At 35.4% G+C, this 67,018-nt stretch overlaps 4 protein-coding genes across 6 annotated transcripts in view; 1 reads left to right on the top strand and 3 right to left on the bottom strand.

Annotated features, from left to right (window-relative positions):
- The window catches only part of LOC133867283 (cation/H(+) antiporter 15-like), a 6,879-nt gene extending 5,548 nt beyond the window's left edge, over window positions 1-1,331 (bottom strand). For both annotated transcript variants that reach the window (XM_062304003.1, XM_062304002.1), the window contains exons 1-2: window positions 452-1,331; window positions 1-316 (exon numbers count right to left, since the gene is read on the bottom strand). The exon at window positions 1-316 is cut by the window's left edge and continues 366 nt beyond it. In XM_062304003.1, coding sequence (XP_062159987.1) covers window positions 1-316; window positions 452-1,303 — 1,168 coding nt within the window. In that variant the 5' untranslated portion in view covers window positions 1,304-1,331. The remainder of the gene's footprint in view (window positions 317-451) is intronic.
- Window positions 1,332-6,352: 5,021 nt separating this feature from the next.
- LOC133866972 (uncharacterized) lies at window positions 6,353-26,425 on the bottom strand. Its single transcript, XM_062303641.1, has 10 exons — window positions 26,079-26,425; window positions 24,857-24,952; window positions 9,488-9,572; window positions 9,117-9,238; window positions 8,678-8,702; window positions 8,499-8,582; window positions 8,353-8,382; window positions 8,168-8,273; window positions 7,944-8,008; window positions 6,353-6,561 (listed from the first exon to the last, which is right to left on the bottom strand). The coding sequence occupies exons 1-9, from the start codon at window positions 26,169-26,171 to the stop codon at window positions 7,945-7,947; spliced, it is 705 nt and encodes a 234-aa protein (XP_062159625.1). The 5' UTR covers window positions 26,172-26,425; the 3' UTR covers window positions 6,353-6,561; window position 7,944.
- A 3,531-nt stretch (window positions 26,426-29,956) lies between these two features.
- Window positions 29,957-34,689, bottom strand: LOC133867453 (cysteine-rich receptor-like protein kinase 44). 2 transcript variants are annotated; one of them, XM_062304222.1, is made up of 5 exons: window positions 34,331-34,689; window positions 32,255-32,483; window positions 31,811-32,045; window positions 31,529-31,661; window positions 29,957-30,504 (listed from the first exon to the last, which is right to left on the bottom strand). In XM_062304222.1, exons 1-5 carry the CDS (start codon window positions 34,529-34,531, stop codon window positions 30,136-30,138), a joined length of 1,167 nt encoding a protein of 388 aa, XP_062160206.1. In that variant the 5' UTR covers window positions 34,532-34,689; the 3' UTR covers window positions 29,957-30,135. The 2 variants fall into 2 exon arrangements, with proteins under 2 accessions (XP_062160206.1, XP_062160205.1); XM_062304221.1 differs by having other exon boundaries at window positions 31,511-31,661; window positions 34,331-34,685.
- Window positions 34,690-47,569: 12,880 nt separating this feature from the next.
- LOC133865454 (protein DELETION OF SUV3 SUPPRESSOR 1(I)-like) lies at window positions 47,570-51,079 on the top strand. The gene is made up of 3 exons (XM_062301867.1): window positions 47,570-47,727; window positions 47,840-47,951; window positions 50,777-51,079. Exons 2-3 carry the CDS (start codon window positions 47,861-47,863, stop codon window positions 50,905-50,907), a joined length of 222 nt encoding a protein of 73 aa, XP_062157851.1. The 5' UTR covers window positions 47,570-47,727; window positions 47,840-47,860; the 3' UTR covers window positions 50,908-51,079.
- Window positions 51,080-67,018: the final 15,939 nt, after the last annotated feature.

Raw genomic sequence — 67,018 nt, forward strand, 5'->3', positions numbered from 1 at the left:
AGGTGTCGTGCACAATGAGCATGGATGAAGCGCGGCCGATGAGTTCGACTAGGTGGACGGCGAAGATACAAACGGGGGATAGTTCATTGGCAATGGAAGCCTTGAGGAGGGCGATGATTCCGGATACATTGCGCAAGGAATGAACGCATGCAAGGATTAGAAACTCGCTGTCTTGCTTTGCGCTTTGTATGTTCCTGTGCTTGCATTGCCTGCCATGCCTTGTGCGCTTGTGCGTGCATGCCAGGATAGGCCCTATCACAAACGTCATCAACCAAAATGCCACCACCATCACCGTATACGTTTGGCTGTCCAAAGCCTGCAACAATTACATTAATTAATTTAATAATATATAACTTCAAATATAATATAATATAGTTAATAATTAAGCATATATATGTCGCGTCACTATATAATGAAGCTAAGGCACAATTAATAGGATATATATATATACCTTTCTAGTCCGCCCCGAGCTAAGAATAATGAAAGACAATAAACCTTTGGTGGACATAAGTAGTCCAAGAGCTAGACTGTCGAGAGCTGACATTTTGAAGAATAGAGAAACGAGGCAAGTGCTCAAAATCTTGGGTGTGCAAGCTAAGCCTATTATCAGAAAGGCATGTCCGACAGTGGTGCCAAAGGCGATTTTGTTAATATGGGTTCTGATGCCAAGAATTATGAAGAAGAGGGGCATCATGAAGCCGGACACAAAGTCTTCCACCCTCTCCACTAGCGTATCTTTAAGCTCCCCTTTTGGCATGATAACTCCCAGCATGAAAGCCCCAGCAACGGAATGTGCGCCGCATGCGTCCGAAATGAATCCACACAGGATTACCCCCGTCAGAACACAGCATACGTGGAAATCATTGTATTTGTCTTCTTTTGATACGCGCTGAATCACCCATTTCAAAGCTGGACGCACTGCAAACGCAAGGAACAACATGAACGCGATGGTGGACACCAATGCAATTTGCCTTCCCTTCTCCAGTACCGCTTGTGTTAGTACCAGTAAAACCCAAGAGGACAAGTCGCTGATCATGGACGAAGTCAACGCCGTCCGTCCCACCTCCGACCGGAGAAGCTTCACTTCTGCTAGGATTCGAGCCAGCTCTTGGAAGTTGGTGCAGGCGAGAGCGGTGGCCCAGAACAGACCACTCCCTGGGATGTTAGGCTTAGGACGGAGATTGTGAAATAGGCTGTACCCAGCAGGGAATGCAAAGATAATTCCGGCGAAGGCGACACAGTAGGCCTTCTTCCCAGCGCGTAGTATTAGGCTAACATCCGTCTCTAGGCCCACAAGGAACATGTAGTAAACCACGCTCAAGTTTGCCACTGTCTCTAATGGCACAAGGCTTTTAAAAGGAAACACGTAGCTGAAAAATAAACCTATCGCTCCCAATCCAGATTGCCCCAGTAACACACCACCCTACAAGGGACGAAGCCGGCCAGAAATAAAGCATCAATCAAAAAATATTTTAAAATTGAATATTCAATTTATATATATATATATATACATATATATAGATATATATGTATATATATACATATATATATATACATATATATAGATATATATGTATATATATACATATATATATATACATATATACATATATATATATATATATATATAAATTTTCAACTAAAAAACCTATTAAAATGGAACTCGACGTTATGTCATAGCCATGCCGCTTCAGCTTCAACATTATTACTCTTGTTGCGTTAAAAACTCTTTTACATTGCTCCTGGATTATTGCTCATGCCTAAATTTTTTTTTTTTAATGGCAAATTTGGATTGTTTAAGGTTTTGGTATAAAATGATTTTTTGTTATAATAGTGCAAATGTTTAAGCCTTTTTTTTTTTTTGCCGAAATATATAAATTTAGTTATATATATTATAATAAATAAAATTTTCAATAGAGGAAAGAGGGCCAGGCCATAGCCGTCACCGGCCATCCCCTCCCTCCGTCTCTGCATGCACAACAATTATCGGAAAAAATCATGTTATAAATTAACATTAAAATTGACAATTAGAACATGTACTTACAAGAATCTCAGCCACTATACGAGGTTGGCGCAAAGGCTTTAGGAGGAGCGAGACACTGCGAGTAATAAGAATGATGAGGAATAGTTGTAGGACGAATTGAGGGAGAGTAGTAACCAATGCATTTTCAGCCCGCCAGACGCCTTTGCTTCCGGTTATGTTTTTCTTGTAACATACCACAAACTTATCTATTTTGTTGGTTACAATCCACTGATCCTTGGTCACGTTGCCACCCATTTTGATTAATACCTTCTTACATGTATATGTGTGTACTTAGATGTGTGTAATGATAATTGTATACACTGTTCTTCCCTTGGGCGGCCCTCTCCGACGAGTAGCCCTCGATCTCTAAGAATGTTTTTGTGTTTTGAATTGTCTGTTTTTAAAGATAAAATAAAAAGATAGAAAATAAGTTTTTGATGATATTGAAAAGACAGATATATAGCTACGGCAGGGCAGCCTCTAAATTAGCTGCGTTGAAAGTTTGTAATGTATGGTTGTCCACTGAATTTGGGTGGCATTTCGATCTCTCTTTTGACTGTCTTTCTTTCTATCTATATGTATCGAACATTCTCTATCTATTAATATAACTAACTTACTTCTCTAGAAAAAGACAATGTGAAGTTGGTTAGATCATGTCCTGTCCTATGTTTCTTTAGGTGTACGTCTATTAATATTCTAGATGATCGATCGATCAATTTATTAACATGGATGGAACCCATTCACTTAGGTGAGCCCTCGTGTGAGTAGTTGTGCACAAGTGCCAAGCATTTTTCTTCTTAAAATTATAGTAATTGTTAATCACCGTCACCGCCTGTCCACATGTCTAGCTGATTTGGGGTCTACATTTCCAGCTGGTTTGCTGTGGCATGTTAAATGATATTACGTCCATCGCCAAAACATAACATTAAACACCCTCCCACCTCTAACCCTACCCAATAAATGTTCCTGCGTACGGTTAAATTGATTTTCATCCCTAGCTAATTTCTCCTTTTATACTCTCAAGTTTTTAGTTTTTAACGTGTTAATAGTAAAAATGAAAAAAAAAAAAAAAAAAAAAAACGTTGTAGTAAAAAGTTGATGTGACAACGGCTAGATAAATATGGTTAACCGAACTCATCACCTCTTAATTTATTTATTTACTATAGGTGCACCCCAACTCATATGCCCTAGTGGTGAGCATGGAGATCGAACATCACTCTCAACTGGTACTTTGCCATCGACAAGTCAATACTCTTGCATTTCTTACGAACCGATTTATAGGAAATTTCTATCCAAAATTTTTAGTATTGAATTATTCACAGAGAGACTCTCCTTCTCTCTAAAACTTCTCTTCTCTAAAAAATCCATACGAAAAAACATCATGGACTCTACTTCCCTCCCCCTCCTCTCCCTTTTCTCTTTCTCTCCTCCCCTTTCCTCCTCTACTAATGCCACTGATGAGGCCTTTATCTTGCTGGAGCTTTTTCTAGCTGTATCCACCTCCTTGGAGGTATTTTATTTGATTTCCCTATCCTCAACACAGATCTCACCGGCCATCTTCTTCCTCCATCGTGTCTACCACGAATTTTGGCTAGGTTCTTGGGTCAAAATTTGTGGATCTCGATCTACGCTTATCCGTCAACTTTTGCACGACACGTGTCTTTCTATAGTGTTTGCCGGCATCTTTCGTCTCCACCGACACCAACCACGCTCTCTCCCGACATCCACGCACCAGAATGTGGCATGCACGCGCCAGCGAGTGAGTCTCGCTTTCTAGCACGTGGTGACCATGCTTCTCCCTCCAGCCTTCCCCTGCCCCTATTGTCGGCGGTTCCCGGAAACCCCTGGCAACCACTGTTGGAGAGCGGTCTTCCAATGGTGGCGCGTGGTCTTCATGCGCTGCCACTGGCAACTCCCAGCCTCTTCTCTCCATCGGTGTTGTGTTGTGTTGTGTTTGTTTTATCTTTTTTGTATTTCTGGACCTTTTGTTTTCTATATCTTCTCCATGTTTTTCTTTGTATTGGTGTTTTGGTCCTCTGGACTCTTTATACACAATTAATCACCTTTACTGGTGGCTCAGGTTCTTGGCATCCGTGTCAAGCATCAATAGACCCGCATCTTAATTTGATGCATTGCATCTGCGTACTTTCATTCCTAGTTAATTTCTGTTGGGTTGTCCAACCCTTATTTGTTGTATTTTTTTTCTTTAAGACACATGCTTAGCTTTGGCTTTAGTTTGTAGTTCTTTTTCATGAATCTATGAATAATATATATATAGTTTACATATAATAATAGAAATACATGGGAAGAGGGAGGGGGAACAACGCATAAGCTACAAAGCAGAAAGAAAATGGCAGTTACAAGGAATAGACCAAAAAAATTGTGAGCAGTAGCCCATTTGGCTACTAAAGTTTACTTTTCTCTCTACTTTGCAAGCTTCCCAAACTGCAAAGAAGATAGAGCTGATCAAGTGATATCCCTGATAACTGGAGCAATATGCCATTATGAAATTAGTGGGATTGTTGATAGATAATGACAATCAAAGAGTCCCCTTCCAAAATGAGAGAAAAGTTACCAAAGGAAATCACTAATTTTGATGCTAAGTAGAGCTGCTTTTACTTCACCCACATTTACTTCCATGGAACTTATTTTTGTTGTACTAGTCAATATCTCTCCTTTATCATTACTAATGACAACAGCTATAACAGAGAGGACAGAAACAAACTAGATGGCTTTTAAAAAGCTTAATAAGAGAAGAGATGTCCACTTGATAAGAATTATGCACAACCTGGTTTGACCCAGATCATGTCCATGACAATAATAACAGATATTTGAAAACTTAGTCTTTTTTTTTGGGGGGTGGGGGGGGGTGGGGGGGGGGGATGGAAACATATTTTGAAGAATTAATAATAACTTTATCGAAGTACCAATTGGGAGATTCTCAAATGCATGAATCTTGAGAGGCCAATTAGACTGTCTCCAAATTATTCTAACAATATCACATCCCAAAAAAAAAATTTGTTGAGCAGTTTCTAATTGTTTATTACAAAGTGGACAGAAACAAACCTTATTACCATTGGATGGAATGAACTTGGCCAGCTTTGCATTGGGAGAATATCCCAAACTACCTTCCAAAGCATGCGCTTTAATCTGTTTGTATGTTTCAATTTGGCCTGCTGAATCAACATCAAAAGGCTGATATAATCTATTGACATCCAAACTTCAGCTTTGAAGAATTATAAGATTAGAAACCTTTATTTGTGGAAGGGAATTTGAATAAGGGTTGTCAACGTACTGGTTTGCAGCCTGGAATGGAGATGTTGACTTTTTTCCCATCCCTAATCGAATATCAACCACCTTTTCTTACCAATTGATTATTCTTGATGATACCTTTCCACAGCCAAGAAGCAAAGCGGGGAAGGTTTGACAGCGAACAGATTGGAATTCTTCAGATACTTTTTCTTGAGAGCATTGATCCAAAGAAGATATTCTCCCTTCAATAGTTTCAACCAAGTTTTGCAAGCAGTGCTTTATTTTGACTTACAGATTCAACTCCAAGCCCACCAAAACCTCCTTAGAATGGATTAAATTTGATGACAGAATAATATATGTAGCAAAAACGTTGACATGGTGAAGCCAGGGATTGCAAATGCTACTGATTTTATCGATGTGGTTCTGGCTGCTTGTGAGAGGGTCTTGGCCTTGATTTCCTCAAAAAGTCTTATAGTTTTGGTTGATAAACAATAGAAGCCCCAAATATTTGGCTCTAAGATTCATCCTTTTGAGCTGCAGGATACTGTTAACTTCATGTTTTATTTCTTGACTGTTGTTCCTACTATACAAAATTGCAAATTTTATCAAATTCACTTTTTGACCAGAAATAATGGAAGAAACCTAGCATGTTGAGGGTGTTGGTAAGGGGTAAAGGTTGAATTTGTCTCACAAAGGAAGATGGTCCAAATTTTGTTGCCTTATAAGGGTTCGAAGGATTCGACCTGCCGCGCTTCAAGCCGTTCCAGGCCATGATCCTCGTGTCGAGGGTGGGGCACATTTTAGGATTTTGAGGGAGGTAAGTGTAGGGAAGAGAGAAGGAACTCAGAGAAAGCTCCACAGGGAGAGCCGGAGAGAGAAGATTTAGAAGATGAGGAAGTTGGGTTTAGTATGGAATGGTTCATCTACCTTGCCTGAATCCAGATTTCCTCTGAACTGTTATATTTTACTTCAATTTTCTCTATAACTTAGTTGTCACCAATGTCGCAGGTTTAGCATTAATTTGGTGTCAAATTTGCAAATAGTACTTTAAATAGCAAAAAATGGGCACCAAATACAAATACAAACGAATGTACTGCATTTAGCTTCAAGCTAATCCAAGGTATGAAACTATGAATCATTAACATGACCTTTTCCATAGGTTAACATTAAATCATATTATGTAAGGGTGAAAAGAATGAAGCTACAGAAATCGACTTGATCAGAACATCTTCCAAACAACTATTCCAAGCAAGAAACGAGATTGGTATGAACCAGAATCTTTTATCCTGTACAGTTGCAGCAAAAGTGATTGTTATGTATGAAGCAGACACAGTAAAATAATAGATACAAATAATGGCAGTGATAACATACTAAGACTCATTAATCTATTAATAACCTTGTTGCACCAAGTCAGGAGATTAGACATAACATAAAATCCAAATGATTCCATAAAATCCAAATGATTCCATTTTGCTTTCCATAACATTTGATAGTTTATCAGCACCAAATAACCTCAATGATTAGACATGTTTATCACAATTGAACATAAAGCATAGAAACAACATGGTTCCATTAAGTTCTAAAATTATTCTCACTAAAAACACTTTTCGCAACACTTCAAGTTCATGAATGCCCAAATGCCACCATTTCTATTGATACAAGGATTCGAGTACAAATGTCGTCACTATAACTTCATATATGTTGTCTTTCTATTATATAAGGGTAAGATCACAAACAATGAAAGATTCAGCAGTTTAAACCAAGAAAGTTGGAAGGGTCAAGACAGTTAGAATTTAGAAATGATGTGGTTAGGGTTGATCAAAGTGCAGGCAAAATTGACTGAGCCGACGCCATCTGGCAGTCTGGCAATGTGGTACAGTTTCAGTCGTAGCAAAACCAACCCCATCACTCAAATCTACTTCTGATTACCCTATGTTGTAACCCTAGATCTCTCTTTCAATCACCTTAGGCCCAATTCCTGTCAGGATCATCTATTGCAAGTTCTTGAACACCTTGGATTTAAGCGACAATCGCCTCTCCAATATGATGCACTACGACCTCGCTACCCCGAGAGGTCATAGAGGTTCCCAATGTCCTAAGATGAACTTGTATGTTCTCAATGGGAAGCCCCTGAGGTTCAACTGTGGTGGGCTGAGTGGTCCAAGTATGCCAACCTGTCAACCTACACTACTATGATAGAAATCGGTTTGGATTGACTCAGTTTGGGGACACCAATCGGTGCAGTTTGGTGGACATTTCTAATGACTGGCATCCTTGATTTGATCATCAGAGTAATGCTAAAACCAATTGCACTAAACTGTGATAGGCCCTAGATGTTGAGTTTTTGTAACATTTTAGGTTAACTAGGAACTTTTCAAAATCTATGAAAAATCAAGAGTCATGCATATTTCCATACAATTTGCCATTTGCAATAAAAATTTTAGGTGCAGTCATCACCAAAAATCATAATCAAACGTATATGTTAGAAAATGTGATTTTTAGGAGTCACAAAATGTCCTCATCATAGCTGGTAAAAAGCATGAAAGCAATCTAGTAATTACCCCATGTAGATCACAAACATCTTTTAAAATCACACATTTGAACAAGTTCTAGATGGCATGCCAATAGAAAATACAAAATCAAAGAATTTTTTGGAAGCAAAATGTACCTCAAGACAATATCACAAGACCAAGGTACATGGCTCCACAAAGAAACAGAAAAGATATTAAACCCCTGCGAGTGAAGTTCACTAAAGTTAGAAAGTGAAGCAATAAAACTTAATTATAGGTCAATAGAGCACTTGGTGTTGTCAGTTCAATACATAAGAAAAAATCTTCAGGCAATAATTGACCACTTGAATTCTTCAAAATGATAAGATACTTGGTTGCTCACCAAATAATGCCCCATCCAACACCATTGCAAGGGCAAGGACACACTTCTGCAAATTTTTCGGCATCACTAGAGTGAACTCTACGAGATATTAGATCATCATATATATCTGCATAATTACATACAGATTAAGCGATCCATAAATCCATAAAGACAATTAAATTGATAGTTTCATTTCAAAGTCATACCATAAACTGAAAACAAGCTGTTCATCACACCTGCATTTTGATTAAACATGGTAATTACTGATTCTTTCATCCCACTACTTGTGAAAAGGAACAATCATCCTTAGCACCAAACAATATGGAAAGAAAAATAGCAAAATTGCATTTACCAATGAACAAAATGATGTACCGTAGTACACGAACTTTTGTTGTTTCTTGCAGAACCCAAATTACGCCAATGAAAATAATAAACCCTGAGGGTGAAATACGCAAATATCAAAATTCAAATGGTATATTGCAGCATGTGCAAACCATAGGAAGCCAGACTTTCTATTATGAAAATACGTACCAATACAGAGCCCTCGAAGTGTCCACTACATGAAAGGCCAAAAGAAGAAAAGAAAAGATATTTAAAATGTCATATAACACAGGATAAAGATGGTGTGCCGCCGGTCAATATCTTAAAGCAATAAAAATAATAATTTTAATAATAAAAGGACAAAAAACAATTTAAATCATCTTTTGTTTTTTATAGTATTTTTATCTTCTCAATGGCATACAGAGAATAATTTCAGAATGTCAGGAGTCAAAACTTCCCATTTTCTATCATCAACTGTTTCCATCTTCATTATATGTGAAAAACTTTTGCATTCAATTGCCACAATAGTGAAAGCTGAAGTGCTATGTTTCCATGTGAGTTCATAATGCCCTAATAAGTCTAGTGTAGCATTCATACGAAACTTTGAACAAAAGGAAGAAAGAAATTCTTAATGTCCATACGTACTTACGTTTTTAGCTACAAAGAGTACGACAAGTAGAGCTGCAAGAAAACATCCTGCAGCTATTCTTGCAGTAAGAAGATTTGTAGATGCAAGTATCAAAACCATGCCCCAGAAGGATGAACCAAGATCTGGAATGCCACAAAAATGGAAAAAGTGAGAAGTGAAGATCGCTTAAATACCTATTACATATTGGAAACAGCACTGAGAAACAAGGTATACTGAACCCAAGATTCTTAACTTAAATTTAAAACAAAATGCTTCACATTTAATCATGGATATGTGAGATGTCACAGTGAAGAATGCATATGAGCATTTCTACTTAGTTCTTTTTAATGAGAGTAAAACTTTATCAACAAGTCAAAGACAAAAGACATTACATCCAGCTGGCAAGATTAACCAGTAAATTCCACCACGTGTCTGTGTGGTTCCGCCTTCATCTGCGTTAACCTTGATCCCTTCTACCTGCAAACGAAAGTATACGAGAACCCCATGTCATATAAAATATAATACTTTTGTGAGTGCACATGTGAGTGTTATGTCCCACATTGAGAAAAAAAAAAAATGAATAGTTAATATACCTAAGAGGACCCAAACCCATTAGCTTAAGCATTTGGGCTAGAATGATGTCTAAATATGTATATTAATATCTTCTTGTTGGATTCCCTAAGTGATTCTCTCCCTAACAATTAGTATCAGAACTATGGTTAGCTTCCGCTTAAATAAGTGTTTTGGTCTTTGGCGCATTTGGTTTGGCCGTAGTAAAGAGTGTGTAGGCTCTTGGAGTAAAGTTGTACTCCATGGCCCGCAATTGGTGCAATTCTTGTACGCATGACACTCTTAGATTTGTAAAAGGACTCACACGCGAAGGAGAGTTGGTTCAATGTGGAAGGGACTCACACGTGAGAAGGAGATCTGTTGTAAGTGTTGTGTCCCCCAAAAACAAAAAACAAAAAAGAAAGAAAAGAGAGAGAGAGAGAGAGAGAGAGAGAGAGAAGTGAGTAGTTAATATACCTAAATAGACCTAAGCCCATTAGCTTAAGCTTTTAGGCTAAAATGATGTCTAAATATTTATATTAATGTACTCTTGGTGGACTCCCTAGGCGATTCTCTCCCTAACAAATACATTCTAAATTCAGGATATCATGAAATCTCCTAGTGGCTCACCATTTGAACTCACTTAACCAAAATGAACCAAGGGTCTTAGCCTTTGCACAGGAGGCCAAGATCAACTGAAGAGGTCATTATGGCACTTTCAGATTACACTTGTGGGTGTTATGTGCTAATTCTTATTAACCACAAATCTAGGCACTCCTGTGTTTGTAAAGGGTTACGTATGTGTTTATGAATTATATATCAGTATAATGATGTTTTATCATGAAAATACTGCCCCCTATCAAATGAACCACCATGTGACCAAAAAGCAGTCAGAAAATCATGAGAAAATAAAAATTTGACTGTCAACAGAGCTGCGTAGCTTTGCATAAGAAGGCAGAAAGTCATTTGTATAATATCCTAATATTAGAAGATTATTTAATCAATTGATAAAATTTATGAATACCTCCAGCACAACAATTTTAAATTAAGTCTTAAATATATCGTGACAAATATTGCACATTTTCTGCACAATAGAAATAATGTAAAGATAAACACTAGTACTTTGAAAAAAGAAGTCATTATGAACTAAGGGGTGGTATCCCACAAATTAAATTGAAGAAAACACATTTTTTATATCACGTTTCAAAAGAAGATCTATATACGCAATTAAATACATATACCCAGTCCAAAGACGCCCAAGACAAAAACACTATGTTTTAGTAGAAATCCCAGCTCAACACTATAATTACTCTAGTTCCCACTTCATGATTTAGAGACTCCATAAAATGCTTGCACTGCCAAATTCATTACTAGCATTAAAAGGAACGAAAAGCTACACATAAAACAGGCACGTAAGCAACCAATTTGACGACGAATATCATGGAGTGTAGGCCCTTTGGCAGCTGTAGAAGCTCAAGAATTGCGGTTTGATGGTATCGATTGCATGTTGCAGGAGATGTAGCAAGCTATCACTAGCCTTAGGATTAGTGGCAACAGGTGTCACCATCCCTATCAGAACCGCGTCAATGAGATGGCTTGTGGCTGTCCAATTGGAGGTCGTGGTCCTATACCACAATGGAGACATCAAGTTCCTCAGGATTCATCAAGTGGCGAGGAGTTTGAAGCTTTCATGGGAGAAAAGAATGGCGATAGGCGAGACTAAGAGAACTCCCACAACTTTCTGGTTAAGATTGACCTTCCATGCTTCAATCGCACTCTAAAGCGAGAGTTTCCTTAATTGGCTTCTCGAAGTGGAGAATTTCTTCGACTACATGCAGATACCGAAAGCTTAGCAGGTGAAGTTGGTGGCATATAAGTTGCAAAGAGGTGCTTCATCTTGGTGGGTGGAAACACAAAACAACAAGAGGCGACAAGGGAAGCAGCCTGTTAAAACATGGCCCAAGATGAAGCATTCGATGGAGGCTCGATTCCTACCATCGAACTATGAGCAAATATTATACCAGCAATAGCAGAATTGCAGATACAGAATTTGCTCAGCTAACAACTATATTAAGGAATTTTATGGGTTAAACTTCTGTAACAACCTGTCGTACGGACAGTAGGTAGCACGGTATATTGAAGGGTTGCGAGTAGTTATACAAGACCAAGTTACCCTTCACACTGTCTGAATGTTATCTAAAGCAATCAAAAAAAAAAGCAATCAACTTAGCCACGAAGATAGGTTTGTAGTTGGCGCGACAACCTTTGCGGTCACAACCATTCAGACAATTGACGAAATTAGTTGAAGCCCATCCACCACCAAATCAACAAGTGCAGCCCGTCAACTGAACTCATGGAGCTAGCAACAACCTCCCGACCCCAGAACAAGGGGCCTAGTAACAACAACCACTATGCATGGCCAACACCGAGGAAATGTTTTCGTTGCAACCAACGTGGTGATCATTCTAACGAGAGCCCCAATCGCAAATAAGTCAACATAGTAGCTACGATGAAAGAAAATGAGGATCCTTCTGGAGAAAGCAGTAGGGTCGACGAGGAAAGCCAAGGGGATTATGCTGGAGGACAGTTTGATGAAAGCAATGAAGGGGAGTATGTTAACTATGTTATTCAGCAGTTGTTACCAGCTCCAAAGCAAGAGGACAAGACGCAGCGGCACAACATCTTCAAAAATCCGTTGTACAATTAATCAAAACGTCCGCATTTTGATCATCGATAGTGGGAGCTACGAGAATATTGTATCAAAAGCCCTTCTTGCAGCATTGCAGCTAAAGACGGAAAAGCATCTGACCCCCTACAAGGTTGGATTGATCGAGAAAAGAGCTGAAACACGGGTAATAAAAGCATTCCTTTTTCCATTGGAAGTTTTTTAAGGATGAAGTGGTGTGCGATGCAGTGGAGATGGATGCCTACCATGTGTTGTTGGTAAAGTCATGGAAACATGATGTGAACGCCACTCATAAGGGAGAGGACAACATGTTCTGCTTTAGAGGCATGATAAGAAGATTGTCTTGGTACCGACGAGTGAAAGGGAGTCATCCCCCAAAACTGCTGAAGTGGAGGGGTGACCCTTCCTCACTGTAGCCAAGATTCAATTTGTGGAAGACGTAAAGGAGGCAGGGGAGTTTTTTATACGATTTAAAGATATTTTGTATAATGCTGCCTACCTCTCTGTAGTGCAGTAGCTTGAATATATATAGAACAATCTGAGAAATACAAGTATACATCAACTAGGACTGTACCACACAGCTGTGTACTCTAGAGACTAAAGTAGTATAAATTAAACACTTCACTCTTCTGATAAGATAAAAGAGATCTAACTCTTATCTAACTCTATCACAAACTAACTCTAGATAGAAGAGATCTAACTCTTATCTAACTCTATATCTTTAGAATCACAAACTAACTCTACATCTTTAGAAGAGTCCTCAGTTGAAGAGTTGTTTGTTCCAATACTCCCCCTCAAACTTAACGTTGTAGGCAACCGAACGTTGAGGTTGGTCTTGAGAATGAGGAATCGGGCTGCAGCCAAAGGCTTTGTGAGAATGTCGGCAAGCTGGTCTTTGCCGGAGATAAACTGAACATTAAGAGCTTGGGAGGCAACCATGTCCCGTACAAAATGATAGTCAATTTTTGTATGCTTAGTGCGAGCATGATAGATAGGATTTGACGTGAGATATGTAGCTCCAATGTTATCACAATACAAAACTGGTGGTCGGGAAGATTGTACACCAAGATCACCAAGAAGAGTCTGAATCCATGTTAACTCGGCTGAAGCATTAGCAAGGGCTTTATATTCGGATTCAATGCTTGAGCGAGATACCGTTGGTTGCTTCTTTGAACTCCATAAGAGGATGTTTTTGCCGAGAAGAACACAATAACCAGAAGTGGAACGTCGATCATCCGAACAGCCAGCCCATTCAGAGTCCGAGTAGGCTGTGAGCTGCAGTGAAGAATTCTTGCGAATGCAAAAAGTATGATCAATTGTAGACTTCAAATAGCGCAGGATGCGTTTGACTGCAGACCAGTGAGAATCCCTTGGATCTTGCATGAACTGTGAGACTTTGTTGACCGCAAAAGCAATATCAGGTCGAGTAAGAAATAAATACTGAAGAGAGCCGACTGTGCTGCAGTATAGAGTAGTATCCGTAATTGTGGAACCATCAAATCGACTAAGAGTTGTAAAGGCGGACATTGGAGTAGAGACAGGCTTGACAAGAAGCATATTTGTCTTGGTGAGAATATCATGAATGTAGCGCTGTTGAGAAAGATGTAAACCATCCTCATGCCAAGTAGCTTCAACTCCCAAGAAGTAATGTAGAGGTCCAAGGTCTTTGAGAGCAAAGGAGGAGTGTAGAGCACTTATAAGTTGAGAAATAGCTGCTGTGTTGGAACTGGTGATGATGATATCGTCAACATAGATAAGCACAAAAATGATAATACCATTTGCTTTGTAAGTAAACAATGAAGAGTCAGCCTTGGAGCTTTGGAATTTGAGGTCAAGAAGTTTAGCACTGAGGCGCAAAAGCCATGCACGTGGGGCTTGTTTTAAGCCATATAAGGCTTTGTGCAGCTTGCAAACTGCCGTGGGATAAGATGGATGCTGAAAACCGGGTGGCTGAGCCATATAAACAGTTTCTTGAAGAAGACCATGTAGAAACGCATTGCTAACATCAACTTGATGGATTGCCCAACCTGCAGAGACAGCAAGTGCTAATACAATTCTAATAGTTATAGGTTTAACTACAGGGCTATATGTTTCAGCAAAATCAATTCCAGGTTGTTGATGAAAGCCCTTTGCCACGAGACATGCCTTGTACCTTTCAATTGTCCCATTTGTCTTTCTTTTAATTTTGAACACCCATTTGCAGCCAACTATATTCATGTTTGGGGAAGGGGAAACAAGAGACCAAGTTCCATTCTTGAGTAGAGCATCAAATTCCTCATTCATTGCGGTTCGCCATTCTGCATGTTTACTTGCTTGAGTGAAGCAAGTAGGTTCAACTTCATGTAGTGCTAGTGAGGCCGTGAGAGCCTTAGGATTGGGATACTTGATTCGACCATCCGTAAGGATCGAAGGTTTGAAAATATTATTTTGAGATCTTGTGGTCATGGCATGAACACGGGGAGGATGTGGTGGCTCGGAATCAATGGGAGAGTTTAAGGGTATTAGAGCTTGGATATTGTCAATATCTGGGGAATTTGAGGTATTTGGAGACAGCTCTAAGGAATGATTGTGAGGAGCTTCATTATGACGATGTGAAGCGGGAAGAGGTGATGGAGGAATCAAAGGAACAGACACAATTTGAGGCTCAAGTGGAGTTGAGGAGGAGATGATAGGAGTGGAATTTTTGAAGGGAAAATTAATTTCATTAAACACAACATGGCGAGCAATATAGACTTTACCAAAGGGAATATGAAGACATTTGTACCCTAGGTGATTTTTACTATAACCAATGAAGACACATGAGGTGGATCAAAAAGCAAGTTTGTTGGAATTATAAGGACGAAGGAAGGGCCAACATTCACAGCCAAATATTTTGAGAAATTTATAATCGGGTGATATGTTGAACAGGCATTCATAGGGAGATTTGTGATGTGTGACTTTGGATGGAAGCCTGTTAATGAGATAGGTGGCAGTTTCAAAGGCCGAGTCCCATAGGGAAAAAGGAACAACTGCAGTGGCGAGGAGGGATAGCCCAGTCTCAACAATGTGCCGATGTTTGCATTCCACAGATCCCATTTGATGATGGGTGTAGGGGCAGCTAGGGTTGGCAATTTTTGACACGACCCGCGAACATGACACGAGAAAATAGGGTTAGGGTTTACTATAATCGGGTTCGGGTCATAATCGGGTTCGTGTCTGTCGGGTCAACCCGCGGGTTGACCCGTCAGACACGAATCTGACCCAGTTATGTTTTAAAAAAAAAAAAGGCATCGGTCGACTTAGTCTGACTCAGTGACTCTAACCCTAAAAATGCCCATTTGTGAATTTGAATTTCTGATTTCTGGAACCCTAGCCTAGTAGCCCACCGCCCGCAGACCCGCACTCCGCCCGCCCTCCCGCCGCCCGCCCGCCGCCGCACTCTACACGACCGACCGCCAACCATCCGGCCTTTTTCGGTTTTCCCCCTCTCTCTACAGTCTACGCCAATCTTTTCAGTTTTCCCTCCCCCCTCTCCTACCCACGTAACCCACCACCAAATACCCGGGCCACCCGGCCACCACAGTCAATGTCGCCGCCCACCATCCGGCCGATCTCGCTGGGCCTCACGCGGTTTGGTCACCTCCGCGGCTCCGCCCCCCGAACGACACCACAAGTTCACAACCGGTCTGTTTTCACTTTTCCAAAGGAAGTGTCCACTAGTGTTCTTCATTTAGCCTTGAGTAAGTTGGGCATGCTAGAGCTAGACATCTTAGCCTCAGCTTGATGGTTAGTGTTTATGATATGTGGTGTTAATTAAACATTTAAACTTCTATCTCTTCAAAACAGTCTTTCCTGGTTTTCGCTAAATATGGTGTTCCGGAGTCGAAAAGCATAGACAGTTGCTTTTTTTTTTGCTGCCAAGTATACCTCTAGACTGGAAAAAGTCGTTCTTCTATTATCAGTTTGCTCTTTTTCTGTTTTTCCTGTTTAAGAATATGGCAAAATAATAATAAGATTCTGTTTAAATGATTTAGTATATCGAAATGAGTATGATTAGTATTTAGTATAGATCTGTAATGAACACTGCTTAGCAAAGTATAGTATTACCATTAATCTTCGATATTGACAAAGTGCATTCTGAGCTAAGCAGCTAATCTGTAATCAAATTCAGTTAGAATCTAGCTAAGCATGGTATTTAGTAGTATACTAGTATACCATACTTTGTCTTGAAGCTTGTTCTGCAAATTAATTTGGGTGAGAAGTTGACGTTCTTGAGTTCCAAAATATCAAGCATTCTGAGAAGCATGCTGCTTTAATCTTTCATAGCAAATTTGAGAATATTCTTGTAAACATAGATAGGGTTTTTTTTTTGGAAAAGATGCTTTGTCATGAGATTTTGTAATGTTTTTGGCTGCACAACTTTGTGGGATTGGGACATTGGGTGTTTGATGGAATTAGTTGCTAGTAGGACTACCTTCACTGATTAAAAATATTGTTTTCTTATGAAAATTGATAAATTTTTATAAAGAAAGGCTGCTATAATAGAGCTAATTGCTAATACTCTTTTGCAATTTGTGTAGCTTTTATAGACAAACGAAGTAGCACACACAGCTCATCTATTGTGTGACTTGTGTCCAATCATGAATCAAGATCAAGAGCAGCCTGAGCAGGTAAGATTATTAGCCTTTTAAGTTTCAAGTTGTCTTTGTGAGCTAAATTTTATGTACTATCTAATTTGGATCGAAAAACTAATTTACTAATAATGATGTGCAGATGAGTAATGAAGTACTTGGTGATGATGATATTGTTAGAGACTTTGAGGATGATGTGATTGAATTGACTACGATAGAAGAAGAAAATGACTCTGTTTGTGCGGAGAAAGAGAAAAAAGGCCACAAGCGTAGGAAAACTTCAGCTGTTTGGGATCATTTTGATGCCATTCATGGTAAGGATGGTGAGAAGTTAAAGGCAAAATGCAAGTTGTGTGGTACTGTATACTTGACTCCAAGTACTTATGGAACTGGAAATTTGAAGCGCCACATAGACAATTGTCCGAGGAGAAACACTCGTGATGTTGGGCAAATGCTCTTATCTAGAAGTCAGGGATCTCTGTCTGTAAGTAACTCTAAATTTTGTCCCAAAAAATTTAGAGAACTGTTGGTTGCTTTGGTCATTAAGCATGATTTGCCTTTTCGATTTGTTGAGTATGAGGGCTGGAGAGAGATGATAAAATACTTGCATCCTGAAGCACCTCTTATCTCTAGGAATACCCTTAAGGCTGATTTGAAAAATTTGCATATGAGGGAGAAGCAAAAGGTTAAATTTATGTTGAATGATTGTCCTGGTAGGATTTGTTTAACATCTGATTTGTGGACTTCTTTGACTACTGATGGATATATGTGTCTCACAGCACATTTTATTGACAAGAATTGGGTCTTAACTAAAAGGGTGTTAAACTTTTCATTTATGCCCCCACCACATAATGGTGTATCTTTGTGTGAAAAGACGTATAATTTATTAGAAGAGTGGGGGATTGAGACCAAGGTTTTCAATATAACATTGGATAATGCTTCTTCTAATGATGTTTGTGTTAGTTTATTAAGAAATCAATTGAACATCAAGAAAGCCCTTGTTTGTGAAGGCGGGTTTTTTCACATTCGTTGTTGTGCACACATTCTTAATTTGATAGTTCAAGATGGTTTGAAAGAAATTGATAGTGCTCTTCAAAAGATCTGTGACAGTGTGAAGTATGTTAGAGGATCACAAATAAGAAAACAAAATTTCCTTTTGGCTGTGAATAAAATGTCATTGGATAGTAGAAAGGGGCTAAAACAAGATGTGCCAACCAGATGGAATTCTACATATCTTATGCTTGAGACTGCTATTCATTATCGGAGTGATTTTAGTTACTTAGAGATGATTGATTCAAACTATAAGCATTGCCCTACTGCACCTGAGTGGGAACAAGCGACTCATATATGTTGTTTTTTGGCTCTTTTTTACCATGCTACATATGAGTTGTCTGGTACCAAGTATCCCACAGCCAACATCTACTTTCCTGTGATTTATGAAATTTATGTAACCTTGAAGGAAGAAGTTGAGAGCGAAGATGAATATAAGAGATTAATGTCAACACAAATGCTCTCTAAATTTGAGAAATATTGGTCAGAATTTAGTGTAATATTGGCTATTGCAGTTGCGTTGGATCCTCGTTACAAGCTTGAACTTGTAAATTTCTGTTATACGAGGCTTTCTGGAGTTGATAATTGTAGAGAGTATTGTCATGTTCGTGATAAAATGATCTATCTTTTTTTGGAGTATGGTGGTTCCTCATCTACATCTTCAAGCGTCATATCTCTTGATACAAGAAATGTTAATTCCCAAGTATCCCAACCACAAGTCAAGGCTGTCAAGCGGACTTCTGCAACGATGAAGGTAAAATTATATGTTTATTTTGTGATTTATGTGTTATTGTTAGTAACTTAGAATATAATATATATACTTCTAACTAATTAGTAAATTATGTTCACGTTATCTTTTTTTTAATTGCATGCGTTTTTTAATTCTGGCGGGAGTAATGCTCAAGCAAATAAGAGTCAATTAGAACTTTATTTGGATGAACCCAGACTGATAATTGCTGAGGATGGAGATTTTGACATTCTTTCATATTGGAAAGGAAATGAATTTCGTTATCCTATAATAGCCGCTATGGCTCATGATATTTTGAGCATTCATGTTTCTACTGTTGCTTCAGAATCCACTTTTAGTGTTGGTGGACGTGTAATTGATCAATATAGGAGTTTGCTCAAACCTGATATTGTTGAGTCACTAATTTGCACTCGGGATTGGTTATTTGAAGAGAAAGGTAATATTTGTTATTTGTATATTTATTTTTTTCATTAACTTATATTATTTCTTTTTTATTACACTAATTCCTCTTATCTTTTGATGTAGAATTGACACAAATGAAGTTTGATGAGCCTGAAGAAGATATTTTGACTTTGAATCTCAATTCCAATGATGTTCCAAGTTCATCAAGAACAAATTCTATTAATATTCCTTGACATTGGCTTATATGTGGATGCGTTCTTTTTATGGAGTTTGTTTTAATTATGGGTTTTGTTTTGCCCTTACGAATTGACTGAAACTGAATTATGTAACTTATGTTTTGCCCTTACTAGTTGTAAAAATTTTAGTTATGTTTAGTTAACTTAAGTTTAACTTGAGAGGAATAGCTTAGCATTTTTCTTTTTGTATTCCTCTTAAATTTTAACAGAATATAGATAATTAAATATTAAATATTTGATAAAGGAATAGCTTAGCCATTGCTGTTGTTTGTTCGGTCAATGGGTATTGAACAACAATACCCACTGACCCATGTAGTGCAAGCCACAAGCTCAGATTTACATATAGCCACAAGCTCCTCTGATTTCTTCATTTCCCCACACTTGACATACATATCTATGATCTATCAGACAATTCAACAAATTCCCACTAATCTCCAACTCATCTTCTTCAACATAAAGGTCTAATTTCTCTCCCATTTTCAAGTCCCTCGACTTCCTATAACAGGGAATCACAGCACATACATGGCCCCAACCACCAAGGAGGTAACTTGGTGGATTACTGGATCTTCATTGGTGAACCAGACAATTTGCATTATCTATAAAAAAAAAAAGGTGCTTTAACTTTAATTCACCATAAAATATACCTACAGGAAAAGACCAAAAAGAAAAAATAAAGAGCGGTAGGGTGACTTTTAAAAGTTGTGAAGGATGATTAATAAAGTAAGAAAACACTCGTTGTCTAACGACTAACATCATGTGAAGTTGGCTGAAACTTGTGTCCATAGGTTAAGAATATGATTGGCAATTTGGCACCAAATTGTATAAAACGTTTCTATTAGGATTGTCAGATTGTGTTATTAAAAACTTGCAAAAAATTACGTGAAGGATATGATTGGCACCAAATTAACTATAAGCTGATTAATTAGTGAAGGACCCGAGTGGAAAATGAAGAAAGAAAAGAAATATCAAAGAAAGAAACGGCAATTGAAGACTTGAAGGTAAAAACTAAAATTGAACATGTGAAATTGGTGTCGCGTCGTGTCGAGTTAACGAGTTACACGATTAATAGTCGGGTTTATCGGGTCGTGTTCGGGTCACGTGTCTCAACCCGATTAATAATCGGGTCGGGTTCGTGTCAGACCCGTTAATGTAATCGGGTCGGCCGGGTTGACACGAACCCGACCCGTGAACCCGAATTGCCAACTCTAGGGGCAGCTGAGACGGTAGGAAACTCCCATAGAATTTAGAGAAGTTTGAAGGGAATTCACCACCATTGTCACTTTGGACCGAGATAATTTTCGTGCCAAAATAGGTTTCAACAAGTTGTTTGAACCGAAGAAAAGTAGGACAGACAGCAGATTTTGATTCAAGAGGATATAACCATGTGTATTTGCTGAAATCATTGACAATACTTAAATAAAAACGATTGTTATTTACAGAGGTTTGTGGAGCTGGGCCCCATACATCAAGAAATAACAATTGTAAAGGAATGCTGGAAATAGAAGGAGTGCTACTAAAATGAAGACGATGGCTTTTTCCCTGCTGACATGGAAAGCAGATGGAAGAGAGCTTGGAGGAGGTCACGGGCAGTTTATTTGACTTGATGACTTGACTAGTGATAGGAGACGCGGGATAGCCCAATCGAAGATGCCACTGGTCCAAGGAAACTTTTTCACCAATGAAAGCAACAGGAGACTTGGAGGAAGCTTGATAGGTTGGCCATGGATAAAGTCCGGACTTACTCAGGCCTTGAAGGAGGAGCTTGCGGGATAGAAGGTCCTTAACACAGAAATAAGACGGATGAAACTCAATAAAAACCTGGTTATCACGAGTGAATTGATTTACAGAAATCAAATTCTTTTGTATTTGAGGAACATGAAATAGAAAAAGTAATTTGAAAGCAGTTAAAGGTGTAGGTAAAATGCCATGACCAGAATGTAAAATTTTCAAACCTTGACCATTGCCCACTCGAATTTGATCAGGTCCAGTGTAGTTGTCGGCCTGTAAATTGAGGTTGGAGAGGTCATTGGTGAGATGAACATTTGCACCAGTATTAGGGTACCATTGAGAGTCTGGAGCAGAATTAGCAAAGGCCAAATTGGCATTCAGAAGAGCAGAATTAACCGAGTAGTCTTGATCAAAGCGGTACCAGCATGAAGTAGCGGTATGACCCTGTTTTTGACAAACTTGGCAAGTGGGACGCTGTGAGGAGCCAGACCCATAAGAGGAGAATTGTTGAGGAGGTCCTCGGCCACGGCCACGGCCTCGGCCTCTGCCGCGTGAAAAATTGTTGCGGTTGCCAAAATTTTGGCCACGGGTGTTCCTCTGAGATGGAGTAGTCTGGCGTTGTGCAGTATTTGCAGTTGATATATTGACATCCACAACTGACTTATGGAGGTCTAAACGCAGCTCAAAGGATAAGAGATAACCATATAAATCATTTAAGGAGATGGAATCTTGCCTTGTGGTCACAGATGTGACTAGAGGATCAACCTTGACACCGAGCCCAGCAAGGATGTGAGTGATCAGTTCGAAAGCCTCAATGGGCTTGCCAATTGCCGCGAGAAGGTGAGATAAACCTTGCGCCTTTTGGAAGTAGGCTGAGATGGGTTGGTCGCCTTTCTTAAGGGTCGCCAATTGCAGTTTGATCTGCATAATTCTTGATTGTGATTGAGCGGAGAAAAGAGTCTCCAAGGTGAGCCAGACTTCGCGTGAAGTGGAGAGATCGATGACGTGCGGCAGAGCTTCGACGGATAGCGTGGAGATAATCGCACTAAAGATCATCCGATCTTGATGATACCAGGCTTGATAGCCGGGGTTGGCAACCAGCAGACCGGACGTTGGGTCGGCCATGAGCTGGGGAGGTCGGGGATTTGTCCCATCGACATAACCATAGAGGTTTTGTCCCTCAAGAAAGGGGACCATCAGAAACTGCCAGAGGAGGTAGTTGTCCTGACTTAGCTTCTGAGATACATGATGATGAACATTCTGGATAGCCGGTGGTGCGGGAGAGACAGTGGAGTTGGAAACCGGGGGGGATGTTTGGGTACTATCCACAGAACCGGAACTTGTTGGAGTAGCCATAGACGTGGGTCTTTAGATTGGCTTTGATACCATATACGATTTAAAGATATTTTGTATAATGCTGCCTACCTCTCTGTAGTGCAGTAGCTTGAATATATATAGAACAATCTGAGAAATACAAGTATACATCAACTAGGACTGTACCACACAGCCGTGTACTCTAGAGACTAAAGTAGTATAAATTAAACACTTCACTCTTCTGATAAGATAGAAGAGATCTAACTCTTATCTAACTCTATCACAAACTAACTCTAGATAGAAGAGATCTAACTCTATATCTTTAGAATCACAAACTAACTCTACATCTTTAGAAGAGTCCTTAGTTGAAGAGTTGTTTGTTCCAATATTTTTGACTTTTGTAATCAAGGGAGAGGAAGCTGCAAAATCACTTGGACTTCCTAAGAAAGTGCAAGCAGTCGTTGGTGGAGTTCCAAGACCTCACGCCAGATGGTTTACATCCCATGCGAGACATCCAACATCACATCGACTTGGTGCCCGGAGCAAGTCTTCTGAACCTTCCACACTACCGTTTTGAGTCCGCAAGAGTATGACATCCTACAAAACCAGGTGCAAGACCTCATTTGAAAGGGGTTGATTAAGGAGAGTATGAGTCTGTGTGCAATGCCCACATTACTAACACTGAAGAAGGATGAAGCTGGAGAATTTGCGAGGATAGTCACGCCATCAATAAGATAACTGTGAAGTACTGATTCCCAATTTCGCGACTAAATAATATGTTGGACATGCTTGTGGATTCAAGGTCTTCTCCACAATTGACCTAGTGGTGAATGCTACTATTGACCCCGACTAAAGCGTGGGGTAAGTTTGTGTAGAAGTGCCCAGTGTGCCAATCCGAAAAAGGGCAAGCTCAAAACACTGGGTTATACACGTACTTGCTTGTTCCCGAGAACATATGGGAGGACTTGACCATGGACTGTGTTAGGTCTTCTGCAGACCCCAATGAGGTATGGACTATCTTCATGGTGGTTGATAGATTCTCCATAATGACACATTTCATACCTTGTAGGAAAACCTTTGATGCTACGCATGTGGCCAACCTCTTCAAATAAATTTTCCGCTTGCATGGTGCACCTAAGTCCATCACTTCATATCGGGATGTCAAGTTCCTATGGCGGAGATTTGACACTTCATTTAAATACAACACTTCTTATCCACAAACTGATTGGCCAGACGGAGGTGATTAACCATACGTTAGGCAACATGATATATTGTGTTTTTCGAAAATAGTTCGAAGCAATGGGATTTTGATCTTCCTCAAGTGGAATTCGCTTTCAACATGTGCAACAAGTCCACCAGCAAGACACCTTTCAAAATTGTCTACACCAAGCCTCCAAAACATGCCTTGGACCTAGTCCCTCTTCTGAAGCTTCCAGGGCTGAGTGTGGTAGCAAGAAACACGGCAAAAAGGATTCAAAAGGTGAAAACCAAGGTGCGCCAAAATTTGGAGCAAGCCAATAGTAAGTACAAAGCAGCGGCAAACAAGCATGGTAGGGTTAAACTCTTTCAAGAAGGTGACTTGGTGGTGGTACACTTGTGCAAAAATAGATTTCCAGCTAGAACCTACAGCAAACTGAAGAGCCGCACGTATGGACCATTCTGAATCGCGAAGAAGATCAACAACAATGCCTATTTTGTAGAGCTTCCCGAAGATATGTCCATTTCTTCCACCTTCAACGTTGCTTATTTGTTTGAGTATCATCCGAACAAACGAACATCTATACCCTAATGGCAACTCAAGCATGAATTTTTCAGGAGTAGGGGAGACTAATGCAGGACGTTAGGGAGAAGCCGAGGGCTCTACTCGACGAGCGCTTGAGCAGTCCTCTACCTCGAGCTTTGACCAGGGACGAGAACTCAACCAGCGCTGAAACAGAGGTTCCCCAAAATTGAATGCTCGACTCGTGCTCAAGATAGGGCCTGAGCAAATCCTCTGTTGTCAGTAGATTTTGGAAGATTTTCTACATTAGACAACAAACCAACGCGATTCCCTTTAATTTTCTCACTGATTTGATTTATTTCTAGAATTAGAATCCTCTATTTTCCATCTTTGAGAGATTTTTCCATCTTAGATTATTTATAGCATTAGGTTTCTTGCTTTTCTAAGTTTTTTATTATTGTTGTAAGAAAACCAGTGTTATACTAAAGAGATAGTTTTTGAATCAATAAAAATTCCAGATTTCTTTTCTTCAAGGTTTGTTGATTTTGCAAATTGAAGACACAATTCTTCTTTAATTCCTTGCTTCTGCTACATCACATTATCGATCGATATTTAACAATAATAAAACCAGTCTTTCTTTTGCAATCTATAAACATGATATGGAAATTCATAGATGAAAAAGAAAAAAGAAAAAAGTGGAAACAAAGGAGCTTCTTACATGACCACAAGTAAGTTTACATGCCACAGCATGACTCGCCTCATGAAGAAATACAGTGACAAGCTTGAATGGTTTCAGCAATATCGTTCTCCACAACTACATCGTTAAGAAACATTTGCACATTGAGCATAGCTGGGAGAAAGTAAATTCTAAAAGAAATACATCCCAGCAAGTACAAAGAACATAAATTAATTCTGATTTCAAACTGACTGGACTTTCAGTCAAGTCCAACTCTCAGAAAATCATATGACATGGATTTATTCTCATGGTTCCAAATTTTCAATTTCCATGATTAGGCGTATTATCCAGCCCCCAAGTGGAATTGCTTTTCATGTATTGATTAAACGTAACACTGCATAGCATAACTGTACAACTACATATTATATGTCTAGGATTGTCAATAATCTGTTCTATGCATTTAGACTAACGTTTTGTCCATACAGACATAAATATATGTGGGTTTATTGACAACTTTTCAGCCCAAATTGAAACTTTAATGCAGATTCTGTAAAAGTAAAAGAAAAAATAAAAAGAACTGAGAAGTACTCCCTCCCTCCCAAAATGTTTGTCTACCTTAGAAAATCCAGCTTTTCAAGGGAACATCACTGAGTGCATTGTCTTTGAAGCAAAAAGTTGCTAGCTTTCAAAATTATCCTCATTTTAAATTGAAATAAAACAAATAGAAATGCCGCATTCTCCATTCAAATAAGTCAAAAAAGTTATTAAAAGTGTGTTTATTGAATTTTCAAAATGTGAGATAGTAAACAAACAATATAGGACGGAGGAGTAAAAAATAACTAGCAAGAAGAAAGTAACGAGGACTCTCAGAAATTGATTGGCATTGACAATTACCCAGTTGCACTTTAGTAAAACATTACCATTACATGCAAGAGTTTAAGCATGTTCACAAAATGAAAAATGAAATGGGCAGTCGGACACCCCAAGATTTTGATCAATGGAACCCCAAGGGGCAAGGGTAGCACAATTGGCTGAAGATCACTTGATCGAGTCTTTCCTCAACTCATCCAAACAGAAGGGGAAAAAAGAAAGGATTTTGATCAATGGGTTCCAAACTCTATACTATAATGAAACAAAAAAAAAAACATGACTAGAATTGCCTATCATCTTTATCCCAAACGCTGGTGTCTCGCTGATCCAATGTAGTACAAACTTTTTATCATAAGCAAAAATGGAATACGAAGTGGTTGAGAGAGAGACTTACCGCGAGAATAACAACAGTGCAGACAGAGACAGTGATAAGAAACGCCACTTGGTCATGGTTGCAGCAGTTCTTGAGCTCCCAGTTGGGCGTCATCTATCTATCTTGCTTATATGATCCCAGATATGCAAGAACTTTGGCTGATCTCTTGGTTTGTGCTCACCGGTCTGCCGGCTGGGATCTGTAATATTTGTTATTACACCATATATATATATATATAAGAGAGAGAGACTTTCTTCTCTATCGTTCTCTCTTGCCTGATGAGGAATCAGAACTCATCAGACATTATTTGGTAGCCAAAAGTGAACATTTGGAAGGAAATTTTTCAAACTATAATGGGGGATTTGAGCGCTTTTCTTTTATGTTCAAAACCAGGATTAAAAAAAAAAAAAAAAATAGCAGATTCAATAATATAATGTGGTCATAAAACCAATGAGATCAAGGATAGGCTTTTGTTTTTCAAACTGACATATTTTTTTAATAATATTAATAGAGTGGGGATAAATTATATTAAAAAGTTCCCAGGTTTTTTAGAAGTATGTACTTTTTATACGTTAAAGGTCAGAAAATAATCTGATAGATTAAATTAAAATAAATTGTTTCTCAAATAGTTCGACCGGTGTGTGTGAATTAATTCTACTTGTATATTAAATGTCCATAAAAAAGATGAGGTGGCTTTTAAAATTATCATTTGATAAATTACACGCTCAATAGTGATTTTAAAAGTCACTTCATTTTTTTATGAACACTTAATATACATGTAGAATTACTCATGCATTTGGATGTTCGATTTTTGAAATCATAATTCAATTCTTATTTAGTGCGCGAATTTCGAGGTTTGACATTATAAAATAAAATTAGAAAAAGTTGAATAAAATATAATTTGTTTAAAAAAAAATTGAATAAAATATGATTTTTTTTAAAAAAAAAACCAAACACTATAGCAAGTAGAAAACGTTTTCTAGTTACATCCAAACAGACATTTTTTGTTTTTCTATTAGTAATAAAAATGGATAGATGTGATATAAAAGTGAAATAAGTTTTGAATTTTTTTGAGAGAAAATTGAAAAAAGTTATTTAGTAATTGAAGAAATAAGTTTGACTTTTTTTTTTATAAAAATAAGAATTGATTGTTGTGATATAAATGTAAAATGAATTTAAATTTTTTGTGAGAGAAAAGTTAAGAAAGTTGTTTGGTAATGTAAATAAATGAGTTTAACTTTTCTTTTAGAGAAAAAAAAAAAAAAAAAAAAAATAGACCGCCAAATAGGCTCAATTTTGTAACAAAAAGAATAATTAAAAAAAAAAAAGGCTAAAATTCATTCTTTATTTTATGAATAAAGTTTTCTCACAATATTTTATGATTAATGTTTATTTTACATTTATTATACGAGTAATGTTTATTGCATAATTTTTACATAATTTTAATTATTTTTTTTAATGATCAATCATTGAATTTGTTTTCTTATTTGTAAACCTTAAATATTCAATAATTAATCTTAAAAAAAAGATATTGTTAAAATCATGTAAAAATTATTCAAAAAAACATTATTCTACTTATACATATCATGTAATCTCTTTATTAAACCAATCATTAAATCTGTAAAGATTAAAGGATTGATTTAAAAAAAAAAAAAAATTACATAATAAATAAATATATATATATATATATATATATATCATGTCTCTTATTTTACTTTGTCGTAACTTGTAGTTTTGAGGAACAGCTAGACCAATGACGAACCCAGTAAGTCTGCACGATTTGACTTTTGTCTTGGGGGTAGGGGTACAATAATGTTTCCAGCCAATTATCTTTTAAATTTGAAAACTCCTAGTTGTCTTCTTTCTCTGTCTGTCTTTATAAGAGGATTTAAAATAGAGAAAAATAATAATAATAATAATAATAAAATCGCAAAATCCTAGGATCTTCTCACTCTCTCGGGCACTTCGGGTTGGGAGGAAACTTCTTATTTAGTCTTGGTAATTAAATTATTAATTGAGATTCTTTCTTCTTTGTTTTTAGGCTGATCATCAGGGTCTAAGGCTGACTTGAGCATTACTTTTAAGGGCGCCGGCTTTAAGTATTCGAGTCAAACCTACCACACTTTGTAGCCTGTAGGTGACCAACTGGTTGCTCGTGTTTTCCTTTAAAAAAAACAAAAAAACAAAACAAAACAAAGGTGTTAGCTCAGTATGGATTTAGCTGGTTCAGGCTCAAACTGCATATGTTTTTTTTTTCTAATCTTAAATGCTAGAATGTTCTTCGATGAAGCCTATGAAATGGTCAGGATGAAATTTGAATATGTTTTGACAGAAGCATAGAGATGCAGTTGCTCATCATGGTATTCAATGGATTGAGAACAGTAACATTAATTTGGGCGTTTTCATTTTAAATGAACATCTTAAAATGCAACAGCACGTAGAAATGTTAAGTTCAGCCAATATACCTAAAAAAGATGATTGGTCTTCCTTTTAACTACTTTGAAGATGGTCAAGTCACTCCAACGGCTAAATAAAGTAGTTCAGTGACCCTAAACATTATATTTAGGAAGCGGGTGAGTCACTCCTGTAACCAAAAAGATGGTTTGACCATTCTCAAAGCAGTCAAAAGAGTGGGTAGCCACCACTTTGTATATATATATATATATATATATATATATATATATATATATATATATATATATATATATATATATATGGAGGGAGGTAGGAAGAGATAGAAACGGTAAAACTACAATAATCTTAATGGAGAGAGGGGTTGGTGGTAGAAATTAATGGCATGGTAAATTTTGAGCTGTTCATTTAAAATGAATGGTACATATTAAAGTTATTGCACCCCGTGCAATATCTTAGATATTACACGGAATCTCAATCTGAATCCAATAAGGTTACATGGCTGACCTTTGTAAGCCAACTCTTCCAAGTGCAAAGCCAATTTGGCTTGGTTTGTTTCCTTCTCAAAAATCTCATGTTAATGGTAGGGGAAGATTGAAAATTCTAGTTGGCTTGCAAGCTGCAAATTGAAAATTCTGTTTGGGGTTTTTGAAAGAAAAAAAGATGGGATAGTAAAAAGGTTTTGGTAAGTGTACGAGATGTAGTGCATTGAAGTTCTTTCCAAGGCGAGCCCCTCGCAAAAGGTAATGGAGATCATTGAAGACCAAGTCCAAGGACCAAGTGCCCAACTGATTTAACGCTACTAATTCTTAGACATCATTCCAGTAGGGCATGGAAGAAGCTTGCATACGAGTAGAGCTTGGATCCATGCTGTTGTTGAAGTCTAAGGCACACACTTAGTTTCTACTTTTCACGACACATATGTCTGCTTACCGATAAGCATCCATTTGATATATCAAGAGTTGAACTAGATAGCCTTTCTAAACATCCATTTGATATGCAGGAGAGCATAGATTATTACTTGAGCTCCTCTATGCCCTTTGCTCATTGTAATCCATAAAGCAGTAAATGGTTTTAATGCTAAACAAATAGATAATCTTACGTTAGGTTAGCAAAAAAAAAAATTACGAGAAAAAAAAAAAAAAAAAAAAAAAAAAAAAAGACGATAATTACTTTTTCTCTCATCAACTACCAGTCATTGTCAACACTCTTATGAACCGACACATCGACCAAAAGAGAGCATCCAACTACCAACTTTACATACTTTGCCCCCCTCCGTCAGAAAATCCAGTTAACTTCGACGGAATATTTTATTTTTGGACGTTAATTTTGGTTTAAAGACCAAAATGCCCTCCAACAGTAATTAATAAAAAAATATTAAAATTAATATGTTTAAAAAAGTTGAAAGCATTTATGTCATTTTTAAATTTAATTTAGGATATTTCAATCTTTTTACGAATTAAACTGACGAAAGGAGACAAAGTATGTAAAGCTGGTAGTTAGATGCTCTCTTTTGGTCGAAGTGTCAGTTCATGGGGCCATGTTGACAATGGCTGGTAGTTGATGAGGGAAAAAGGTAATTACCCAAAAAAAAAAAAAAAAAACCCTATACATAATATAAATGAAGCTAATTACAGAATAAATGAAGCTAATTACGCTTTGCAGGTCACCTTCCTTCATCAATAGAAGAAACAGATATAGAGTTCCTAGAAAAATCCTCGACAAAACTACTGCCTCCAGAAACCTTGGTAACACCAGTATGAGAGCTACTAGCATTGGTATTAGTCAAACCAGTACTGGTTGTCGTCCAACGTCCTCCACGGCCTTGAATTCCTGGTTTACCTGGTCTAGGCAACGTAAACGAGTCGCTTGAAAGCATGAGATGAACAGAGTTCATATCAGGCCTATCTGGAACACTTTGTTGACAACATAACAACCCTAGCTGAATGCACATTGCTGCCTCATCATTATTGTACTTGCCAAGACTTGGGTCGACTAAATCCAGCGGCCTCCCTCCTTGATACAGCTTCCATGTCTGCAGAAGATGGCATACAAGAATAAGAGGATTGAAAGTGACTAAGCAATTTTTTTTTTTCTGCCCTTATTCAACGGAGGCAACAAGCACGTCGGCTTTCAGGCCAACCAAATTGCAGTTTCACTTGAAGATCAATATTGAAAAGTTAGATTTAAATTTACTCAGAAGCACTTTCACTATACGACTACATATTGAAGAACACAGCAATTTAGGTACCACTTTATAATTTAAGTTAGTATGTGAAATGCAGGATCTTTTGCCCTAGTCTTGTAGAACAAGTTGCCATTATGAATGTTACCTGAAACTTAGTATTTCATAGTTTGTTTATACACACTATCAAATTGGTTAAATGGCAGCAAATCTAAAAATTTGAGTTACTCATAGTAGAATCAGACTCAGACATGCCAAGTGTCTAAATGACTAGCTAAGGAATCAGATACCTGATGCAAGATCTCAGGCATAAGCCTATTCCCAATTGTGAGGGAACTCCAGTAAAGACAGGAGATGAAATTGACAAAGGCGATTCAATGCCCAAGAGTTTCAAGGCAATACCAATTAGAATTGAGGCTTGTTTTAAATGCCAAAGGCCTTTACTTTTTTCTTTTTCAGGAAACTTAAAAAAGAAAGATTAAAGAAGAAACATAGTTTGGAAAGAAGTAATGTGTTTGGGAGGTGCATATGCTAGAAAATATTCCGTGATTATGCTAATATTTTGCATAATCCTCAATTACCTGGAACAGAAGGTTACACTCATAGAAAGAACCTTTTAAGTCTAGAGTTCTTTTCTTTGATGAAATCTATCTGTAATCTATTGGATTATGTTGCAATATTCTGGTTTAGATTCTTAAAAGATGGCAACAAATCCCTTTAGGTTGTTGGCATCCTGAAAGATGAGCAGTACAGGTCACAACCGCCATTTATCACAAAATTGAGAACTTGGAACTTTCGTATTGAAGAGCATTTTGTAGCAAAAATTCCATCTAAATTCTCCAGAAAAGTAACTTACGTAGTTCAGGAGGTCTACCTTCTCTGCACCAAGCTGCCCATCATGGTTCTTTCTTCCACTAACAATCTCTAACACCAAAACTCCATAACTGAAAACATCTGTCTTCACAGACAAATATCCATGCAGTGCATATTCAGGGGCCATGTAACCACTGCATTGAACAAAAGTTTGTAAATTTTTAGTTTTTCTTAGCTACTAATATTGACAATTATTCTGAACTCGAACTAATATCACTTGAAACAGTGCAGACAACTAGTTGAGAACAAGATCCAAATAGGTGAAGTTGAAGAAACTACTCACTGAGTACCAGATATCCTAAATGTATTTACATGGGTGTCTTCCCCAGGAAAGAGCCTTGCCAAGCCAAAATCTGAAATTTTTGGATTCAAATGTTCGTCCAGCAATATATTACTGGCTTTGATGTCTCTATGAATGATTCTTTCTGGGGCCTCTTCATGTAGGTACAGAAGACCTCGTGCAACACCTGTTATTATTCGATATCGTGTTGTCCAATCCAGGGGTGCAGACTTTTTATCTGAAAATACATATTATATATATGTAGTTATGATAAGTGTTATCTGAAAAAATATTTCCACCAGTTTAATTATTACTCCTCCGTATCAACCAACCACCCCCAAATTTTCCCACACACATGCACAGACAAAAAGCTTCTCTTTTAGTTTTACTGAATAATCTAACTGATATTCAGTTTACACAATTCAGATGGCAATACACAAAGCCTACCTGGAAGGGAATTTTTACGGAAGAGAAAGTAATCGAGGCTTTTGTTTGGCAGATACTCATAAACAAGCATCTTCTCAGATCCTTCTGCACAACAGCCCAATAATGTGACCAAATTCTTGTGCTGAATTTTTAGTAATAGTTTCACCTCATTAGTGAATTCTCTCAGCCCCTGTCTTGAATCTAATGATAGCTTCTTCACAGCTATTTCTTGACCGTTTGGCATCAATCCCTGTACATTTGCATAATAATTAATAAGAAATTAACATAAGTCCCAAGGAACACCCATCAAAACAAAACAAACAAAGAAAGAAAACAATGTACACAATGGATTATCGACACGACGACACCTGTGACCAAATGGGGGGTGGCCGAATCACCCACATGGCTATGAGGGTGGTTCAGCCACCCCTCTTAACATATCTGGAGGTGACCGAGCTACTTCCATAGACCCCTCAATTTTTATTTTTATTTTTTGTCATTCGGGGGTGGCCGAACCACCCCCTTATTTGGCCAAAGGGGGTGGCTCAACCATCCACTCCTTTTCTTTTCTTTTTTCTTTTCTTGTTTCTAATATATGTATATTTATCATATTTAGTTTTAAATTTTTTATTATTATTATTTATTGTAAATTACTCGTGTCATGATATAATTAGTGTTGATGTAGCACATTAACGGATTCTGTCAACATTTCTAATGGTATGGACCTATTTGTCTTTTTTTGCTTACCCCATAGATTGTTTAGTCACTTTTTAAACCTCAGGGAGCTATTTGTTAACCACCGGACCCTATTTCTGTAGTACATAATTTTTTTTATTTTTGTTGTTCTAGAATTCTATTAATTGAACAGTTTTTTTTCTTCTTGATTTTTTGGATGAGCTACTTAGTTTCATTGAGGACTTCGTTATAGATGGAAGAGTTATGTTTTATAATAATACATCTTATGAGACATTTACCAGGTGCAATTCTAGAATTGACTTCGTCCTAGATAGTGTAAATATTAAGTTGTTTATGAATTTGCTTCTGTTGAACAGAAGATGTATTATCATGTAATTTATGTACTTTGTAAGTAATATTTTTCTATCTATGGTTAATGAATTACAATTCTAAATTTAACTTTTGCTCCAACAAAAAGGAAAAGTAATTACTAGGGGGGAAAGGAATGGATTATCGTAAGAATAAATCTTTCAACTACCATTAAAAAAAAAAAAAGTAATATTTAAATGAAGTAGAGAGAGATTTAGAGGGTTCGCTGTGAGGTGATTTTGAAAAGCGGCTAACTAGACTATAAAAAGCTAGTTTTCTAGCCGAATTTTAGCTAAAGAATAGCTAGTTCACTAAAAGAATGCTGTAAATAAAACTCCAAGAGTCCTCCTTTCCTATTTGCTTCAACTTTTGGAACAGTGTTGAGTCCCACACATGAAAGGAGAGTCTTGTCTCATACGCAAGAGGAAACGCTGTGTGCTGATTTATTTATATGATTTGACTCTCCAATGGTGAGATTTTAAAAGAGAGACTCAACTACGAATAATAGATTATAAAATATCTAGCCAACAAGGCTTCAACATGCAAATTTCAAATTACAAGATAGCTGAATGCCTTTTATTGGCTCCTTATAATCGCAGTTGCCGATTACATGGGCAACATGGGGGGCTCACAGCCTCACACTATGCACCACGCCAAAGTTTGTGAAATATAATATTCTCTGCAATGCAGTAGGCAGGCAAGCAATGTAATTGACCAACCTCCAAAAACCAGAATATGTCAACAACAGATTCGGCACGCGAACAAGTAACAATTTGGGTACTTAAAAAAATACTATAAAGTAGGAACTATGCAACCAAAACACTTTATTTATTTATTGTAACTATTGAAATGCAAACCAAACGTGTCCGTTACCATTACTGAAATCAACTATAGCACCGGCGAGAAGCTAATTTCCGACCGAAATTCAGGCAAACTACAGGGCTCAATTCGTCATTCCAGTCATTATCCCCATCCAGACCATAACCGAAAACAGGAATCAATAACAAAACCAGTGAGAGAACCCCAAGCGAGGTGGGAATTTACGATACGTACCTTGTAGACGGGACCGAACCCTCCGTGGCCCAGCTGATTGAGCTCGGAAAAGAAATTGGTGGCGGCTTGCAGAGTACGGAACTCGAAGAAGAGGCCCGACGACTCGGCGGCGGCGGCGTCGTCGGCTTCGTCCTGGTCGCGTCCGCGGCCGCCTCTAAATCTCTTCTCCAAGCAGGCGCAGAGACGGGAGAGAAGCCTCATCAAGTCATCAATCGAAGGGTCTGGCCGGCGGGAATAACGAGGCGGAGCGGTTTCGTCCAGCTTCGCTTTTATGTGGTATGGCCCCAGCAGCTTTTCGTCGTACCAAGTGTGAGCGCTCTTTGTCAAGAGTGTGGAATGTAGCGGTAATGAGTTTTGTTTCTCTGATAAATCATGCCGTGAGTTTGGGGTTTTTGGTTTTCTTTTTCTAAATGGTGTTTGTAATTTAGCATATTTATATTTTAGGGTTTGTTTTAGGTTTTGCTTTTTAGTTGTTAACCTCACACGTCCTTGAGTTAGGGACTAAACAAAATATTTTAAAAAAAAAGAGTCAACTTGAAAATGTGTTGGAGTGGGATTTGACCCCTTCTTTTTTTTCTTTTTTCTTTTCTAAAGGACTTAACTTATACTCTCGAATTTTTCATCACTATTGAAATAAGGTAATCAAACTTTAAAATAAGTTAATTTAAGATATTTATCTTTTAATTTTTTTTAATTTCAACTCTTAGTTTAAATTTTTTCGTTAAATTCTGTCAAAATTTATAAAATATCTCATTTTTTTTAGAAAAGAAAATTGCAAAGATTAGGTGTTGGTCAAAATTTAACGGAATTTGCAAAAATATTTGTGTCTGAATTTTTGAAAAAATTTATAATTTTTTAAAAAAAAACAAAACATAGGGGTATTTTAAAAATATTGATAGGATTTAACGAAAATTTTTAAAGGAAAGTTGAAATTGAAAAAAAAAATTGAAAGATAGATACCCTAAATTAACACGTTTTAAAGTTTGGGTACCTTATTTCAAAAGTGATGAAATATCAAAGATTATAAATGAAGTTTTTCCTTCTTCTTTTTAAGAGGTTAGTGGGATTTGACTTAAGTGTTATAAAAAATGTGTTGTAATTTTTTTAACAGTTCAGATTTAATTTTTAAGTTTTTAATGAGAAAGAGACAATTTTTAAATCTAGACCGTTAAAAACACTACATCATATATGTTGTATTTTTCTTACCGCTCCTAAGCCAAATCCTCAACATTGGAGGTTGCTATGAACCAAAAAAAAAAGATACGGCTTGGGTCAATAATTGTTTAGATTGGGACATGCAATTTGTAACGGGACCCAAACTAAATCAAAAAATGAAAATTTATTTGCTTGGGAGACGATAATAGGTGTCGCTGTGTCGATAATTTATCATTACCTCAATTTTATATCAATCCTATAGCAATCTATTAATAGCATTTTTGTTTTGACATATATAACATGCAATAAAGCTAGGGTATGGCTTATATTATAAGAACAAGAACCTGCCTTTTTTATCCCACGGCTAAATAGGTGACCTTTATATCTATAAAAATGATTTTCATAAGAGAGTTCTTCATTAATTAGCCATACCATTTATAGCAACAAAAGTTTGTCATAAAAAAACAAAATAACAAGAGAAGTTTTGGATGCCAGATTAGAATTATTGATAAATTAGGGGGGTTAAACGAATTACACTAACATCAGGGCACTGATAAATAAAACAAATTAAATCAGCTCCTTTGATATCTGTCCTGTTCATCCCCTCCTTTCTTGTTTGTCTTTTCCCGTGATGTTCCAGGTAAAGGTGGTCCACGCGCTTCCTCAACGCGCCAAAATCCAAATTACAGTCTCGCCAGCTGTCAGTCAGGATTTTTTCCTAATTTCTTTTGAGCTAAAAGCACCTTTTTAGTACTTTGTCAAAACAAACAAGTTGTTCAACTTGGCCCCACAAAAAAAGTGTCGGTCCATCAGTCAAAGTAAACGAATCGTAACCAATTTGGACACGAGAAATGATTCTTTACCACCTAAATATACAACTTTTCATCATCTTTTCTATGTGGCAAGGTGGTCCCCCACTTTATTTTATTTTTTAAAAATAAAAAAAAACTCTAAAGTTAGTAGTGGACCACCTTGCCACATAGACAAGGTGGTGAAAAGTTGTATATTTAGGTGGTAATGAATCATTACTCTTTGAACACTGCATCTTCTTATATGCGACGGTATACGGTGGCTAGGTGGTGGTCTGACAATAGAATGAAAGTAACTCATTAATTATTTGAGCTGATTCGGTGGTAACTCAACAATAGACCGGTTCTAGCTTGATAGTGGTCCAATTATAGCCTAACAATTTGAAAATGAAAACTTAATCTCAAAAAATGATATACGGAATTTAAAAATATATATTATTTTATGAAATTAAAAAAGTTTTTTTTGGTTAAACCGAAACTATTTTTTGTATAACTTTTATTTTTGGTTTCATCAAACACCGAAAAATATGAAAAATATTTTTCAAAAAATATTTTCCACCAAAACAAACGGAACATAAATTTGTAATGAGTTATTATTAAATTTTGATTTAATAATAATTTTAAAAATCGCATCATTATTAAATGAATTAAAAAAAAAAAAAAAAAAAAAAAAAAAAAAAAAAAACACGTGAATCTTACCTAAATAATGCTCTCAAGCATTCCTTTTTTCGAAATTCGTAAAAAAAAACCAAAAAGAGGAAATTACATGGGATGGCAAAAGGATAATATAAAAGACTACATATTAAATACAAAATTACTTTTTTGTCATCCCACGTCACTTTCTTTACAATTTATATTGAAAAAGTAATGCTATTAAGCATTACTCATGGTACATATAGCCTTACAAGTAATGCAAGGATTATTTTTTTATTGTCATTTTATTATTATAAAATTGACGTGGATTTTATAATTTTCAATAACTTTAAAATGGATCATCAATTTTAGAATAATTTATGCTCCGTTTGTTTCGACGTAAAATAATTTCGACGAAATCATTTTTAGAAAAAATGATTTTCTCGAAAATATTTTTCGGTGTTTGATTCGCACGAAAAAATTAAGAAATGCAAAAATAAGAGTTTGGTAATTGTCGCCGGAATCCGGCAACGTCCGGTCGCCGTTGCCGGATTCCGGCGAGAAAGTTTGACCAATCCGGCCAAAATGGCCGGATTCAGGCCGGAATCTTCCGGATCCGGCCGAATTAATGGCCGGATCCGTCCAAATCCGGGCGGATCTCGGCCGTTTTGGCTAGATCCGGCCGGATCAATGGCCGGATCCGTCCAGATCCGGCCGGATCCCAGCTGTTTTGGCCAGATCCGGCCGGATCAATACCCGGATCCGTCCAGATCCGGCGGGATCCGACCGTTTTGGCCAGATCCGACCTGCTTGGCCGGAATCCGGCGATATCCCGACCGGAATTTGGTCTGCCGGTGCCAGATTCCGGTGACGGCAGAATTCCGGCGACTGGATATTGTCGGACTCCGGCGCCGACTGGATCCCGATGACCGACAATTGCTAAATTTTAACGATCGAATATCAAACATGCGTGTAAGGACGAAGAGCTTAATTTCGGAAAACGATTTACGGTTTTAAAAATCGTAAATCGTTTTCCGAAAATTAAAGAAGCTTTTACGGTCAAACCGAAAATGATTTTCGTTGACTGTTATTTTCGCCCCAACCAAACACCAGAAAATGCTGAAATCATTTTCCAGAAATCATTTTACGCCGAAACAAACGGAGCTTTAATGTAACGTTTGTTCTCCTCTTCACGTGTTTGAAACTTTCATCTCTATCCGCTGCGAATTTCCAGAGTTTCTATCATGATTTTTTCGTTTCTGCACTTCCCAATCAAAAGAATATTTCGTTTTGGCTTGGACTTATGATTTTTTTGGCTTTTTCTTGTTGCTGTGGCGGAGAGCTAGGATCTCGTCAACATAGAGGTGGGACTAAAAATTAATTGGGTTAAATATTTTTTACCTTCTTATAATTTATCGATTTTATTTTTTATTTTTTTTTAGTTCATTTCGAATAGTAAATATCTCGTTTATGGATAAAGACGGAGATGGTACTTCCGTTTAACTTCCGTTTAAAAATAAACTGAAACTACTTCACGTACCTTAACAAATCGACACGTGTCCCTATCTATAATTAAAAATAATAATAATACGAGTATTTTTAGAATTTTGATAAGATCTAACGAAAAATTCTAACAGAAGGTTAAAATAAAATAAAAACAATTAAAAACAATTAAAAGATTGATACTATAAATTGACACTTTTTAAAGTTTAAGTACTTAATTGAAAAAGTAATGAAAGATCAGAGATTATAAGTGAAGATTTCCATTTTAATAATGTTTAAGATTTAATTTAAACTACACACTTAAGAAATCAAACCTTAAATCGTATCAGGCGATGGCAAAGGAATGGAATTAACTACACACATCTCCGACTCGGCAATGACAAAGCAGTCAAAGTGTAAGGACTTAACTTAGCCAAGTAAATAATGAAATAATGAACTGGAATTCACTAAATTAAACTAAAAATATATAAATACAAAGGCAATTATAAGCAGTTTGAGAAGCCACTCTCCTAAGAAAACAAGACATAAAACATCACAATTATTTTTATTTTATTGGAATCAAGCACATATTATAAATAACCAATTAAGTACATTGCTCAACAGAGATAATATCCGAAATATATGGGGGGTTTCCTCAAGAAAACATTGGTCCTCGCTCACGTATAATGCTTCCTTAGCAAGCCGGTAAACCACACCATTTAAATTACGACTAACATGATTAACCTGCCACCTTTGCAGGCTGTTCAATATCCCTTGAGTGTCCTCAATAAAATGGCCATATCTACTCCAATTTCGCCTATCTTTTTTAAACACCTACAGTATTTGGGGAGCATCACATTCTAGAACCACCCTATAGAAACCTAATTCACTACTTAATTTGGTTGCCCTCAACCCCTCTGTGGCTTCTACAACATCAAGTGTAATTATGTAATCTTTTGGATCAGACAGTGTGACCAATAATTCACCATGTTGTCTATAATAATAACACAAATACCCATTTTCATTTTATTTCTATCCACCACAGCATCCCAGTTGACCTTGACAGAGTCATCCAGGGGGGCTTTCTAACGAAGCTCCAACTTTTCTGCCACTTTGTCTAGAGATTTTCTAGAATTTGCATTGTGAAAAGCCACCAATGATTCATATGCACTACTTACCTCTGTAGAGGAAGGGCTAACCGTTTTTCCATGGACCACTGCATTTCATCATTGCCACAAATTTCTTGCCACACCTTCTATTAGCTCCACGTCTTTCATATCCACATACCATTGAAGCTCTTCAACAATAAACACAAACTCTACATTTGCAATACATTGTTTTTGGATCTCTGCCTCCGCTCTGCACAGAGGACATAATGGATCTTCCGTAATTTTCCGTCAAAAATGATTTGCTTTACTAGCCAAAGCATTATGACATGTCCTCCACATAAACACTTTTACAACATAAGGTACATTCATCTTCCATATAGTTTTCCATAGAAGCTTATATTGACTTGTATATGAGCTTTCCCCTTGTCAGTTGCTAGGAGTTCCTTGTGTAGATCGTAGGCGCTTCTAACTGTAAAGCATTATGCCATGGAGATGTGGAGTATATAGTTGTGGGGTATTGGTAATAAGTAACAATTGGTCCATACCAAAGCTCCCCATTTAGATAGATGTTGAATGCCACTTGTATATATGTGTACCCATTATCTATCCATGGCAATCCATGCGACTTATTTTTAATTAAGAATATAATTATTGTTCTACAAATAAACAACAAATCTTAATGCATTTATAAAAAAAATAGGCTCAAAACATAATCTTTATAAAATACATGCATAAAATATTTCACACTTTATAGTAAAATAAATGTGTTTAGATGATAAAGAAGTTTAGTTGTTCTGTAAATGATTACTTCCTTGAATACTCCGAATATTTCTCAAACACTCTAATTTCATGTTTTGTAAATCTAAATTATATTATTAGTCAAACAACTAAATACAAACCCGAAGACACACTTAAAAAACCTAAAACAGACTTAAAAAAACCTTAATTTAAGCATTATGGATTGTGTTAATCGATCCTGGGAGACCAAGGATCAATCAGGGGTTGCTACTAATCGATTCTAGCAGTATGGGATCGATATTGGCTGTCTAGAATCGATCTTGAGCAATTTGGGATTGATCCTGGTTGTTTGAGATCGATCCTGGCATGATCTAGAACCTATTTTTTAAGCCTCTAGCACTCAACCTAATCAAAACCAAATGTTCTAAAGAGTCCTACAACTCCAAAAAAACAATCAAGAACGCATTTAGGTATTAAGGTTCTACATTTAATACAACAAAAAAAATAAAAAAAATGTATTACCCTGGCTACCATAAAACTTTTACAGTATAATGCATACAAAATTCAATATGTGTGTGTGAGTATATAAAATATTGATTGAACTTGATGTTTTCTTGAGTGTATCAATAATAAAATAACCTATTTTTTAAGCCTCTAGCACTCAACCTAATCAAAACCAAATGTTCTAAAGAGTCCTACAACTCCAAAAAAACAATCAAGAACACATTTAGGTATTAAGGTTCTACATTTAATACAATAAATAAATAAAGGTATTACCTTGGCTACCATAAAACTTTTACAGTATAATGCATACAAAATTCAATATGTGTGTGTGAGTATATAAAATATTGATTGAACTTGATGTTTTCTTGAGTGTATCAATAATAAAATTACCACTCACAATAGAACGAATCTTTGTAAGATAAGTCTATGTAAGGAAATCGAACCTCAAGGATTGTAGGTTTGGTTGTTAAGTTACTAAGATTAACTATAATCTAATTTATAAATGATATTTGATTTTTGAAGTGTAATTGAAACTAAATTAAAACGTAAAAGTAAAATAAGTTGTAGAAGATATAGTGAATTAATTTCACATCTAACCTCAAAATAATGGTAAATTGCATTTAATATGGGAATTTCACATACAAGAATGATATGAAACATGTGTGTTTGTCAAGCACCCAACGATGTCGTCAAAAAAATTATTTTATTAAGAAATAAGAATAACTCAGGGCTATGGTGGTTTATGTTTATTGCTTTTCCTTTTATTTTGTTCAGGCAGGAAGTTTCAAGACGATCGGTAGGGGAGAGGCTGATCTGATATGTGTTGTCAGCGAAGTGCATGGTCGGACTTTCACCTTCATTTATATTTTTGATGCCAGATCTACGCATGTCCGTCGAATTCTGGGAGACACGCGCCGATTTCCGGCGAAGACAGTCGCTGCTGCAAACTGGAGTTGAGTTAGCTGGAGTTGAGTTTTTTTGTTCTTTTGTGTTGTTCCCTTTGTTTCTCCGGTCACAGTCTGCTTTTGTATTGTTCAAATTTTACTGGAATATCTGTTGGCTTGCAGCTAGATCAGCCATCTTTTCATTTTAGAGTGTGCGTTATTGTAAAGAGAGGCTCAAATGTTGTTTCTTTTAGGGTTTGTGTTTCTGCCTAGATAGCTGTTTTTTAAGTCAGATCCTTCTGGCTTAGAGTGTAGGGGGTTTTGTCCCTCTGGTTTCAAGATGTATGTTTTCGGGCCTTTTCAACATTAATAATAACACATGCTATTTGTTCAAAAAAAAAAAAAATTGTGCTACATAAAATTTTATTTGGCCATTGTTGCTACACATCACCTATTTACTCCTCTAGATGATTGTTTTATCGTTCTTTGACCAGTACTTTGGTTGATGCATTCTGTCTGCATAGCAATTGATTGATACTTCGATCGATGCACTCTGGTCGACTGGCTTTGATCATTCTCAACTCTAATTAGCTGGATCAATCGTATAAGCCCAAGATTGACGGGGACAATTAGTTTTTCATCGTGCATGAAATTTTAATCCCAAAATCAAGTTAATCCATGACTATGAACAACCCAAGGTTAAGTATGGTTCACTCTAATCTCGAGTAATGTTAGAATGAAGACTTTTATCCATTTTTTGTTCCTCAAAAGGTGATGAAGCTTTTAAAATTGCTATTAGATTTGAAATTTATCACTATTGAATTTTTATCTAATAGTAATTTTAAAAGCCACGTTACCTATAGAAGAACAAGAGAAAGACAAAAGTCTTCCTTGTAACACAATTCCTCTAACCTCTTAAAGTTATCTATCTAGGTATAAATCACTTGCCATCCTAGTTTGATTTGAAGCTTCGAGGTTGTCACCTTGCCTCTTGAAACATTGTAGTTGTGCTTGGAGATGTTATCTGTTCATATTGTGTAGTCTTCATCTTCAATACGGTATATTATATAACTTGACATGATTTAGACAGTGTATTTTTAACGTATGAAGTGTGACAACATAATACATCCCTAGTGAACTCTTCATAGTTTAGCTAAATTTCAACTAAAAAATCTTCTTTTACTATTTTAACTAGCCACTTTTCAAAAGCAGTACTAATCAAACTTTCTAAATATTTATCTGTATCAAAAAAATAATTTTTTTTTTTTTATTGATTTGGTATATTTAAGTTGGTGAGGAATGAAGGAGAAATGAGAGAAATAAGAGGGAAATGAATATAAAAATGTGTGAAAATGAGATACAGATGAAGATTGTTTCTCCAAATATATAGTACAAATCTTATAAGAATTATAATAGAGAATGAGTAGAGAGCTTGATAAATGAAGATTTTTATGAATTTGAGCCAAAATTTGGCTAAAAATCACTTTTGGAGAGCTTAAATGTGGATGCTCTTAATCAATCCGGGTCACGAGCGAATCTAGTGTGGTCCAGGTCAAGGCATGCATATCAAGTCTTATATAGACTAGTAGGCCTAGACAAGCAGTACAGTTAACGGTTATTGACAATAACGGCTAACCGCAATTGCCTAAGACGATTATTGAATTTTAACAACCGCAACCGCTTTGTTTAAGTGGTTAGCAGTTATTTTAGAACCGGCAGTTAGTGGTTATTTAAACCTATGACTCGCAGAATAAAAACTGTTTTTTATATGTGGGCTTTTGGACCCTTTAGGCCAATTTTGAGCTTTTTTTTATTTTTTTTATTTTTTTTATTTTTTTTTTGAAAAAAATGGCTTATTATATACGAGCAATTTGTGTTAATTTAAAAGATAGGAGATGGAAACTCTTAGAGCAAATGTCGTCGAGTCTTACCAATTCATTTTTTTTTTTTTTGGAACAAACTTACCAATTCATTAATATGCCATGTCATTCACAAATTTCGGAACTCGTCACAGTTAGCTTAGAGTTTTACAATTGGGTTGGAGAGAAGATGAGATTTCCACACTCATTAGAATCTTGTTGCACCATAATTCAGTTAGGAGATTTGATGATGCCTTGGCTATTATGGGGAACTTAATGTGTGAAAGTGGTGTGCCTCCGTTGGAGGTTTTGGATGGGTTAATTAATAGTTTTGAAGGATGTGATTCAAGTCCGGCTTATGAGAGTACTGAGTTCATCAAATGGCCATATACCTGCAATAATGGTCGATTTAAAGAAAATTAAATTAGTAATAAACACTAAAACGACGTGGTTTTGATATTATATTTTCATATTAAATATATATTTATATTTATATTATTTATAATTGTCCCGCTCTAAATAATTAGCATTTTTTTTTATAATCACTCTAAAAAACGATTATGTAATTAGCTATTAATGATTACAGTACGATTATAATCATCTCGTTTCTACGTACTTACTACATGTAAGACTAAGGGTCCGTTTGGGTTTGCGATTTCAAAAAGTGCGATTTAAAAATAGCGATTTTAAAATGTACGATTTAAAAAAGTGATTTTTAAAAACGCAGTTAAGTGTTTGGCAAAATCGCAGTTTGGTCTTTAAAATCGCAGTTTAGCCTTTTAAAATATTGTGTTTTTAAAAAAGCATCACATTGCTTGCGATTTGAATAAGCACTTTTCTGCGTTTTTAAATCTCAATTTTTTAAAAACGTAGTTTTTAAACAGTTTATTTGCTACGATTTGATTTAAAATCGTACTTTTTCTCTACGAAATCGCAATTCCAAACGCACTCTAAAATGCAGACCTAATCAATGACCGGGCCTGATCAAGTGGCACATAAAATAAGGCGTATTAACATACGCGTGGGGAAAAAAGGCATATTTACAGCGCGTGGTAAGTGCAAAACAAAAAATGGTATCAATCACGATGTTTCTTTTGGCTCTTGACTGGACGGGCTGCATCATGCATGCATGCATCATGGATGCATGCATGAATGAATACATGATGGTCAACAGGACATGCATATTTTATTATTTATCTTTTCCATTGTAATGGATTGATGTCATCAAGTAATGAACCTGGAGAAAATTATAAGCTTGTTTTACAAGCAACACAACAATTTTCAACTTGTCAATAAAAGATGAAGACTTTGCATTAAGTTTTGACCCATTAAAATTATTAAATAATGTACGGAAGACTGAAAGAGACAAAAAAAGTGGGTGGTTAATCGGACAAAAGAAAGAAAAGTAATAGATTGCTTGTATGTGTGGAGTAATTGTGGAGGCAATTTTTTGTTTTGTTTTTTTTTTTTTTTTTTTAAGTTATTTTGACTTTTAAGATTACTATTAAATCAAAATTTAATAATAATTTATCTTAAATCTATTCATAATTTTAAGAATTATATGTCCTTATCATTACTCATACGTGTAATGTGCTGTAATAGTTAAAGTTCAAAACTCCCTGGTACACAAATTTTTTTGCACCTTGAAACTTGAAAGCACCCCCTTTAAATAGTTGAATATCTTATAGATGTGTTATTTGCACACTTTTTTATACACTTTTTGCACATTTATATTTAATGTGAGATCTATACATATGGAACACATCTTATATGTATGGATCCCACACTAAATATAAGTGTATATAAAATGTGTACAAATATTATTTGCCACTCTTATAACAGGAAAGAAAATGTAGAAATGATTTTTTTTTTTTTTTTTTTATAAAAAGAAAAAAAGAAAAAGAGAGAAGTGAGGAAGAGATGGTAAATGAGAGAGATGAAAATAAAGAATGGCCCATTTCCCATGGGTTGATCCATAAAAATAAAGAATAGCCCATTTCCCATGGAATGACCCAACTGCTAGTCTGCTACTTGACTACACTGGAGCCACGTTCACCCACACTGGTACGGATAAGGAATTTTTTTACAATTATTTGTCTAAATTTAAGAGAATTCGAGCAAGTGATTGTGAGAGACTACTTATGGACCTGCCTAACTAGATAAATGATTGAGTAGCCCAATTTTTATTTGGTCAAGTGAGTCTCATAAGTAGTCTCTCATAATCACTTGCACGAATTCTCTCAAATTCAGACAAATAATTGTAGATGATTCTAATCCCGCCAGAACATATTGGATTTCTGTTGGAACTATCATCAGTTTTTTTTTTTTTAAATTAGAACGTTCCTAGTAGTTTCATTACAAGGGAGAGGACCGAAGAGAATGAGCAGTGTGGGAGAGAAACAAAAAATAAAAACGGAGAGAGAGAGAGAGAGAGAGAGAGAGAGAGAGAGAGAGAGAGAGAGAGAGAGAGAATTTAATAATATTTTAATCATTTTGTAAGTGAACAGTACTCACTATTGTTAGTAAGTACTGTTCACTTATCAAAACTTTTTTGTTATAATAGTAAGGCTGCTGGAGTGCATTTTTGTGTGTTTTCACCAAATTGCCTCACCAAAATAGTTTTTTTTTTTTTTTTTAAAAAAAAAAAGCTATATAAGTGAGGCCGTTAAGAATGCTCTAAAGGAATCAAATTATTTTTTACTTTATTATTAAAATAAACGCCACATAGTTTTCATTATCTATTTCTTATACCGTTTAAATATTATTTTGAATTAAATGCTAAGAAAAAAAAGAAAGAAAACAAAAAACTATTTAAATATTATTTCAAATAAATGTTACAAAAAAAGAAAATGAAAGCATTTTTATATTAAAATAATGTTAAGGGAAGCAAAAGTGATATCCTAATAGAACACGAAAAAAGCTTGTTGCAAATGGCTTTTTAAGAATTTTTATTACATTTAGGCTTCGTTTGTTTTGACGTAAAAAAATTTTCCGTCATTAAATTTTTTCAAGGATATCAATTTTTAGGAAAATGTTTTCCGTTGAAAAAAAATTATGGCGTTTGGCACTTACGGAAAATCACAGATATTTTTTTTATATTTTTCATTCAATCATATTAGCCTATAAAAATTAATTTTTATCCACAACATAAAAATATTAATATAAAATAATTAAAAAAAAATTAACCTAATAATTTGAGTTCTGGCAATGGTCTTGCGAATGCCCATCAGTTGCTGACGGTGGCTTGATGATGTTTTGATGATGGTCTGTGAGTTGCTCAGTGGTGGTCCGACATTGCTCGGGGGTGGTCCAACAATGGCTTGGTGGTGGTCCAGCATTGGTCCAATGTTGGGTTGACATTGGCTCGGGAGTGGCCCAACAATGGTTCGATGATAGTTCGGTGGTGGTCCAACAGTGGTCTGACGATGGCTCAAAGGTGGTCTAAAGGTGGCTTAGTGGTGGTTTAGTAGTAGGCTGACAGTGGTTTGGTGGTGGTTCGGGGTGGCTCGGTAGTGATCTAGGGTGTTCTGATGGTGACTTGGTAGTGGTTTTGTGGTGGTGCATAGAGAAAATAATGAAATTTAAAGAAGTTGTTGCTAAGTAAATTAAATATGCGCGTACATGGAAAAGAAACATAAAATAAAGCCAACTTCCCTTGGTGGACAAAGATTTCTTCAAAAATTGGTTGAAAAAACTTCTTCCAATCTGATATATAAAAGTAAAGTATGTTATATAACATGTAAAAAATACGTGCTTTTTTAATAATATATGAAATTGATATGATTTTTAGATAAAATTTATTTAAACTTTAGTCTTATTATTAAAAAAATATGTAATTTTCATATGTTTAAGCGATATTTTTATGGAAAATGCTAAAAATCCTCCTTTCATTTCTCCTTTGTCCACCTCTTTTGCTTAAAAAAATTGATTTTAAGTAAAAAGGTGTCTCTGATGATCAGAGACACCTTTTCGCTTAAAATTAATTTTTTTATTGTAAGTAGAAGATGAAGAATAGATAAGGGGTGCTACACAATTTTTATAGGTCGGTTTGAATGAAAACTTCTATGGGCAACCAAAAAGCCTCATAACAAGTATTCTAAAAAGAGACCCCACGTGTCTGCAATTCATAACCCCTAGAACCCTAATTGCTTCCACTTTCAGACACCACTGCGCGCGTAACATAACCAGAACGTTCTACAGATTTCATTCGAGTTTTCTCTCTCTGTTAGTCCGATTTCTCTCGCTATTTGTCCAATTCGAAAAGCTAGGTTTTTTCTCTGATTTCTTTATGTATCATGTATGTGTTGGTTTTTATGGAATGTGGATTTGTCTGCAGGAACTAGTTTGAGCTTTGGCAATGGCGGCGGAGCCCAAGGCAGCGACTGAGGAGGCGAAGATCGATTTGTTCGAGGACGACGACGAGTTCGAAGAGTTCGAAATCAATGAAGGTAAAAAATAATTTTTTTTTAAAAAAAATTATATTTCTTATTCGTGGAGAAAAGCGACGTGATCTAAATATTAGATACTTGTTATATGTTAATAAATTCAGCTACTGCTTTCTGAAATTGATAGAAAAAAATTTATTCATTAGATTTAGCGCCTTTATCTCCGTTAGATGATTTATATTTAGGTCAAAATAGTTGTTGTTTAGGAGAGGATTGAATTGTTTTCTGATTTGGCTATTAGGTCAATAATGTTACTGCTCAAAATGGTAGTAGAAGTTGTAGGGTAGTGGCAATAGTACCTCGAGAGTGGATAAGTTATGGGAATGGATTTGCTAGGCATATTGTTGTTCTGACTAAGTTGACTACAAAGGCCTTAAGCCTTTTTTATCTGATGAAATTGTTTGCTGTATGCCTCCATCTAGAGCCTAGAGCCGTTTTCCTTTTCAGGAGATTAGAGAGAGAAAACGAAGTAAGGTGTTATGTTTCCTGGGTTTGATTTGTAAGAGTTTAGATTCTACTTGCTCTAGTGTTTTTGAGTAGGAGGGGGCCATTTGAGAAATCAAGGGATTCACAATTGTGGCCATTTGGGTTCGGACTTGGGAGTTTATCAACCACAAGTCAACAATCAAGGCTTCTATTTTTTTTTTTTTTTTTTTGATAAGAACAATCAAGGCTTATATTTGCATCTGGATCTTATGCAATGTTTGGGTTTGCCACTAGAGAAAAGGGAAGAATGTATTAGAATCTCTTATTATTCTGCATTTATTTGTTACATGAGGAAAGAATCTATCATGGTCTCTTGGAGTTTTGACATATCGAAAGCAAAGGGGGGATAAAAAAGGATCACCGTCTTCTTTTTTGAATTTCTTGAAATCCAAAGGGAGGAGAGAAAGAGGCATTGCCAAAAACATAACGTATTTATACCTTCAAAATCTTAAACTCATTAAATAAAGGAAATTACCAAAAAAATATTAAGGAAACATAAGAAATGCTAAACCTGAACCTAAATTCAAGTGGCGTGTAGAATTTGGTTTAGTAATTGTATGTTCTCTTCAACAATTGTTAGGGGTGACTTGGTAATTTTATTTATTTTAGGAGATTAGGTTTTGGAAGGTATAATGTCATGCCCCCATTTTAGGGGAAGAATGGGAATCGCGACATTTATGCATACATGATCAAAATATAAAATATCAATCACATAACCCAAGGCAATCAAAATGGGGCATTTTTGGAAAAGTAAATAAGCAAATGTCACGTGCTAGGCACTTGATGTATTTTCCATCTATGTATAATGCCTAGATTTGACTCAGGGACGTGGAGCATTCCAAGCAGCTCCCCTTTAATTTTACCTAAATTTAGGGAACCAAACTACTTTTTGTTTCCTATACAAATAGACTTCACAATAGCTTCCATTAATCATTCCCTATATCATTAAAATATTAATTTTTAATGATACTTTATTTTGTTTATTCATTTCTTTTTCACATCCATGGTCTTTCCAGTTTCCAGCCATCATCCTTTTTTTTCTTTTTTTTTGTTCTCGAGCTCCAACCATCTTCCCCTTCTTGTTCCCCTGTATCTTGCTCAGACAAAAAAGCTCTAGCCATGGTCTTTAGTAGCAATTCAACTGGAAAACCCATGGTCTTTCTAGCCATGGTTTTTTTCTTAAGCTTCTGCCATTGTTTTTTTTCTTAAGCTTCAGCCATGGTCTTTCCAGTTTTCAGTCATCATCGTTTGCTCTTGAAATCCCTTGATGGAGGCCGTCATACGGTCAAGAACTCCTAACGGGACACCATGGTTGACAATCTGGAAAACCCCATTCATCCGAGTCCATCCTGGAGAGATCAATGGTGGGGATGAGATGGGATCCGGGTCGTGAACCGAGTTTGAGGTTGGAGAGGGTTGTTGGGAGGTGAACGACGAAGCAGGGGATGGTGGATGCCGGAGTTGAGCTTTGGAGACGAGTGGCTTCATCACTTCTCTTCCAACTCCGATCTAGAACAAGTCAATGCGTCTGAAGAGCCTCAGCCCAAGCGCCGTTGAACAATGCTCTGCACCAACAAAGAACTCAAGGACCAAGAAGGTCTATAGTGGAACGAGAAACTTCTTGAACGAAGAAGAAGAAGAAATGTGAGAGTGGAGAGAACTTGATTATTTGGGATATAATAATTCATTGGGAATGCTGCAGTGCAACCCAATGTATTGAGTTGCATTGTAGCATTCTCAAGCTTTAGGGAAAATTTAGGGAATCTGTTGTGGGTCGCTTTTTGTGATCTTGAAATTTTTCCTAAATTTAAGGAATAGAACCAGTTAGAGGGAGATTGTTGAGAATGCTCTTACTTATAAAAAAGTGGTTGTTTGGGGGAGCGAGTTACATTTGAGTTATAGTTTAGGGGTGCAAGTGTAAATGAGGTGGTAGTTTAGGAGGGCAAAATGTAATTTACCTCTGTATTTTTTTTTAGTAAACTTGTAATTTATGGTAGATTTGTGACGTGGAACATATAGTTGGCGCAATATATGTCATACGCGAGCCACGTGTCCTCGACTTAGTGGTTTAATGTAGTACATCATTAATTAATTGAAAGACGGGTTGACGGAAGACCTTTTTGAAACTGAGGTAAAACCTTAGGCCTTAATTGTCAAAATTGAAAACCTTAGAATAAGATTGAAATTACGGGACAACCTAGGGACTAAATTTGATTTTTTCCCTCAAGTTTGTTGATCTTTGCTTATTGACTGGAGACCTAAAAATAGGAGCACAAGTTGTGCCTGCTTTCTGAACTTCTGTATTTGTTTTTTATTTTCCTAACTGCAATAACGTATGACAGAGTGGGAGGACAAGGAAGAAGGAAAAGAAGTGACACAGCAGTGGGAAGACGATTGGGATGATGATGATGTTAATGATGACTTCTCTCTGCAGCTGAGGAGGGAATTGGAGAACAATACGGAGAAGAACTGAGCTAAAATTTTAGAATCATCCTTGTTTTTATTCTTCTGCACCGGCACATGCTTATTCTCTAGCTGCTCTTTTTCCTGTCTTAAATGTATGGACATTATATTGCTCTGATATAGTACCATATGAACTTCTGTATTAAATCTATTGCTTGCTAAACATGGAAATTTACCCCCAAGGTTCTGCTTATTTACGCAAGTAGGAGAGATTATACAAACCATGCCTACTAAATATACTTTTTGAAGAGTGCAATTGCAATGAACTGTAATGGTAGTCTGGTGCAGAGGCTTACCAAAGTTGTGGTAGTTCCATGACACTGTCGTTTCTGTATAAAATGGCAATACATTAGAAGTACCCATGTCCCTAGATATCCCAGTAAGTTTCCAGTGCTTGAGGTGGCATTGACAAAGTAGACGAACACTGGGAGAATTAATGATCAATGGGACCACTATGAATAACCAACAAGCAATGGTCATAACTATTGGATGGCTTGAGGCCCATCGGGTGGATTAAGTATTAGAAAGTCCTTGGTATCTATCTGAGCTCGTTATCACGGATTGCAATGGCTCATGTGAGAGGCACCTGCTTGAGCAATAAGGCTTGAATGTCATCTCACATGACTAATACGGACAGTTCATTGCACCCAGTCACTTTTTACTTATGCTGTGGTTTCTAATTTTATTTTCTATGGAATATTGCGGATCTCTGTGCATGTACGAATGTAATCATTTTGAGGAGAGCGCGACTTCTATGCGGTCTTGGCACAAACCGGCTTTTGTGCCCTCTAATAAGACGGTGACACGAGCATGTACCCTAAAAAATCAAATGAATACAAAACACTAGATCTGATCCTCGAGCAGTTCCTGCTCGCCAATCTCTCCTTCAATGCCGAGCCCGACCTCCACTACCTCGCCTCCTCCACCCCATGCAGCCATTGCCGCTAGTTTCTTCAGGAGGCCCGAGCGTGGGTGGAGACGTATGTTGTGGTGGGTATGAGAGGATTAAAGGATCAGATTCAGTGTTTTTCCGTAGATGATGGATAAAAACCTCAGAATCAGTGTTTTGCATTTATTTGTTTTTCTTGGTACATGTTGGCATGTCACGCTCTCAATAGAAGGCACAAAAGTCATAGAAGTTATTCTCTTTTTAGAGAGGAAAAGGGACTTTCCTAGTGCATGGTTTATATATATATAGCTCTTGTTAATTACGATTCCCAAAGAAATCTTTTTGGCCGTGGTTCCCTTTCCATAGATTTATCACATATTTGTAACCTCCTTTCCTGACAAGCAAATAAGTTACGTAACCAACAAGTTTTTCAAGAAGAACTTAATCTACTTCATAATTCCACTTCAAACTGAAGGTGATTTGATTATATTCCCACATCAACCAAATTCTGCAATTTGGCAATAACCTGCACTTATATCACCCATTTTGAACTTCTCCAAGCTGCCAAGCACACGGCACAATCAACAGAGCTTCTCCATTTTTCCCCTGAAAGCTGCGAACTAAGTATATATTTTTCCATTAAAAAAACACAAAAATATAATACTCTTTCTGAAACACTTTAAAATTGATTCTAATAATAAAAAAAAAATTGTCAGCTCAAATTTGATAAAAGTTGGATTTAAATTTAAGAATGATGTGTACAATTAAATGCATACATTTCAATTATTTTTTGATTCACAAATTTTATCAAAATTTTCAAAATTCTAAAACTTCTAAACACAGCATACTTTCTTGCACGATTATCAATCTCATTTAAAAATTTACTAATTTTTATTACAAAAAAAAAAAAAATGAAGACAGTTTTCCTCATTCCTGGCACTCCACCTATAAAAAAGAATGCATTTCTCGAACACACATACTTTGTTAATAATATAGACAAAGTGTAAAGAAATTTTATTAGAAATACATGTACATGTTATATGAATATCACGTGTTTCTCGCATACTAAAAAAAACATGTTATTTTTATAGACTGAGTTGAACAATTGAAAAAACTTCTTCAAAACCAATTTACAAGAAATTTTTATTTAGAAAAGAAAAGAGTACCAACCACCAACTACCCTGGAATTAACTTCATTAATTATTTATTTCAGTCTCTTTACGGAGTTGGGCAATTGGTGCAAGAAAAGTTGGTTATGCGTCAATCTCATTCATGAATTATTTTGTAAATATATTAGAGTCACTCAGTGCAGGTATTAATTATTTACTATAGAATAGAAACGTCTATGACTAAAAGTGAAGTAACCAAATCAAATACATTCAACAGTTAAACTAAATCTTAATCCATATTGTAACCCTCTATACCCAAAATAGCCTAATCCGTTAGCTTTAAAGCTTCAGATACGCAAGATTACATATTAGAACGTCAGAGCACTTGTAAACTACTACTATGGATGTAATGAGAAAAATAATATTTTTGCAGAAGTATAAGTGATCCGTAATTTTTTTTTTTTTTTTTTTGTCTGTGCCCGATGCACTTACTAACATAAAACATAATTTGACAGAATATAAATATAATAAATGTAACATAGTGGATAATATGATGACTCCCAAAAGCTTAAGCATTCCTGCCACCTACCCATTTGCCTTAAAACCTGAAAATTGGGAGGAAGTAAGGGGTGAGCGAAAGGCTCAGTAAGTAATATCCCAACTGACTTAAAACGATTGAGGTTGAAACCTTTTGAAATAAGGAAGGTGGGACTTAAGCATATAACATAAAGTAATTATTTGAATTAAACTCAATTTTCTGTCCTCAAAACATTTTTTCTTAGTTTTACTAAACAAAACATATGTCTTGAAATATTTCATAAATCAACTTTTTTCATCAAACCCAATATAAAGACATGACTCTTGAATGAGTAAAAATTTATTTTTTCACTTGTCATTTATGGGCTCGCATACAATTACGTCTCGTATGCATGGGGTTGTGCAATCCAACCTTCGAGGATCAGGCAACACTCGTGGCCGCGGGGTGTCTTGGTCAGCTGATTAACTTCTGGGTGCATTCAGCATGACAACTTAGTGATGGTCACACCTTCATGTAACCGTAACTTCAATGTGGTGCACTCCATCCTAGCCCGGTACTGTACTACTTTTCCTTAGGTCAAGTGTTTTAAAACATTCATTTACATAATATGGTTTCACCTTTCACATGCTTATTCTTTACTTTCTTAAAGTTTCAATAATCATATAACTTAGCATATGATAAGGGTACCACTTCTTTACGTAAAACTTTCTTTATTTAGAAACTTTTCATAAATGAAAACTTTTCTTCACTTGGAAAAAATTATTAAAATAGAAACTTCCCTCATTTGAAATCATTCTTTTGATACTGAGCATTTATATCCACTTTTGAGTGACAACTTAGTTATAAATCATTCTGATGCAATGAGCTTTTTAAATCATATGATGACCAAAAAAAAAAAAAAAAGCATATATAAAGCACTAACAAATTATGATAAATGTCATAATAAGTACATGTCATTAAAATATTTAAGGTAATAATGAAACGTTACTTTGCAGAGTAATTAAACTTTCAAAATAATCCATCATAACATGTATAGTACGAAATTGAAAATCTTTGGAATTGAAATGCATTTCCAATGGGTAAGGAGTACCACTTGTCTCATTGCTGCAGTAAAGGTAGGTGAAGATTTGCTAAGACCTGAACAATAAGATTCATCTAGGTTAGCCCAAAGCTAGTTACTTAAAGACCCTAATTAGGAGTCCGTCGTCTCTTACACAATCTCCTGACCTTTCCCCATATTAAAAGAGATTTTTCTAAAAAAATAATAATAATAATATTTTTTTTGTTATTAATTAATTAATTAATTTTTTTCTCCAAATTGCTTTTATGGGGGCTTGGGTCAAGAATGACTCATTTGAACATCCTCCTAACTAAGTTAAGCACTAAAACACATAACTCACTAAATTGGTCTAAACTCTAAACTAGTGCTCTTCACTTAGCTTATTTGGCACATTAGCTCAAAACATAAATAAAGTTATCAACTTAATAAATTTTGGATCAAACACCCGCTCATGGTTCATTTAGGTGTTGAATTTTTGAAATCAGAATTGAATTCTTATTTGGTTCGCGAATTTCGAGGCAAATAAAAGGTGTTTGGGTGATAAATTCTATTTAAAATTGTGTTTGGGTGAGAGTTATATAAAATTGTTTTTTCACGGATAACCATAATATGAAATAATTAGAGGTATGAAAAGTTGTGTATAATGATTGGTGTTATGAAAATTAATGCGGAATAATGATTGAAATAATTATTGTATAATAATTAAAAAAATGACTATTAAAATTAATATTTCATACTAAATTAATTTACTTTTTTAAATCTAAGATAAATTCGATTTATTTTTTGTGTTTAATTTAAATTAATTTGCTTTTTTAAATCTAAGATAAATTTTGATTTTTTTTTGAGTTTAATATATATTAATTTGCTTTTTTAAATCTAAGAATTTTTTTTTTTTTTTTTTTTTTTTTTTGCGTTTAATATAAATTAATATGCTTTTTTAATTCTTATTTGATAAAATATTGCCTTGGTTCACGCGTGAACTGCAGGACAAAAGCTGCTCTATCAATTTTTTTCCCTTCACAATAGGATTCGGCTTCTATGCGGTACTAAAAAGTACCGCATAGATGCTGTAGTCTAAAACTACAGCGTTTTGTATTTACTCTTAGTTGAAATTACCGCATGACTTAAAAAGGATGGCACCGTTTACTAACTTCACTAACAGCACCGTTAACTGATTTTTTTTTCCTTTTGTTCAGCTATTTGTGAAACTGATGGTGAAGATTCAAGATGAAGCAAACTTGGTTACGGAGGAACAAGATGAGGATGTAGAAGAAAACCCAGAGGTCACCGATGAGCTACAAGTACACCCAGTAGAGCAAGAAGAAGAAGACGACGAAGAAGAAGAGATGAACCCGGAAGTACCAGCAGAAGAAACTCCGTTGAGCTGTTCTTCACCTGAAACTCTTGTAGATCCAGAGAAATCAGAGATGGAACAAAGCGTACCCAAACTGGTTCAAGAGAATGAGTATGTCCCAGAAGATGAACCTGAAGCACAATATAAAGAAGAAGAAGCAGGAGATTCCAAAGAAGCAAGCTTTTTCTCCTTTTCCTTAGTACCCGTGCAGTCAGAGCCAGAAACAGAAGCAGAAGCAAGAAACAGAGTTAGAGCAAGAAACAGAATAGACAGCGACCCATCAAAGATCCAAACCCGAGTACGCAAAATACAACGAATGGGATCCGGGCTTAAAGTCAAAGATCCAAGAAAGTGACGCAAAGCGAGAGAGAGACAGCTCGGTCTTGCCGGATTGCTTGCTTCTGATGATGTGCGAGCCAAAGCTATCCATGGAGGTCTCCCGGGAAACCTGGGTTTACAGTACGGACTTATGCGATGCCTCCCAGAGAGACCGGTCAAGAAAACCAACGGAGGCGATGAGGTCAAGAAAAGAGTGAGCACGGAAGACTCCAATCCTACGCAACCGGCGCACCAGTTGCTGCAGCCGCTGAGGTCTTCGTGTTCGTTCCCTGTGGCGGCGGCGGCAGCGGTGAGAGCCGGCGCGTCGATGGCAAGCATGATAGAGCAGAAGCTGGCGGGGGCCAAGGGGTGCGAGGAGGAGATCTGGTCTGCCGTTAGTCACTGTTGTTAGTCACGCCATGTCGCCGTCCAAAAACGAATAGAGGCAATCACGCATTTAAGTCACTAGGCTTCTGCTGTAGTCTAAAACGGTGCCGTTTTAGTCTACAGCATCTATGCGGTACTTTTTAGTACCGCATAGAAGCCGAATCCTTCACAATAAACACGTCTGACTGGCCTCGGAATTCTGGAATCGCTCGAAATTCCCTTTCAAAATTCGGGTTGAATTCGATTTTAATTCGGGTTGATTTTAAATTACCGGGTTTTATAAAAACCCGCTTATTGTAGAAACTTCAATTTTATTTTATTTTTCTCTTTTGGATCCAAACCAAATATGCTATGGAAATAAATTTTCCAGATTTAAATCATAGCCTTTCTTGATGCCATATATGAGAAATAACATATTTTCTTAAAATATACTTTAAATGCTAATGTTTATAAATATTTTATTACTCAAAAGAACCATGCTATAAAACTTCTTTGTTATAAAAGATTATGACATAATCTAAAATCTAAACTCACTACTCATTCTTAAAACCATTTTTCACATCATTTTACAACTATAGACTTTTGGTATGAATCTTATGTCATTTTCATGAAGAATATTATTAAAGGGTCATTATGAAGTCTTCTTTAGAGCAAGATGGTGTTCATATGTTCATACACTTGGTTATTTACAAAACTCTTGGTCATCTAGGTCAAGGTAGATGTGATTTAAGAAAATAATGCATAAGGTACATAGGTTTGGTTACAATAGATGCTTTTATGAAGTCTTCTTAACATGTGTTTTCATGGTATAAATAGAAATTTAACAATATATGGATTAAGTTACCTAATAAAATGTATAGTCACTTTTCATGGTTTAAACAAAGATTTATACAACATAAGCAAAATCTCTAATTTAGGTTGAAGCATGATATTACATGGTTTTAAATACCCAAATAAAATATAACATACAAGTTAAAGCATAACATAAATAGTAGCTTGAAAGAGGAGATGATGGGTTACTTACAAAGTTAAGGCAAAATCATACTAAAACTCAAAGACTTCTATAGTGAAGGAGTAGGATGAGCTCTTGGAAGAGTTGAGATGTGAGGAAAAATAAAAAAGTAGATGGAGTGAAATGAGAGGGGTGGACATGTGAAATGGGGGAATCGAAGGGAATGAACAAGCTTCCTTACTTTGGGGAAGTAAAAAAGGAGTCGTGCTCTTCCAAATGAAGAAAAATGACCCCTATTAACTAGTTCATCCCATATAAAGTTTACTTTCATTTTTACCTATATGATCTTATACATGGAATAATTTGTGATTCCAAGACAACTTAATTAATAAGAGTCATCTATAATTAAATATGCTTGTAAGTCGTTAATATACATAATTAAAAGATGTCATGTTACATTAAAATCATAAGGTTTTATTTCATGTTATTCAATATGACATATGTTATAAATTAATCATTAATTTATGAAATTAAGTATTTTCCATGATCTCCTTTAGAGGACTTGATCCAATCTTTATTGAGCCTACTAGGCCTAATGACACTAGTTCCTAAGTTTAGACTCAAGACTTTGGTAAAAAATTTCCTAAGTACAAACATGAGAGTGTTACACATATAATCAAATTTGAAAATATTAAATGAACTCCAAACCAATCACAACCAAACAATTCACCAAATATGTAGTAAAGCAATAAAGCAATTGATACAAATATTTGGTTACAAAGTGGAAACTGTTTGAACTCAAAGAGAAAAACCACTCCGGGGCAGCCAAACCCAGGAAATCAACTATAACGAAGAAACAACGAATTACAAGAAGTTCATACTCAAAAAACCTTTGTAGTTTTCACTCTCTTGAATTATTACAAGCAACCTACTTGTTTGTTTCTCTCTCAGACCATTCTAGAGAGTTCTTCTTCTTGATATTCCTTAACTGGAACTCCAGTTGCCATTAATGATTGACGATTGAACAAACAAAAAGACTATAAGAGAGATACATAATAATTGTATTAAGACCTAAAACCCTCTCTTAGCACAATAAATTATATACTAGAATCCCTAAAGAAAGACTGCCTAGAAATCTATTTGAATAGGCTTTAGAAACCTTAAAACAAGCTAGGAACGGATTTTTAGGCGGTAGCATTTAGACAGGCTCAACGAGTGTCCGGACACAAAATAGAAAGAATAACTTTCTGTAACTTCGGTGCAGATAAGACAATCATATGTCCGGACATAAGAAGAAAAACGAAAATTAAGGAACAATTAATTATGCAGAATATTTTTCAAAACTCAATTTGTCAATTAGTCTCTTTTTCCTTCTTGAAAGACATCTGGTAGTTGACCATTTTCTTTCTTGATTAATATTCTACAATAATCTCTTCATTCAGTTCTTTCATTTCTTAATTAATATTCTGCAATAATTTATTCATTCGGCTATTTCATTTTTTGATTAATATTCTACAATAATCACCTCACTTAGCTATTTTCTTTCTTGAATAAACCAAATATGTTTTGACACCAAATTTGCTAATACTAACAAAAAAAAAAAAAAAAAAATTAACAAAATTGGAAAAGTTAACTAGCTAATGGATCAGGAATAATCTTGTAATCAAGTGGTATTTATTCTTCTTTTTTATTGTGAAAGTTTGATCAGTAAAGAGAATGGAATTGGACTGTTGAATAGAGATAAATTAACAAGATTATAAGTTTATTCTATTGCTTGGCCAATGAAATAGAAAAAAAAAAAAAAAAAAAAAAAAAAGAAAAGAAATAAGAATACACTGATGTATATACGAGACATGTTATCCAATCCAAACCTCATCTTACAAACCTTCAAATCAAGTCATCCAAATTGAATTCCACTCCAGCAATTTGAGGTTTTTTTCCTTCCTTTCTCTTTTGCAGGGAATATCATCTCTATTCGTTTTTTAAAAGAATTAAAAATTAAAAAAAATAAACGAAAAAAAAAAATTAAAATTAAAACCAAGGTATTTCATTTTTTTTTTTAATTTTATTTTATATAATTTTCAGTTTGGATCACCACTTTGGATTTTCATTTTCTTGTTTTTTTTTTTAATTTTTTTTCAATATTTCAAAAAAAAAAATCATTATTTTTTATTTATTTATTATTATTTTTTTTAAGTTTTAGTTTTTTTTTTTCCCGAATTTATAAGGATATATTTCTCTTAATGAAACTTTTTTAGGGTTATTTTTGTCTTTTTGTTAACTTTAAGGGGATATTGACATTTTTTTGGTAGTTTAGGGGGCACTTTGACAATGAAGTGGTAGTTTGAGCCTTTGAGAGGGGTATGTATACTTTTTCCAATTTCTTAATTAGAAAATCAAAAGTTAAAATTGCACAAGTTCTCTATAAAAACACAAAATCACTAAAAGCTCACCAAACATCTTAACCATCCTAAAAAAATATCGCACCAGTTTTTAGTTTTAAAAAAATTAAATACTAAAAATATCCAACTTTCATCAACTCCTTATGCATCATTAAGAATTCCACGCACCAATTCTTTCTTTTCATCATTTGAAATGCTGAAGAATAGATCTATTACTTCATGGTGACAAAAAATCAATCTTGCTGCTTTGAGATGCTTTTTAATGTTAAGACCAATTATTTTTTGGGTTAAATACCTCATGTGGTTTAAAAGTTTTATTTTTTACCCCTTCAGTTTTCATTTTTTTTCTTACGTGGTACCTGTGCTATGCGAAAAGATGGAGATGGTACCTCCGTCAAATTTTTCGTCCAAAACTGACGGATTTCTATGTCAACGACATATGGCTACACAATTTCTTTTTCTTTACTTTTCTTTCTTTTTTTTAAAAAATTTTAAGCCTTTTTTTATTAAAAATAAAATAAAAATAGGCCACCCCCATTTGGCCACCCTTGAGGGCCAAATTGAAAGAAAGAAAAAAAATTCAATTTGGCCATTGGGGGTGGCTGAACCACCCCTGTGGCCCATGGGGGTGGTTCGGCCACCCTTGTGGGCCAAAGTGAAAAAATAAATAAATAAATAAATAAAGTTTTGGACCATGGGGTGGCCACCCTTTTTTTTTTTTTTTTTTTTTTTTTTTTAAAATGGCTTAAAATTAAAAAAAATGAAAAAAAATTGTGTAGTCACGTATCGCAATTTCAATGGTACCATGTGTCGCTGACGTGAAAATCCATCAATTTTTGATGAAAAAATTGACGGAGGTTCCATCTCCGTCATTTCGCATAGCACAAGTACTACGTATGAAAAAAATGAAAACTGAGAAGGCAAAAAATAAAATTTTTAAACCACAGGAGTGTGTAAGGTATTTAACCCTATTTTTTAGAGCTTTGCATCAAATTTTGATCTATTCTCAAATGCTATTGTACCGAGAACTACTCTGCTAAGATTATCTGATGCAGTAATCGAATTAATTGCAATTAGGTTTCCAACTTCTCTCATTGTGTGGACCATGTTATCTTTAGCTACTTTTTCTTTTCTCTTATTATTTTTTTTTTTTCTGACCCGAATGTCCTCCTTCATTGCTTGCCACGTCTTCATTAATTAATCTTGTCCAACCCATCTTTCTCACATTTTGGCCCATATCGCTTTCATGCCCTATTTCACGTTGTATCTCTTCTAACATGTCAACGGGCATTATAAGAAAAACTTCACAAAACCCCCTAATGAACTTCCACTCCACATGAATTACCCCCCTAAAAAAAAAAAAAAATGGTTTAAAAACTCTCAATTTCACCCATCAATCTTTGAATTTGTTGCAATTTTCCTCATCCGTTAGGGTTTGACGTTAAATCAAAAAGCAAATGGGTCAAATGAGTTTTATGCCCTTGAAAATTTTATAAAATTCTCAATTTACCCTTAATTTCAATTTAAAAAAAATAGAAATAAAATAAAATAAAAAATTGAGACCCACGCTCGATCATAAGAAATTACCAAAAATTAAAAATAAATAAATAAAAATTAAATTACGCTACTCATTCTATTTTGATAGACCCAGCTTGGGTCACCGCTAAGGGTGTATAAACGAAACATTTATTAACTGTTAATAACCGTCAACAATAACTAACTGGATAACTGAGAAACCGAAAAACAGAAAATAACCACAACTGGATAACTAGATACCCCGGTTGCGGTTACCGGTTATAGGGTTTTAGAAAACCGATTAATAACCGGGTAACCAGTATTTATATATATATAGACACGCACACAAACAAATAATTATATTTTTTGTAAATGGGCCTCAAATACAATCTTTAAATTCAATGAATGAATCATCTTAAGTTTTTTAATATGAATGTTTTGTATTTTTTTGAATTGTCATCATATTTTAATTATAATATAATTGTCATTATATTATATAATATTTGTTTGATTGATTTTATTTGCACTCATTTTTATTTAATCTATAGACTTAATTGTGAGCTCATTGAGATGAATGAATGGTGAATGGTAAATCAAATAATGCACATCCAGTAGTATTTACTATTTAGCATTGAATATTGGATTTTTTTTTTTAAAAAAAAAAAATCAATAATGTATGAAAACCGGTTACCTGGTTAATAGCCGGATAACTGGTGGTTGGTAATAACCGCAACCGGTAGACCGGTTCTACCAGTTGCTGCTGCGGTTATTTAAATGGAAATAACCAGATACCCTGGTTGCGGTTGCGGTTACGGTTACGAGGAAATAACTGTAATTATAACCAGTTGTATAGCCCTAGACACACCACCAAACCTACGGTAGGGCCTGGTGGTGACCCTGCCGTATGGTGCGGGTCAGGCCATGACCCAGCTTGGGTCACCCCCAAACCCTGCTGTGGGTATGGTGACCCATGGATACCCATACCCAATATATTTTTCTAAATGAAAACAAAAATAAAAAAATCATGAGGGTATTTTCATCTTTTTCGATGGTAACGTTAGAATTTAGCACTAAACCCTAATGGATGAAGGGACATTGCATTAAATTAAAATTTTGATAGGTGAAATTGAGAGTTTTTGAATATTAAGGAGGTTATTTCAAAACGAGTGAAAAGTTCAGGGAGGTTTTATGAATTTTCTCCTATATTATAAGAATATCTATTTGTTTATTTCATGCTAAATAGATGACCTTTATATTAATTAAAATGATTTTGATCTCATTTCATATCAAGAGAGTTCATTAATTAGCCATATCTTTTATAGCAACAAAACTTTTTCATCAAAAATAAAATAAAATAAATGAAACAAAAAAGAAAAAACTAATTTCACGTAAAGTTGCCTCAATTTACAGTTGGTGTGGTTATTATCTTTTTAAAAAAATTGTATCATTGGTTCATGTAGTTGGCTTAAATTACAAATCACTTCGTGTAGTATAAAAAATAATTGTAAGGTCCTTGTGGTTGACAAAAATTACAAATTACTCAATGAAGTCGTTTTTCGTCCACAAACTTAACAGAAACCGTTAAGTTGCCACGTCAGTCTAATAAAAACGCGACACATGTCACTCTTAATAAAAAAAAAATATTAATATATTAAAAATTAAAATCTTCAAATTTTATTTTGTGTTTTTTTTTTAAAAAAAAAGAAAAGAAAAAAAAGATGAGCTTGGGGGAGGCGGCAAGCCAACCCAAAGGTGGCCCGTTGGCCAGGGGTGGTCGTGCGCCACCCAGTCCCATCTAGGGTGGCTCGCTGCCACCCGAATCTAGCATAGAAAGATTTAGAACTATTTATCCACTTAATTTGAAGTGCCATAATATTTCTATTTTATATTATTAAAAGGCCAATAAAAAAAATCTTATATAGATCTTTTAGTTTAGGTGATATGTCCAAATAATACTCAGTATGATCTCAAGTTGTACGATAAAACAGAATTTATGTGGATTTAAAACAGAGGCATACAAGTCAGAAGAGAAGTTTGGAATGCCAGCTTAGAATTATTGATAAATTAGGGTTTAAACGAATTAGAGTAACATAAGGGCACAAATAATATATTAAATCAGCTCTTTTGATGTTTGCCATTCAACTCCAAGTCAAACCCCCAATTGTCGTTAGCTTTTTCTAATGTTCTTTTAAAAGGAAAAAAGTGGTCCACGCGCTTCCTCAACGCGCCAAATTCGAAATTTGGTCGGTCCTCGTCAAAAAATACGTCGTAACCTTTTGGGCACCGCATCCCTATGGAGATTTTTCATCTTCGGTCAATGTGTTTGAAACTTTCATGTCAATCTAACGGGATGTTCCGCATATTCTTTGATTTAGGAGTAAGCATAAATGGGCGGATATAATTATTAGCAATATTTGCATTCGTATTTAAGTATTCGCATATGTATGGTTATTATGGTTATTATCTGTTATTACTATATGCAATAATGATTATTTTGAATTACTATCCATATCTATATGCAAGCTTAAATAATACGGTTATTACTAAATGCAAACTTAAATAAATTAAGGTTTTACTTATTACATAATTTATGATTATCAGCCATAGATGGTCATTGTTTCATATTGAGTAAGTGAGATTTGGATTACTCAAATAGAATAAAAGAAAAAAAAGAAAAGAAAAAAAAAGCAAATGTAATGAGGTTTGACTTTAAGATGATAGTGAAAAAAAAAATAACATAACATAAAGATCATAAACTTTCCGAATCCAAAACGATGCCATTTTAGTGAATTTAATTAAGTATTATATATATAAATTCACTTAATTAAATTCACTGAAATGACATCATTTATATATATAATACATGTAAAGGGATAGGTGCGAATAGTGGATGTAGACGGTTATTATCCGCCCGCATTTTCACCCCTACTTTGTTTAATGTTATATATTGTATTTTTAATTCATAATTATTTAGGCGATAGTAATAATCAATTTTTTTGTTTTTTAGCAGTAATCAAGTCAAAAATTAGTTAAAACTGCTACAAAATTGTAAAGGGAAAAGTACACATATCCCCTAAATTACCATCCAATTTTCGATGTGCCCCACAATGACAAAAATATCCTTCATAAAATTAAAAACAAAAATTATTTTTTTAACAAAATTAAAATTAAAATAAAATAAAATAAAAGTTAATTTTTAGATTTTGTTTTATATAATTTCAGTTGGGACACCCCTTGAATTTTCATTTTTCTCGTTTTTTTTTTTTAAGTAGTCTTTTTTTTTTTTTCAATCTTTCAGAAAAAAAAAATGTTTTTTTTAGATTTATTTATTTTTCCCAAATTTATAAGGATATATTTGTCTATTGAAACTTTCTATGGTTATTTTTGTCTTTTTGTTGGCTTTAAGGGGGAGATTGAAATTTTTTGATAGTTTAGGGGGGCATTGATACAATTGATAGTTTGTGGGGTACATTGACAATGGAATGATAGTTTGACCTGGAGGTGGGGGTATGTATAGTTTTCCTAATTGTAAAATAAAAGAAAAAAAATGAAAAATTACAGTTTAGCCCCCAAATTACCACCCGTTTTCAAACTAGCCCCACAAACTGTCAACACTTCGACTCCGGCCCCCCAAACTACCAAAACGTTTGAAAAATGCCCGTTTTAACGAAATATGTACATAATATCCTTGCCACATGTCATTTTTCAATTAAAAAAAAAATTTGAAAAAAAAAACTAAAACTAAACTAAAAAAAAAAAGGAAGGGAAGGGGGTGGCCTATGAGCCACCCTCGACCACTAGGGTGGCCGTGAGTCACCCCCATAGGTGACGGCGGCCACCTTGTGAGCCACCCCCTTTCCAAGCATTTTTTTTTTCTTTTTGTAAATATAATAATAATAAAAAAAAAGTTTTTTTTAGTTTAGTTTTTTAATTTTTTTAATTGAAAAATGACACGTAGCAGGGTATTATAGACATATTTCGCCAAAATGAACATTTTTCAAACATTTTGGTAATTTGGGGAGCCGAAGTCGAAGTGTTGGCAGTTTGTGGGGGCTAGTTGCAAAATGGGTAGTATTTTGGAGGGCTAAAATGTAATTTTTCCAAAAAAAAAAAAATACACATACCTTCCTCAAACTATCACTTCATTGTCAATGTGACCCCTCAAACTATCAATTGTGTCAATATTTCCCCCTAAATTATAAAAAAATGTCAATGTCCCATTCTAAAGCCAACAAAAAGACAAAAATAACCCTTAAAAGGTTTCAATAAGACGAATATATTCTTATAATTTTTTTTTAAAAAAAAAAAACTAAAAAAATAAAATAAAAAAGGAAAAAAATTTTGAAAGATTGAATTTTTTTTTCAAAAAAAAAAAAAATTAAAAAAAAAACCTAGAAAAATGAAAATACAAGGGGTGGCCAAATTAAATGAAACAAAATTAAAAAATCAAAATCAAAATCAAAAAAATGAAAAACCATGGTTTTTTTTTTATATATAATTTTATGAAGGACATTTTTGTCATTGAGGGAAACATTGACATTATTTTATAATTTAGTGGGGAACATTGACACAATTGAAAGTTTGAAAAGCACATTAGCAATTAAGTGGTACTTTAAGGGGAGTATGTGTACTTTTCTCAAAATAAAAATATAATTTATAGCATTACTCCAGTTTTTATATATATAAAAGGATAAATACATTTAACCCTCCCAACGTTTGACTACTTTTTTACTTTTGCCTCTGATGTTTAAAAAGTGGCAATGTACCTCAACAAAGTTTTCTAAATTTTCAATGTAAGAATCCCGTTAGCCATTTCTATATTGTTTAACGGAAAATGATACACGGGTGACGCACGTGGACTTTTTGGTATAAAATTTTCAAAATTGCCCCATATACACGTGTTAATTTCCAAAATGGCTTCACTTTTAAGGGGCATTTAGGTCTTTTCAATAATTTATGTTAAAGAATACAAAAATAATTAACGAAGGCTTACATTAAAAATTTCGAAAACTTTGTTGGGGTACATTACCACTTTTTAAACATCAGAAGTATAAGTGAAAAAGTAGTCAAACTTTGGGGGGTAAAATGTATTTTTTTTCTAATAAAAATGTATTTTAATGTGAGTTGTAAACATGCACATTTAATATATAAAATAATAATGCTATGCGAGAATGAAATAATAACAAGTATCTGTGCTAGTTTTACTCATTTGTGTCGTAGGGTTCTTCCATAAAATTCACCTAAGGCTCCACAACTTCGAATCTAAGAAAATACCTACCATTAGTTCTAAACCCCAGCTAAAACAAGTCATAAATCTTAATATGCTCATAATAGACTTTCTGCTTGACCATCGAACGTTTAGACAGAAGAATTTGAACGTTCGGCCATGACATCAAATGTTCGTCTAGAGGAGGTCGAACGCTTAGTACTGGGCAAAAACCCATTTCGAACAAAAAACTAGTAAAACCTATTCTAGGCAAGTCCTAAGGTCTTAACATGATCCCAAACATAGTCCTAAGCCACAATAATGAATCCATGCAAGAAAAGATACGTCCAACATTATCAATACACTAATCCATCGTTAAGCTAGTGTTAAG

This window comes from Alnus glutinosa, chromosome 4, assembly GCF_958979055.1.
Source record: "Alnus glutinosa chromosome 4, dhAlnGlut1.1, whole genome shotgun sequence".
In the NCBI taxonomy this organism is placed as follows: domain Eukaryota; kingdom Viridiplantae; phylum Streptophyta; class Magnoliopsida; order Fagales; family Betulaceae; genus Alnus; species Alnus glutinosa.

Excerpts from the sequence above, each read along its gene's own strand:
- LOC133865454 (XM_062301867.1), top strand. The coding sequence starts at position 47,861 with ATGGCGGCGGAGCCCAAGGCAGCGACTGAGGAGGCGAAGATCGATTTG. Across the intron at positions 47,952-50,776 it reads AGAGTTCGAAATCAATGAAG|AGTGGGAGGACAAGGAAGAA; the intron begins GTAAAAAATAAT and ends AACGTATGACAG.
- LOC133866972 (XM_062303641.1), bottom strand. The coding sequence starts at position 26,171 with ATGACGCCCAACTGGGAGCTCAAGAACTGCTGCAACCATGACCAAGTG. Across the intron at positions 9,573-24,856 it reads GTAAACTTACTTGTGGTCAT|GTAGAAGGGATCAAGGTTAA; the intron begins GTAAGAAGCTCC and ends TTTCGTTTGCAG. Across the intron at positions 8,383-8,498 it reads GTACATCATTTTGTTCATTG|GTGTGATGAACAGCTTGTTT; the intron begins GTAAATGCAATT and ends ATCAAAATGCAG.
- LOC133867453 (XM_062304221.1), bottom strand. The coding sequence starts at position 34,531 with ATGAGGCTTCTCTCCCGTCTCTGCGCCTGCTTGGAGAAGAGATTTAGA. Across the intron at positions 31,662-31,810 it reads TTTAGGATATCTGGTACTCA|TGGTTACATGGCCCCTGAAT; the intron begins GTGAGTAGTTTC and ends TGTTCAATGCAG. Across the intron at positions 30,505-31,510 it reads AGGTAGACCTCCTGAACTAC|ACATGGAAGCTGTATCAAGG; the intron begins GTAAGTTACTTT and ends CATCTTCTGCAG.